The sequence below is a fragment of the Phragmites australis genome, chromosome 2 (assembly GCF_958298935.1).
Source record: "Phragmites australis chromosome 2, lpPhrAust1.1, whole genome shotgun sequence".
NCBI lineage: Eukaryota > Viridiplantae > Streptophyta > Magnoliopsida > Poales > Poaceae > Phragmites > Phragmites australis.
This window is the reverse complement of record NC_084922.1, coordinates 40,206,356-40,261,866: the sequence shown is the minus strand read 5'-3', so window position 1 is coordinate 40,261,866 and position 55,511 is coordinate 40,206,356. Positions and strand designations below refer to the sequence as shown.

The window sequence follows — 55,511 nt, the reverse complement described above, 5'->3', positions numbered from 1 at the left end:
CTTTGTCTGTCAGATATTTCTTTTGAAGTTTGGAACTTGTAGAAGGATACTAAGCATTAAGAAATACTGGTATCCTACTAGTGGTGTAAAGAGATATTCTGGTTGCATATCACCTATTGGTTCGTGTCCCAAGTAAAATAATTTTGGTCATTCTTTAAGAATAATTCCCTATCAATTTTTGCTAACTGAGTGTGAAGAAATTTCAGTTGTAGCTGCACAGAACTTAATATTCAAAGGGAGAGTATTCATTCTTCTTCCATTGCCAATTGCCTTTTTCAGTCACTACTCTCTAGACCATGTAGCAAGAATGCAAGATGATTTCCGCTCACCAGCATTTGTGGAGAACTTTACATATCGAGCTAACTAAATAAGCTATATCCATATGCCTAAAAATAACAATATATGATACTACAGATATGTAGGTTCCATGACCAAGAATCTTGTGGCTCCGTAATAGTGACTACTCTGATTAGTTGATCAAAATGTTGAGTGATAGGCCAGTTGGTGAAGTTGCCAATGTCTTAAAGGAATTGGCGATGCAGATAAATGCATGTGTCTCCTTTGCTTCTTTATGCAATGTGCAATGCATAAAAAGTACTACAAGTAATAATGTAAGGTCTTGAATATTATTCTCCAACCATCCAATCAAATATGGAAAACCCTTTGCCTTTGAAATAATTGCTTATTAGTCCTGGATGCTGTTACTGTTATCAAGTTAGCTCAGCTGTCTGGATTTAGGCTGATTAATTCTCCGAATGGTATGGCTAAGTCGTGATGTTCGTCATACCTGTTGGTAGACTAATTTCGGTTCATGTACTGGCGCTAGGTTTGGTTGATACAATATAAACAAATGGCTGACTGTACTAACAAAGGAACAATTGGCTTGAGTGTTAACATACTGCTGTCCACTGATCATATGTGAGTATTTCTTTTTGAATTGATACTTTGACAGAGAATTGGATGAGAAGGTGCGCGACGCATTCCATCTTTACATTGAAGCCCGTGGCATAAATGAGAAGCTCTTCCGTTTTCTACAAGCTTGGCTTTATGTAAAGGATCACCGCAACCTTATACGCTGGTTCAAGAGTGTGGGTTCATTCATCAATGAGCCTAAGCCAGAGTAAGGTTCATTGCAATCTTTTTTGTTGCCATCTTGTAATATATTTACTTGATAGGGAACTCAGTTCATGTGTAATTTAGTTCCATGGCAAAATTTTGCCTACTGTTAAAGTACAACTAGCATTGGGAAGCTAATCAAGTATGCTTGCAGATTCCGAGAGAAAAGTAGTGTGTTTGCAGTCAAGCCACTATGGTGATATTTTTTTTCAAAATACACCGCCGGATATAAGCGTGAATATCTGACTGCTATCTTTTACTTCTCAGAGGTCAAGAACGCCATGCTTAAGATTTTGCGGTTGAAGAAAGGTTTTTGCCAGGATGGAGAATAGTGCTGGGACAAAGTATCGAGGAGTTTTTTATTCTCTTTAATTTCCTTGTTCCCTGGGGGAATTAGAGGATGATAATATCACTGGTGTGCTTAACGGGTTGGGTGGTGGGTTGCATGAGTTGTCATTATTCCTTGTGATTTGCCGCCCTATCTTGCTTAGGTGGTTATCAGATTCTCAATTATTCAAACTCCGCACATGCCCATCGCAATATAGTTTTGTCCCGCAAAGACGGACGTGTACTTTATCTTTTTTTGACATCACTCGTGTACAATTGAGTTATCCATTTTTCTTCCATACTCGGTAATTGGACTCCTCTTGTATCATGTATGTCGTCGTTGTGACTTTCAAGTGACAAGATCATAAGAGTGTCCTCTATATGTCGTCGTTTTGGTGCCATGTAGCTTTGCCTCTTGTATGACATTCTATTAAAACTTTGGATGACTTTCTATGAGAATGGGACTATGTCATATACCAAAATGTTCCTGAGACCAGGCTGTGTTATCGTCGGTTGCTTAGCAACCTAGCATGTGCCCTACAACTCGTAATCTTAGTTTTCTTCTGTGAATCTGGGTCAATGTATAAACATTATACACATACGTATTTTTTTTAGAAACACCAGTTGCGTCTGGCAGTTGATGGGTATGTCCTCTAACATTAAAAGAAAATTTTGCCCTAGTGAGATACAAAAACTAAACCTGAGATTTGATTCCTGGTGGGTAGGAGTATAACCACTCCACTAACCAGTTATCTTTGATACGTATAGCTAATCTTCATGCATCTGAATATCTGATGATATGATCTGTTGTACTACAAGCTACCAGTTGTTAGTTGCTACGCATTGGCCATTGGGTTCGCCCTCCAGGCTCCTCAAAAAGGCAGGTGTATGAAATCACCACCGACCGCCATCCCTCACTGCACCTCTACTTAAAATCTCCCCTGAGCCTTGTCTTCGCCACGCTCAGAGCAGCAACATCCTCGAGCCGCCGAAGAAAGCGCGACGCAAGCTCAAGCACGCAGGCAGCAGCGATGGCGATCGAGGGCGCGGAGTACTGCGACCCCGAGGAGAGGGTGCTGCCGGTGCGCAAGACCTTGCACTTCTCCCCTGGCGACGGCTTCGCGGCCTACGACCACCGCACGGGCGGCCTCGCCTTCCGCGCACGGCGGGGGCGCCGCCTCGGCGGCCGAGCTCGCGCTCCTTTGGTTGAAAAGAAATACAAAATACTAGAAAGCTATGAGCAAATGCTCGAGGTTAGTATAAGGGGAGAGTGTTCGTCGGTCTCATATAAATAAATAAAAAAATCCGCAGCAGGATCCTCTCCTACTGTTCTCCGCTCAAAAAAAAAGGGCACATTACTTTCTACCATCAGAAAGGTTCTGTCCAGTAATCACGTAATCTAAAACAAAGGTGAATTGCAGCTCCACGAGAGGAATATATATTAAGTCCCTGTTCGATAGAGTTTTAGTTTCGGGATCTACGTAGAATTTGAAATTTATATGATAAAATAATGTGATTTAAATATCCGTTTTCAATTTAAAATAAAAACAAGTGTCTAAATCAAAGATCATCTATCTATCCATAGCAACAGCTTATTTTTTGTAGCTAGGATGATGAGCTCTAAAATTTCTTAGAGCTAAAGCTCCGTCAAACATTGCTCTAACTACTGCACTTTAGCTCTAAGGCTAGTTAACTCGAGTTAAGTATGTATCAGAGCTTCACAACCATGTTACATTCTCCTTGCAAGGAGACTGTCAGGACCTAGGTTCTGGGATTGTCAATTTGTTGCTCTAAAACAAGGAGGCCTCATCAGAAATGGGCTCAGATGCCATGTCCTGTCTATTTTTTTTTTATCATTCCATACCACAGCACTGGCCGCAACGAATTTCCCTTCTACATTTCTGCATATAGCACCAGCGCATCCTTTGTTGTCCGCCCGAGAAACTGCTGCATCAACGTTTATCTTCAGGTGATCCCCCGGCGGAGGTATCCAGCGGGGAAGTGTTCTTCTTTGCATCCTGTGGACATCTTTTTTCGATGGGGTGATCATTTCCAGCTCTTCAACATAATTTCTGATGAAACGAAAGGTTGCCAATGGGCTCTGAAACACTTTTTCGTTGATCGCCTTCATACGAGCGTGCCAAATCGCCCAGCAAGTAATCAGCATTAAGATGAAATCCTTATGCTCCAGATTCTCCATCATAACCAACAACCATTCCTTTGGGTCGTCAATGGTAGCGGCAGCAATGAAACTCGTGACCACCTCATCCTGCAGTGCCCAGCACACACTCTGACACGGTGCAGTTCAACAAGGCGTGATCCCAAGAATCATCTGCTGCGCCACATATTTTGCATGTTGATATACCACCCAAATGCCTTTGTTTCCGCACCCATTCGGTTGGTATAGAATTGTGAGATAGCCTCCATGCAAAAAGTTTAACCTTGGAAGGTATTTGAATACCCATGGTTTGGCGTGTTGCTTCTGCCCTCAAGCCAGTCTTCCCGTTGAGTTTTCACTCTGACTAACATTCTGTACACCGAGCTAACACTGAATATACCCCGACGTTTGTAGTGCCATGCCCAAAAATCTTCCTGATCACATCCTTCTCCCATGTCCTATCTTTATACGATCAGCAGCGCGAACAAACATGCCCACTCTAGGCCCAGAACGATGCGTAGGTTTTAATGTTCAGTACGGCCTTCTATGGCATCAAGCCCATTTTCTACCCACGATCCAGTCACATTTGTGGGTCATTAATCTAGACCTAACATCTTTAATCTAGGGTTTTTATGGTCAAACCTGTCCACTTGATTCAAGTTCTAGGTTCAGCATTGTGCTCGTATTTTTTTATTACATGTTAAGTAATATTATACCTCTAATCTTATTTAGACGTGTGCTAAAACACATCCACAGAGATAGATGTGAGTGTGATGGATATGTGAGGTTATGTCTTTAATCTTATTTAGATATGCTATGACACACTCATATGGATGTGCGTGAATGTAAATATGATATGTGTGAGTGCGTATGTGGATCCGACCTTGTACTTCAAAAAATAATCTTTAATCATAAATAGCCTAAAATCCAGTCATACTAACGAAGATACAGTCATGAACGCCATAATCTAGTTCCATACTTCCATGAGTGAAAAGGCGACAGGTAATCGAAAATTCAACAGGTTTAACAATAGCATGTTCACTTTAGAACTAATGTCAAATGGTTTATGGGGAGTTTCATAATATTGTTTTGAAAAGTGCCACATCAACAAGATATTAATAAATTGATGGTTAAAATAATCTTCTCTAATATATAGTTTCATTTTGTTATTTCATATGCTCTTCATACAAGACTCATTAGGTCTTATACTTCGTGTCCAGATAGTTTCATTTAGATAAAACTACTTTAATCTCTCTTCTTAACTTGTCACATCATAAAAAATAGTGATATGTGACCTAATTAAATGAAAATGAGAATGAAACCCCATTGAGAATAGTCTAAGAGACTTAACAATGTCATCGACAGGTGTGAGGATGAGAGAGGGTCAGGTGGCACGCGACACCAGAACTTCTCAGATCTCAGATGCATTGGAATTAGGAGACTCAACTGCCTTAGTCTAGCCTAGGGTCCAAGGTGACCACCTTAAAATGTCTCAAATTGATTCTACGGTGCTTTTTAGCGGGGTTTTACGCCTCTTTTGGAATGGAGAAAAATTGTAGAAGTTTTAGAGGATTCAATTTCTTTGAAAAAATTTCCTGTCAAGCTCTTTGAAACAAATGATTGATCTTCTCAAAATCATACAAAATTCTTATAGAATGACTCGATCTATAGGAGCTTTAGAAGGTTTCTAGCATGAGGTCTAACCACATGAAAAAAAATATATTCTTATATCTATCTCTCTCTCATCTAATTCCTATATTTTCTCTGTGCTCCATCCAAACGGCTATTCATATATTTTTCCTGTGTTTTATAGTCCTTTGTTTTGCACTCTCATTCCTACAAGAATCCAGTGTTTTTACCATTCATGTGTTTTCCATTCATGGGTTCCAAAGAGGCAGTAGACTAAATTTCAGAGAACAGCATTTATTTGCTCAAAAGTACTCAAAACTGCACCTTTTGGAACCCTGATCACTGAACTGCACATATTTTGCACATACTATCCAAGAGGTACTATTTAGCGGCTGCTGACTATATTACAACTAGGATTGTAATATAAATTAGAGAGACAACAATGATTCAAATTCTAACTATTTCTCATTAATATATGGGTTTATATACAAAGTGAAAGGGTGCCCGTTCGGGAGACACCCTTCCTGAACAGGTGCCTGTTGCCCAACGGGTGCCGGTGGTTGATCATATTTGGTTTTCAACACTCCTCCTTATCAATACAGATCGACACACACACACACACACACACACACACACACACACACACACACACACACACACACACACACACACACACACACACACACATATATATATATATATATATATATATATATATATATATATATATATATATATATATCATCTTGAGAGTTTCTTCAAAAATCTTGTGGGAAAAATATGATGAGAGTAATAGTGATGTGCTGTTAAAATTCCTTTAAAACCTAATCGAAAAATAAGGAAAAAATAATACAACATATATTGATTATTGTCTCTTTTTTTAACTCATATGACAAAAAACTTTTAAAAGAAAAAACCCATAATCGAATTTAGAGAACCAATAGATATGTCTTGTATATCTCCTTTAAAAACCCTGGTAGGGAAAATAGGAGATACAACATATAATCTTGTGTAAATATTGTCTCATTAAAAACTATTTATGAGAAATTTTATAAATAAACTCATAAAGGAAAAGAGTGCAATATGATGTATGAACAGGTTAAAAATTTAGAAGGAAACTCCCCTTGATCTTTGCAAATCTCGAAGTCGTCACATACAAATACCATGAACATATTTTTGGAATGTCAAAGTTGGTAAGGACTTTGTGAATAAATATGCAAGTTTTAGTTTGCAAGGTATTTATCTCTCCATTTTGTTGTAACTTATAAAGATAAAATAATTTATGGGCAATATGTTTAGTGATATTGCTTTTTATGTAACCTATTTGCATATGAGTAACACAATCAACATTATCTTCGTAGATAATGGTGGGTGATTCAATGGAACCAATACTATATGACTTTTATGTGGTCGATCATTTTGCAAGGTCATGCACATATATATGATGTTTCAAAATAATAGGTGGAAGTAGCCACTAGAATTTATTTTGATGACTCCTATGAGAATGCTATATCACCATGAAATCCGTCTGTGATCTGATGTTATGGGGATCAGTTATATAGCCAGAATTTAGATATCTCACTATGATCATATCTTGATTTCTAATAGAATAAACCTAGATCTTTGGTGCTATAAAGATATCTGCGGATATCCTCTTTAACTCCCACCAAATGACGTTATTAAAGCTGCGCTATTTGAGCTAGCAAGTTATCTGCAAATGCAATATTAGACCTGTTGCGATTTGCAAGATGCATGAGCGCTTTGATGACACTAAGATATAGAACTTTAGATTCAATATATGTTCATCGTAAACCCAATGTATGAATAGATCTTAATTCATATTTAGTGATTGAATGACCATAAGTGTTTTGATGGATATAATTGTCTAATATCATTTGGATATTTATGAACTGATGGATTAATATTCCTGAAGAAATATACTCAAGTTGTAGACTGAAGAGAAATTTAGTTTTACCTAAATCATTTATCTCAAATTCCGTCTTAAGATGATTACATACTTTGTAGTGTGTGGCTTGGAGATGGTACAAAATTCAATTGGGATTTCATTATGAACACACATATGCAATTATCGTGGTTGAAGTAACCCTTCTGTGGAAGGAACTCATTTAGTCAGTTATACCACAATCAACTTAACTGTTTGAAGTCATGTAGTGACTTAAGTTGTACACAATATATATTATGATTTGTATTTAGATTCAGAATATGAAATCCATTAGGGACTTATATATCCAAATATATCCAATTTATTTGATCTGCCAATGATATCAAATATGAGAACATAATTTTCACATATACCCATGGGATATGTAGCATTGTAATTGATGTCGAGTCTCTGCGTGAACCCTTATGTTACAAGCCTTGCTATTTCACCACCTTATGAAATGAAAATCCACTTTACTTCCGTAGGGAAGATATTGTATTGTTGAGCGAAACCAATTCTCCTTAATTACCACATTTGGTTTGACTAAATTTGAGTGCTGAAACACTCTGCACAGGACTTCTGGTCTGGATCCAGTTGAATGTGTACGACAATTTTGAGAAGAAATATATATTAACAATTTGTAGTCGTTGTATTGATTGATTCTATGGAATCAATATAGTTTGTGGAAATATTATCTATTTAACTCAATGTATTTATCAAAATAATAGAGTTAGGGTGTTCCAATAACCCAACGCTTGAATTTGTGTACACATTTCTATTGGGTATGTGGATGCTAAACATCTATAGACGTTTGGATAGTGAATATCTGTAAGGTGTCTATCAACTTAATGTTGATTTGTATTTACTGTCTTGGAGGATGTTCTCCCCTGTTTCTGAGAATGCTTGCAAAAAGTTGTATCTCTTGTGACCATACTTCTCCCCCTCTCATTTTAATGGTTTTATTAGGTACCTCCACTCTTTCTAGCACATTAATAGTGGGAATCAAATTTGATAACACCTTTATGATGAGTAAACGCATCTGGCAGATTATTTGTAATATGTTGCAAACACAAGATGTTTTGAAAAGGGTTCAAATCTATGGTGCATAGATATAAGGACTGAATGTGAACGTGTGTGACATTCTCTTCTGATTCCTGACATTCTTTGGTATTAATTTTTCCCTAATGCTAGGAATTGTCTTCAATATATTATGAGTATACGAGCAATGAATAAGTCCCTTTTGAGGGACTCAAGGTATTATATGATTGATGGATAATTATACCTCATATGGATCCCTAATGTCGTTTGATGTATACTATAGGGTGGTGATATCAGTACATGCAGAATGTAACCGATTCGTAGATGGGAAATACTTGGCTGAGGTCAAACTTCCACATATTAACTGCAATGGAGGGAGCCGCATGATTACAGTTGGATGAATTTGGTTTAATGATGCGGTGTGTAAGACGCATGCCACCAACAAGATGTTAGCAAATTGCAATTCTATGGTTCGTCATGTAAATGATTTGATTATCTTGACGAGAGACTCAGTTAGACCATTATGAATGTATACATAGGGTACTTAATGTAGTAGTGTCCAAAGCCAAACAATAATTGAATATACGTTAAGGAACGTCATTATCCATGCGAATGGATTTGATCTTTCGTCTAGGATAATTTGCTCTAATTTTAATTATTTGAGCATTTCTCAAAGAATTCATGCTTCATCATTTATGCATCTCCTATAAAATAGCCTAATAGCAATTCTCAATATGATTGTTATTCCATAGGCATTGTCATCACTTACTCGAGCATCATCTAGAGCTCATTCATCTTGATGTATTTTCATTCTCCCCATTCACCTAGAGCTCATACATATCTCTCATCCATGCATCACCTATGGAACAACATACTAACAAACTCAACATCATTGTTAGTCCATAGGTATTGTCATTAATTACCAAAACCACACATAGAGGCTAGATGCACTTTCAAATCGCTGTGATGCTAGTTCCATGACTTTTCTGATTACTACTCAGGGGCACGTGGCAACACCCCAGTAAGCCCCATGGCATTTCCGAGTTTCACTCAATGCCCTGGCTTTTTGCGCACATGTCTCGTCGCATTTATTGCTCGACTTACTTTCAGCACGTGCAAGGGCAGATGGCGCAGGACCCCAAGAGAACTGGCACATTACCCCATCTGACACATTGTCGTTACCTTGTGTCATCATGTACTTGCGTCAGAAAAAAGGAGATATCTCACCACCACACTAAACCTCGGCTGTGACGGTTCAGATTTCGAAAGACTTGTCATCGTAGAGTCAGCTTAGACCGCCATGCCGCACCTCGGCTAGGATGTCAACTCCGCCTCTGACAGTCGTCGTGGGGCTCCGAAGCACTCCGTCTTCATCGAGCCTCGCCGCCCCTCGGCTCCACACCGACTCCGCTCCGCAGCCAGATGTCTACCCCACGCTCGATCGGGATCAATTACCGAGGGGGTCACGGCACCACGCCGCCCCTCGACTCTGCCGTTGACTGCCCCTCCAACCACCGTTATGGGGCTCCAGATCGCACCCCGTTAAGCCTCGTCGCTACCGCTTGCGGTGACCACCGAGGGGGTCGTGGCGCTGCGCTGCCCTTCAGCACCGCCATCAATTTTATCTCTGGTCACCGCCTTTGGGCATCTGGCCTCGTCGTCAACCCGACCTTCGGCTACGACTGCAGTGCCCCAGACGATTTCGCCTCCATCAAGCCTTCTCGCCGTATACTCGGCATCTGACCCATGCTGCGGGGCTCCAGACAATGTTGCCTCCGTCAAGTGGCCTAGCCGGCTACTCCACGTCCGGCCTCTACTGTCGGGTTTCGGACAACTGCACCTTTGCCTAGCCTCCTCCTCTGTCAGCTTTGTTTTCGGTACCTACCACAGAGCATCAAACCGCACCGCCCCGTCTGGCCTCGCCACCGCCATCTCGGCCACTGGTAGTGGGCTTCGCCACCGAGATCACAGCATATGGCCTCGGCGAACCTTGCGACCCTCGCTCCTAGCCAAAGACGTCCGCGCTGCAACGACGAAAGGCCAGCTATGATATCATGGCTTTGAAGGGACTGAAGCCAATTCTATGCGCATCTGTTTGCCTCTCAGAATCTCGGAACCAACAGATGAGGATGTGTTGCTAGGAAAAATACCTCAGCCCATGGATACCCAGACGTGTACTGCATAATGCAATAGACGATTATAACTCCCAAATTGATATAGCCATGTAGAGGAAGCAAATGACTAAAATAGTCTCATATATAATTAATTATAACACTATTTAAGAGGTAGAATAGTATTTTCTCCTACGTATTTATTCTCTCTATAAAATGAGCTCTGAGGGGTAGGCAAAGGGGACTCACCCATTACTCTCAGCGCTTCTCCTTTATTGTTCCTCTTCTTCAAGCTTGAGCTCCCTCTAAAGTGAGGACTCTCGTCGCGTTTCCATGCAGGATGACCCGTCGGGTACGTACGTATAGAGGGCTTGCATGATCATTTCTCTGTCATATATAGCCCTCGAATCACTGAACTGGCACTACCGGAATCTGAAGATTTGCCGAGTGTCCTATTCTTTGCCGAGTGCATTTTGTCGCGCACTCGGCAAACGACCCCCTACGCCGAGTGCCGCACGAAAGCACTCGGCAAATAATTAGGCACTCGGCAAATTTAAGAATATACACTCGGCAAAGAATAGCACTCGGCAAACTCAAGAAAATACACTCGGTAAAGTCGGGCACTCGGCAAACATCACGCCATGTGTCCCTCCGGACGTAATCTGACGGCGCATCCCTCCTTTGCCGAGTGTCGTCTAACGGACACTCGACAAACATTTCTTATTTTATTTTTTTAGGACACGAAAATGTTTTTCTCTTTTATTTTCTTTTTGTTTTCTTTTGTTCTCTTTTATTTTCTTTCCCCCTCTCTTTCCATGTTAAAAATTGGTATTTTTCTGGATCCGTTTGCAATTTTTATGTCATTAAGTGCATTTCTAGGTTTTTAATGAATATAAGTCAAATTTGTACTACAAGTACATGAAATAATGGGAAAAAAATGGGTAGAAAAATCATATTTATGTTGTTGAGTCTATTTTTAGACCTTACCCAAGAAATGGAAAGAAATTTGAAACATCTGGGTGGCAACACTTGACCACCAACATGTAGCTTATTGGTTTTTTAATTCTAAAAAAAGCAAACAAAATCTGAAAAATATAAGACTTGCCATGGTGTCATGATATGATACGTAGAGGCTATAGTAAAAATTTGAGAAGGTTTCGCAAAAGTTGTCACGTACGATGCTTAGAAACCGAAGCATCTCCGAGGAAGGGTCGTGGTTTCGAGACGGAACGGATCAGGTTTGAAACCGAAGTGATGATTGAATTATCGTTTGACCTTGAAACTTTTTCTACACTCAACATACAACATAGCATATTCCATGTTAAAATTTGGTATTTTTCTGGGTCCGTTTGCAATTTTTAATTCATTAAGTGCATTTCTAGGCTTTTAATGGATATAAGTCAAATTTGTACTGCAAGTGCATGAAATAATGGAAAAAAAATGGGTAGAAAAATTATATTCATGTTGTTGCGTCTATTTTTAGGCCTTACTCAAGAGATGGAAAGAAATTTGAAACATCTGGGTGGCAACACTCGACCACCAACATGTATCTTACTATGGTGTCAAAAAAATAAATAGATGAAAAGAAAAAAACATAAAACAAATAAAATAAAGAAAGAAAAAACATAGAAGTAAAGAAAAACTAAACAACACTTTTGAAAAAAAAAACATTCTTAAAAAAAATCAGTTTTTTACCGAGTGTCCGTGTTTTAACACTCGGCAAACAATGAAATAATTTTTTTCCCGTGACCGCACCTTTTTTTTCGTCGGCCGCGCCTTTTTTTTTTCCGGCTGTGCGTTATTCATTCGTTCAATTCCTATAGTTAACTGTTCATCGTTGTACGTCGCGCAACAAACCGTCGGATGGAAAGACCAGCGTGGATCGCTAGCACGTGTTCCCGCACCGACGCTTCCAATCAGATATTTTCCCCACCGGCGATTCCAAGGCAGCAAAAAAAAAAAGCAGAGAGCCCCTCCCCACCTGAGCTTCCACACTCTTCTTCTCCATCCCCCCCTCCCCACCGGACCAACTCTGCTGTCCACCTTCATCGACCTGACCTCCGAGTTTTCCCCGTGTAGACGGCATCAAGCCGCGCAACTGGACACCGGGGGAAGCCGTTCATCGATCTGGAAGCCGAGCAGCTGCACGCCAGCGGAAGCAACGCCAACGGAAGAACTTCGGGGAGCTCCTACCGCATCAAGCCGAGTATCTGTAGGCAGGCGTTCGTCGACCCGGTGGGAGCTCCTGCCGCATCAAGCCGAGCAGCTGATGCCGGCGTTCGTCCACCCGATGGGAGTTCCTGCCGCATCAAGCCGAGCAGCTGCACGCCCGCGCCGAGCAGCTGCATGCCGACGGAAGCCCTTCATCGACCCGGCCTGGGAGCTCCTGCCGCGTAGGCGCCATCAAGCCGAGTAGCTGGAAGAAGCATAAAGAAGCATAAAAGGTTGGGCCTCCGTAGCTGCTCTGGAGACTCTTCCTGCGTAGCCTCCGTGAAATTCGGCCTCCGTAGCTAGCTCCAAAGAAATAGCCTGAAGAAGCATAAAAGGTTAGCCTCCATTTTCCTCACGCCAACTTCAGCTGTCCATTTTTAGTGCTAGACGTGTTCATAACATATTGCATAGTAAAATCACTGCCTGATGGTTTGCCCTGAATCAATGTCTTTAATCTATCAAGACATTACCATAATTCTGAAGACCGTAGGATCTAAATTTCGCTTGAAACTGGGAGCAGCTTTTACAGTATAATGACCATGATTGGCTCTCTGAGAGAATACCTTTCATTGATAATATTGGAATCCACAGTGCAATGGTTAGAGTTGTTCTTCTGAATACAATGGCCAGAATTACCTCTCTGAGTGAATATCTTTCATTGCTAACATTGTTTAATCTGTGTCTAAAATAGTATGATAGATAAATTTACATTTCCCCTTCTGAGTCAAAATAAGGGGGAAAAAATCCACATGTATTGCTAGGCATTAAGCTTGACAGTGCTTAAGATACATGTACATAACATATGATCTCACTCCAACTTCAGCTGTCCATTTTTAGTGCTAGACGTGTTCACAACGTACTGCATAGTAAAATCCCTGCCTGTGGTTTGCCCTGAATCAATGTCTTTAATCTATCAAGACATTACCATAATTCTGAAGACCGTAGCATCTAAATTCCGCTTGAAACTGGGATGTCCTTCTTCTTTGCCACAATTCATTACTACTTTTGAGTCCTGAAGCAATTGAAGTAGTGTGAACTGTCAACTATAGTTCTTTTCATATGTGAGATTGTGTGCGCCAGGTTAATGCCTTATTGGAATCTGCAAAACTGCTGCCTGTTTGGGATTTTTTGAGAGTCGCCAGGTTAGCATCCAACCATCTGAAGCAGATTTACATCTTTACAATATATATTTCTGTTGAAAGAAATACATGTCCATTGAGGATCCAAGAATATTAAAATTCATGCTTCAATATTTTTTTCTACACTAAGTTTCACAGTTCTGTTGCCGACAGTAATTTTTATAGTTATTCCCTTTGGATGATACTTATTATTTGTATATGTCATGCTTCTGTCAATATGTAATAATACTCATCTTGATCAAAATGTTACTTCTTTAGGCCAATCCAGTCCACTGAGGATCCAAGAATATTGAAATTCATGCTTCCATTTTTTTTCTACACTAAGTCTCACAGTTCTGTCGCTGACAGTGATTTTTTGTAGTTATTCCCTTTGGATGATACTTATTATTTGTATATGTCATGCTTCTGTCAACATGTAATAATACTTATTTGTCAATTGTAAGTATTTCCTGATCAAAATGTTGTTTTTCCTGTAAATTTTCCACCCCAGACTTAACCACTAGGTTTACTCACCCTCCTTCCATTGTTTTGCAAGCTTCTTCCTCTTTTTGTAGAACCGGAAAGGAAACTCAATTTGTATTAAGAAAAATTTGGGTGAGTTCAACCTGTCAACGTACAATATTCTAAATTCATTTGATAGTTTTTGTTATGTTACAGAAATGCAATACAAAAAATGATGCATATTTTTCTTAGTTGCTAAAAAGGTTAATCCAAAAAATATTCCTAAAGGTGTTTGGCTTGCCTGTTGATCGTTAGATAAGGTTCTCATGGGTTTGACCTGTTTAACTTCAGCAACAACTTCAAGTGTAAAACGAGCTACAATCATACAGAGATCAACTCATATGGATATTTGGATTGAATTGTAAACTAAGTTGTTAAGTCAAGAAAATTCTCCCTGAATGGAGTTGCCTAGAGCTCCGAACCACTCTGTAGTTTACTGCATTTTCCTTATGCTATTTTACACAGGTTTCGTTGATTGAAGTTGTACACATGTTTCAACAATTTTTACTCAGTTGGGTTTCCTTTCTTTTCAGGTTTACATGTATGGAAGATCTCCTTGTAGCAGTTGTTAATGTCTAGAATGTACTGTATATGATCCTTTTCTAGTGCTCAAATGTGATACCCATCATGTCCTATGTAAGCTATGTAAACATGAATGTGCTATGTAAACATGAATGTGAAGTTGTATTTGTCAAAGTTGAATCTGGATGTGATGTATCTGCCTTGTCTAGTAAATTTCGAATTTATTATGTGATGGTATGAAATCCGGTAGTGTGGAACCCTAGGCACACGGCAAAGTACCGAAATCCGGTAGTGTGGAACGCCTGAAGATATCTATAGTTCTGGCAGGCGTGTCGAGGGGCTGCGGATGGCAGCATCTCGGGGCGATGACCAACGTGGTGGCTTACTACTTCGTCAGCGTGCCGCTGGCCATCCTCTTCGCCTTCAAGCTCAAGTTCTACACCAAGGTAAACAGCGACCATCAGTGATGTGCAACAGCCAGCTTGTGTTGGTGGCTACGATGAATGCTACGAGCCTGCAGATCATATCAGAACGAAGAAGATTTCAGACTTCCAGTCCCCGAAAGTAACTTTTGTGCAGGGTTTGTGGGCGGGGCTGATCTGCAGGCTGACATGCCAAGCCTGCTCGCTGCTGGTGATCACCGTCCGTACCAAGTGGTCAGAGATCGCGGAGGCGGTGCAGCCTTGCAGGAGGAGAAGGCAAACTACGTCGCTTAGTTCGTACGCAGTAGATTCTTTCTATCAATTGCGGTTTCAAAAAGAAAATTACGAAAGAAAATGTTGCTCAGAGACGAGGAGCGTCATCACAAAATCGGCTGAGATGCCAGTTCCTATCTTTTCACGATCAGCAGCGAGAAAATCAAAGCCCAGTCTAGGCCCAATCGGCGCGTGTGCTTTAGGGTCCACTTCAGCCTTCTATCACATCAGAACTGTCCATTTTTCTTCCCACGATAGACCAGACAAGTCCAGTTTAATTTCTCTTTTTTTTTCCTTCCTCGAGTGACGTATACATATATACTAGATCCATAGACAAAGGCCTTCAATATTTCAATATTCTGAGTTAGGTCCATCGTTTCGTACGACAACATGGCCCGAAAAAATATATCAGCAGACTTTCTCGATTTTTCGTCCCGAAAGGCTATCTGGTGTGGCGTTTTGACTTTCGAGAAAAAACTGCACGTCCAGCACAGAATCTCAACGGTGAGAACCTTCGTATGGGAATGGAAAGAAAATGGGTTCGTACGGATGCTGCTTCCATTGTCAAAGCCGAGAAGTAAAATTTAGAAGCTCAAGTGGCCGGATTTGGCATTTGCAAAATGGATAGTGGCAGATCGAATTGTCATGCGTGATCTCACACGTGAGATCGTGGCAGTATGTATCTGTTTGTATAGTAGAAGTGATACGTGTTTTATGATTAATGATAATTATTATACTATTGTGACTAACAAATTTATTTTAAAGGTATTAAAAATTTAGTTTATAATAATGATCGGGTATTCTCATCCCTAAGTTGATTATATAAACGATCAAAGGACACGTACATAAAAATTAAGGATCTTCTAGTTTTAAGTGTCACGTAGTAAATGAAAGATACTTAGAGTAATATAGATCTTCTTTCGTATGGTCTGTTTGTTTGGACTTCTGCTTTTGTCTTCTCTGAAAAGTTGTGTTTTTGGTTTTTCTAAAAAACTATTTTTAGATTTTAGCTGTTGAATTTTACAACAATTTTTTGGCTTCTCAGTACACTACTTCTTAGAAAAACTACTCAACTAGCTTCTCAGCTTCTAGTTTATTTTCTCAAAAGCAGGCTTCTGACTTTTTCAAAAATCACTTATTAGCAAACCCGTTTGTTTAGGCTTCTGGATTCTGGGTTTCTGACAGAAGCAGAAGCCAGAAACAGCCTGAAACAAACATACTTTTTATCTTTTTTGACCGTACTATAAAAAGGAGTTAAGAATAGTAGTTTGACCTAGTTGAGTCTAGATTTAGTTTTGATACATATTTGTGAATTTCTAGCACTAAGTAGCTTATAGAAGCCAATGATTAAGATGTCGTGAAGTTAGAGCTCAAGAAAAGATTAAATTGGACGAGTTTAGTGAAGTTGAGAATTAGTGTGCTGAGAAGCTAAAAAATTATTATAAAATCCAACCGCTAAAATCCAAAAGCAGCTTTTCAGAAAAGCCAAAAACATAGCTTTTCAGACAAGCCATAAGCAGAAGCTCAAACAAACAGTCCTTTAGTCTCACCGGATAGTTTGGTGATGTGACTCGTGTTCTCACCGGAGCATTTTTTTTTCTTGGTTTAGACAGAAATCACATGTGTTGATCTGATGTTTCGGTGATTAACATATAGGAATCATCGAAACCTTTTCTTGATGATATGTGTTTTGAAATTATTGAAGTATTGCATCGGGTGGTCTGATGTTACCCCTATGAGAGCATCAAAGCTTTTTGAGCCGAAGCAAATCTTTGTAGATGAAATTAAAGTTGAACTCATCGAATTATCTAGTGATGAAAAGATGGGAGCAACAGAGCAATTCTTGCAGAGAAGAATCTTTTGTTCTAGAAGAAGCTACACTCATCGGATGGTCTGGTGAAGATAAAGAGGAATCATCAGACTGATTTTTGCAAAGAATGTTGCAGCTGTTTGAAAATTAAAGGTTAACTGATCAGAAGGTTCGGTGCTAAAGGTGTACTCACCGAATGGCTGCACCGGACTATATTATCAGTAGTAACGGCTAATGATAGCTGGCATATGGTGGTTTTGAAAGTTGTGCTCACCGGATTATTCGGTGATTGTGAGGAGATACTCACTGGTTCATCCGAAGTTAATAGAAAAAGTAGGTTGTTATGCAACTGCTAAATTTGAATCTTAGACTATAAATACCCCTTCACTTGATTTCAGTTGGCTATCTTGCGACCTCAGAAGAGCTCATACATTGTGTGTGTCATCAAGAAATAGAGAGTGCACTTGAGTGAATTCTAAAGTTTTCAATTGAATGTTAAGGATATTTTTAGTGCTTGAAGAGTAGCAAATGTGCATTTAGCTGTAATCTAGATTTTATCTTGGTCAAGTGAAACTATTGGCTTGTTACTCTTGGTGGTTGTTAACACATAGTTGATCTTTGGTGATTTAATATGTCACAGTGAGTTATTAGAGTTCTTGTGAGAGCTCCAAGAAGAACTATGTGTTTGGTTTAATATCCGCCAATTTAGAGATGAAGAAGTGATAATTATGAGTGAGCACTTGAGATTTCGTAACTCAAGGGAGAGCGATATACTTTGTGGATGCTCCAACGAGCACTAAGAGTATCAACTCCTCGATACCTAAAAAAAATCGATGTTCTTTTATCCATCTTCTTACTTTTCCGTATTTATATTTGAGCATTTTACTCACATGTAAACTTTACTTTTCGTATTTACTTTGTGTTCTAGTTTTTTTTTGTTTTTCGTACTCATGTCTAGTTTGATCGTGTAAGTCATATCTCAATTCATCTAAATTAAAGTTACTACTTATTTTAGAATTTAATAAGAGTAATTTTTTTAAAATAGCCTAATTCACCTTACTCTTGGCCATTCAATCCTCTCTGTACAGTATAGTCGTTCAGGACGGAATCGGTCGTTTTCAGTTGGTGTACAAGTCGTTGGAGTTTTAGTAGCTCGGTCTCTCAAAATGCAGCCGTGGATAGGATATGGATCCTATGGAAGGTGCCAGATATAAAAAAAAACATATATATATTTTTTTTTTTGAAAAAGGAAAGAGCAGAGTACACTGATGGAGTGGGAAGAGAATTTTCTTCCAATAACTACGAGTTTTTTCTTGTTCTAAAAAGTGACGAGGAAAGCATAGCAAAGTGAAATGAGCCATTTTGGTTTTGACTCGGACCCGGAAGTAGAAGGGTGACGGTCCTGGAAAACAGCCTGCACGCACATGCTGACATGCAGATGCAAACAAGTCGGGTATGCCGGTATGGTATGGATTGAAGATGATACAGCCAAGGACATCATAAATCATTAAATCGAGTGTGGAGTGAAGAAGATACAGCCAAAAGTCGCAACTGGTAACGTAGAAATTTTAACATTGCAGACTCACGTTTTTACAATTCCCAATCACCGATGACCCAAGATGAGTAGTACACCACCCTCATGAATCAGCCAAACAACACCACAAATTTCGCACACCGCATACACGAACACGCGCCAACAACTTTACAAATCCATGGATCACTGGACGCCAACGCGACACCCCTAGCAGCACGTCGCCGGCGCGACCTGTTCCTTGCACCAGCCCTCCATCTGCGCCGTTCCGTCGCCCCACAGGCCGACCTTGAACACCAGGAACCCCGCCGATTGCCCGGCCACGGCCACGAGGAGCACGCCGCCGTTGAACGACATGAGCGCGAGCATGAGCAGGTACGCCACGCCCACGTACACAGCGTGCACCGCGGCGCGAGCCGCTCCGGCTGCCGCGCGCCGCCCCTTAGGGAGGAAGGAGTCCAGCCTGCGGCAGCTGAGGAGCTCGAGGAGGAACGCGAGGGCGAAAACGAAGACGAGGGCCAGCGCGTACATGCCGCCACGCGTACCGGGCCAGCCGGTGAAGAGGATCTCCGAGTTCTTGCCCCAGAAGAAGGTCATGTGCGTGTACCCCATACGCTTGGCCGTCGGCGGGGCCATGCTGCCCATGTCGTGCCCTCCCATATCCATGGCCGCGCTTCGATCGATCCTTGCGTGTGTGTTCTTCCTGTCGTCACGAGAGTGTGGCGGTGCATCGATCAGAGTGTGCTGCCTATATAGCAGGCGCGCGCGCGGTGCCTTGTGCAGTATGACGCGACGAGGGAGAGATGGGGACGGCTGGTGGTAGTACACTGCGTGTTCGTACACGGCAGGCAGAGTGGGAGAGATTTGTACTGCGCCGCGACCCCGTGCCGGGAGGGTTGCGCTGCAAAACGGCGGCCGCGTGTGGAGTGGGCACACGGCTCGGCATGGGCGGTTTGCGTACGTACGCCGCGCCGCGCGCGCTACGGCAAGCTGGCTGGGACGCGGATCCTCTGTTGCCCGAGCCCGTGTCAGTCTCTATATATTACTACAGAGATCCCGATCCCGCTAGTTGTGCCATCACAAAATCGGCTGAGAACCCGAGATGCCAGTTCCTATCTTTACACGATCAGCAGCGAGAAAATCAAGAACTTCTATACACTTTTTCTTTAATATTTTCAAGAATAAAGGCTCATTTTAAAAAATGATAGGTATAACCTATCGATATCCGTTAAACGGGTAACGGGTGAGATGTTGTAGGTTTTGACGGTCAATGAATTAAATAACCGATAACAGTAATATCTCGCTCGTTTACTAGATGAGAATTTGATCTCGTAAATTCTCATCCAGTAAACGAGCGAGAAACTCATATGTTGCGACGCCAAAAGAACTCATTCAAAAGATCTCACTCGTCCAATAGGTGAGATCTTTTGTGTATATTACTCGGCCGCGCCAGCCCTATCTACACTAATATCCCGTTTTATTCCAACTAAGCTAGGAGGGAGGGAGGAGAGAAGAGTAAATGAGAGGGAAATTTTTGTGGTGAAGCTCTGTAAGAGAAAGAGGTATTTTTTTCTATAATTTTCTTTATAAACAGGTAGGATAACTATTAGTGCTAGTTTTTTACATAAGTTAGATGTTAGATGCATGATTTTTTTTTACAAATCTAGTACAATAGTCACTGGACGTAGGTTAGAAAGTAGGTCTAGTTATAGAATCATATTTAAATATAATTTAGCAACTAGATCCTACTTATATGTATATTTTAGTAATTAGATGTAGTATTTAGACATATATTAGATACTAGATGTAGGGTTTAGATATAGTATAGTCAAAACTAATGTGGTAGATGTAGGATTTAGAGATGTTTGATGTAGCGACTCGAAAATATTTTGTTGTAGTATAGATTACATGTTAGGCTATATTTATAATGAATTTTCTATTGTAGATGTAGTTTTATATAATTATTTCTGTTCTGTTGCAACAATATTATGGTTTTTATCGATGATTGCCAGGTATGTCGGATATGTGACAGTTTAAAATTTTTTATGGAGATAATGAAATAGTATATGGTCTGAAAAGGGTAGTATTGTCCTTATTTCAATCAATGGGCAAGTGTATCTCCAGACCTATACACAAAAATATCAGACACTTGTACTCCTGGTTGATGTGGGGTTTCAAAATAGATCCCAAGGTTCAAGAGCTGATCATTATTATTGCGGGCAACCGAGTGAGAGATGATGTGTACTGAGAGGTGTACCCGCTCATGAAAGATAAAGTATGGAAGAGGTACATGCAGGATGTTGTGCACAAAGGTTAACCTCCTATGTTGCTTATGCAATGGAAGAATAAGAAGGTAATTAGGGAGATGCAGGGTGGGGTACGCAGAGGAGGAGGGTGATGAGGAAGAGTATGATGATGATGTCAATCCGGATGGTACACATTCATCGAATTATTCGATTGAACTAACCGGTGAGGCAGATGAGGGAGAATGAATCCCTTCTCTAATTGAACAGATGGAGCAAGATGATCTTCAGACTGACGAATCTCTTAAGTATGACATATTAACTTATGTATTGTAGCCATAAACAAACAATGAATGCTTATGATGAACTTTATATATGATATAATTTACTTTTATCAATAAAATGATCAGGATTTATCATTCTACCAATACGTTTTTTCTAAGCCCAATGCATTCATAGGATTCCCTGCCTTACATGTAGATGCAACAATAACTCTTTGCTGAGCTTTTACAAAATGAAATGATCACACCAAACAATAACTTTTATAGGGAATATCTGCCAACTATCAGTACGATCCGCCTCGACATGGACCGTATCAGTCCTCATTGGTATAGCGACATAGATCACTCAAGTGGTACTTTTCATACGATTTTATGCATTGTCTTACTAATCTCTCATCTTATTTCATTTCTCTAGTCCGCTTCACCTATCTGTAACTTCACAGAATGGCTTGACATAGAGCAAATTGAGGACAAGAAGCGGTGGGTCAACATAAGCATGCGGTGGAGAAGTTAAGCTTACGAACACTGGGAGTACGAGCAGCAGGAGGAGGAACTACTGTTCAAGTGTTAGGAGGATGAGCGCATGAGGAATGTAGCGAAAGAGTGCGTTGCGGCTGAAGCACGCAAAACATGTTAGGTTTAGCAGCGATACGCAATTAGGTTAGTCTTTAGCGTACCGTACATACCAATGCTTGTTGTTATCATCTCTTTATAGTTAAGGTTCATTCGCGTAGAGACGATAAATCTAATATCTTATGTAATGTTTATCAGTGTATGTAACATCCGTGTTGGATTATCTTATAATTATGCTTCACAACTACTATTGTTCGACAAATTAGATTTTGTATTCTCTCAATGCTACTTTACTAAAAAAAATAACTCACACACCTTTACATCAACTAAATAAACAAATGTCGATAAAATTACATCAAACCAAAATTTAGGATAAAATGAACCACTCTGTGAAGCCGTTTGGACAACTATTTGCACAATCAACATTTTTCATTGAAATAATGTGCAGTGTTTTTCAAATTATCATATACAAAAGTTATATTAGAAAAAAAAACATCTACATATACCTATTTTGCTATAAATTAAATTAATTTAAACGTGTTTTCTGTTCACCAGACGAAATAAAGATCTCGCCCGTTCACTAGGTAGATGAAGTTCTCACCCTATGAATGGGCAAGACGTTGTTGTAACCAGTTATTTAATGTAATAACAGCTAGGGTGTACAAGATCCTGTCCGTTTAATAGACGATATCTTATTCTCACTCGATGCAAATGCGACGGTAGGCTGTACCTAATATTTTTTGAAACGGTAATGTATTATTGAAAATATTAATATATATATAATTCGAAAATCAAAGTCCAATCTTGGCCCAATCGGCGCGTGGGCTTTAGAGTCCAGTTCAGCCTTTTCACATCAAGACAGGTCCAGTTTTATTTCATTTTTTCCTTCCTCGAGTGACGTATCAATACTTATATATTAAAACTCCCAGAATTAGAGCTACTGATCATGGTACTGTAGGTATTATTTATATGGGTTCTACGTATGTATATATCTATATATGGATACAGATACATATATATATATATATATACATATATGTATATGTGTATATAGGGGTGGAAATGGATGGCAGGAAATATGAATTATCTGATTCTGTATCCGTTAAAATACGAATATAGATATCCGTATCGGTATTCATTTCTGAAATGATATTAAAATGGATATATCCGAGTTCGTTTTCGAGATTCGGTTTTAAATGTGGATATCCGAATTCGAGATATATCTGATTCGTATCCGTATCCACCAACCAGTGAACCAAATTTTGCTAAAGTTTTAGAAATTTCAGATATGAACGAAATTCCAACCCAATCAAATTGGAACAAATTTCAGTCAAATTTCATCAAATTTCAGTTAAATTTCATCAAATTTCAGTTAAATTTGATCAAAATTTAAATTTCCAACATGAATTTTGAACAAAATTTATAAAATTCCAGCCCAATCAAATCAGAACAAATTTCAGTCGAATTTGTCAAATTTCAGTCAATTTTTTTTCAAAAATTTAAATTTCTGACCTGAATTTCGAATATCGAGTAGATATCCGAATGCGGATTCATGTTCGAACTATCCGATTCGTATTCGTATTCGAGGATATCTGAATCCGTATTCACATTCGGATCAAAATGTGATAAATCGTATTATCCGAATTCAATTCCATACGTATTCGATCCGTTTCCATCCCTATGTGTATATATACGTGTACATATGTATATATGCATATGTATATTTACATGTATAATATAATTTTTTTGGAAATTCCAGGAAAATAGCAAAAAGTATAATAGTTATATTGATAAATCGGTTGAAATAATCTAAAATGCACAGAAAAATATCTAAAACTCAAAAAAAATCTGAAACAAATTTGGTTAGATTCATATTAATTTCGTCTACCTATTAAAATTATGTCCATGTATAAAAATAATATTGTTTTTCCCATAATTAATGAATGTCTTAAATATTAATAAATTCATAAATAAATATTGAGATGCTAAAATTGGTGAACATAATTTTTTTACACTTCTTTTGTCATAATTTATAAAAAATATAGGCACGGTGTAGACACGCCAATCCGCCTAGTAATGATATACTCGATCCATAGATAAGTCCTTCGATATTCTGAGTTAGGTCCATCGTGTCGTACGACAACATGGCCCGAAAAAATATATCAGCAGATTTTCTTGATCTTCCTTTCCAAAAGGCTATCTGTTATTGCGTTTTGACATTTGAGACAAACAACTGCACGCCCGGCACGGAGTGTCAACGGTGAGAACCTTCGTAAGGGAATGAAAATCAAATGGGTCCGTACGGATGCTCCTTCCATTGTCAAAACCGAAAACCAAAATTTAGAAGCTCAAGTGGCCGTATTTGGCATTTGCAAAATGGATAGTGGCAGATCGAATTGTCATACGTGACATGAGCAGGGTTCGAGAATTCTTCAAAAACCTGTTGATATTTGCGAAAACCAGTTAATTCGGTCAGCATCGAATTCTGAATTCGACTAGTTTTTGAATTCGAATTCAAAAATTCAGAAAAATCACAAAAAAAATAAAATACTAGAGACAATTTTAAGACACTCTGTGATTTTTTTTTTCAAAAATAATATCATTTACATCATATTTTATGGAGAGGAAGTTAAAAAAAAAAGAAAAAGCATGCTTCAAAAGGCATGCAACTCATTCAGTATGGTTCACGTTAAGTAAAATATTAACATGCAAACACAAATTTTTTATGTGTAGAGTGTATCTTAAGATGATTTATAAAATTAGTTCCACTCCATTTAGAGTTTTATTAAATTCTCCATGGTTTTTACAAAGTTCACAAGTATAAAGTGAACATATTAAGAAATGTCACTGTAATTAACTTATTCGTGTCTACTATTATTTTTCATATATAAAACATAGTATAAGTAAACTAATAAAAGTGGTTTGATGGGTTAGTTATGAATTAATCTAGTTGCAACACATTTACGCAATCCTGTATGTTAAAATAACTATTTCATGATTTTATGTATTTTTAAAAGACATAGGATCATGTAAGAAGACTAACAAAATTGGTTTTATAATTTTTGGATTAGCAAAGAATTAACTATGTATTTAACTAGGTTTAGCAAATACATTTTCTTATAGAAAATTCAACTTTTTTATTATTATAAATATTTTTATCATGTAGATCATATTACAAGGAAACAAATAAATTTTATTTCACTTGATTTGAAACTCAGATGAATTAGTTATTGATTTTACAAGGTTAAGCTATTTTTTGTTTTTTTTTGTTAAACTTCACTAAAATTCGAGAAATGCGTCCAGTAAATCAGTAAATTTGATTAGTTTTCGACTAATTCGTTTAAAATGCGTTTAATATGAAAAATATGATCGGTACATAGGAGAATTCTCTCGGTTTTCACTTACTCGATTTGGCTAGTTTTTGTCTCCGATTTAAAATTTTAACTATGTGAATTTGTTCGAATTCTCACTAAATTTTCACCAAATTTTCTGGCTTTCACAAATTTCAGAAAATCGGTAGATAGCGGTTTTTGTTGTCTAAATGAATTTTCGACCCTGACGTGAGATTGTGGCTGTGTGTATCTGTTTCAGGACGGAATCGATCGTTCAGTTGGTGTACGACAACTCGATAGAGTTTTAGTAGCGCAATCTCTCAAAATGCAGCCGTGGATAGGATATGGATCATATGGAAGGTGCCAAATATGAAATATTTACACGGAGCATTTGCTACAACAAAAAAGAGAGATATTTATTTTTTTCGAAAAAGGAAAAAGCAGAGTACACTGATGGAATGCGAAGAGAACATTCCTCCAATAACTGAAGGTTTTGTCTTGTTCTAAAAAGTGGCGAGGAAAGCAAACCAAGGTGAAACGAGCCATTCTGGTTTTGACTCGGAACCCGGAAGCATAAGGGTGACAGTCCAGGAATACAGCCTGCACGCACATGCAGGCAAAACAAGTCGGATATGGTATGGATTGAAGATGATACAGCCAAGGACATCATAAATCGAGTATGGAGTGAAGAAGATACAGCCAAAGTCACAACTGATCGCATAGAAATTTTAACATTGCAGACTTAACTTTACAATTTCCAATCACCGATGACCCAAGATGACCCTCATGAACCAGCCAAACAACAACACAAATTTCGCACGCTGCATACACGAACACGCACCAACTACTTTACAAACCCATGGATCACCGGACGCCGTCGCGGCACCACTAGCGTCACGCCGCCGGCGCGACGTCTTCCTTGCACCCGCCCTTCACCTGCTCCCTTCCGTCGCCCCACAGGCCGGCCTTGAACGCCAGGAACCCCGCCGCGTGCCCGGCCACGGCCACGAGGAGCACGCCGCCGTTGAACGACATGATGGCGAGCATGAGCAGGTTCGCCACGCCCACGCGCACCGTGTGCACCGCGGCACGCGTGGCCCCGGCCGCCGCGCGCCGGTTAGTGGGGAGAAAGGAGTCTAGCCTGCGGCAGCTGAGGAACTCGAGGAGGAACGCGAGCACGAAGACGAAGACGAGGGCCACCGCGTACATGCCACCGCGCGTGCCGGGCCAGAGGGTGAAGAGGATCTCCGAGTTCTTGCCCCAGAAGAAGGTCATGTGCGTGTACCGCTTGACCGGCGGCGGGGCCATGCTGCCCATGTCGTGCCCTCCCATATCCATGGCCGCGCTTCGATCGATCCCTGCCTGTGTGTTCTTTCTGTCGTCACGAGAGTGTGGTGGTGCATCGATCAGAGTGTATTGCCTATATAGCCGGCGCGCGCGCGCGCGGTGCCTTGTGCAGTATGACGCGACGAGGGAGAGATGGGGACGGCTGGTGGTAGTACACCGCGTGTTCGTACACGGCAGGCAGAGTGGGAGACCGAGGCTGAGATTTGTACTGCACCGCGACCCCGTGCCGGGAGGGTTGTGCTGCAAAACGGCGGTCGCGTGTGGAGTGGGCACACGGCTCGGCATGGGCGGTTTGCGTACGTACGCCGCGCCGCGCGCGCTCCGGCAAGCCGTGGCGCAGCAGTGTGGACAAATGCATTGAACCGCGGGCCCGGAACCAATTGTCCGATCGTTTCCACGGATTCTTGGGGTGCATTTTAGTTGGATGGATCATGGACGAACCTATTTGGGATGATCATCTAGGTTTTTTTATGTTTAATTAAAAGGATAGAATGGATGGAGACGGTTAGGATGTAAGAATATTCTTTTTATGGTGGATGGCTCAACCCGGTGAAATCGGCAGGATTGGCTCATCCAGTTTTAGTTGGTTTGTTCGTTGCAAGTGTGTATGTGTTTATATTTTTCATTTAACTTTTAAGTTTATTTATAAATATAAGAGAAATTTAAAAATTCTAAACATTTTCATATTAAGCTAAAGCTCACTAGTAACCCATTTTAATTGATTTGATCTAAAAATTCTAAGCTAATATTTAATTAAAATTCTACTAAGAAGGCTATTTTTATAACTTGTAACAACCTTTAATGCCTCAAATAAATTTATAAAAATCTGAAAAAATCACTAATATTCTTCTCATATGATTTATTAATTTATAAAAATATTTTCGACCCTAGATTATTTAGTGAAAAAGTGAGTTCACTTGTAACACTCTATTTATATGTATTTGTATCATTTTATACGATATGAATAGATCATCTTATCCACTATAATCTTATCAACTAAATAGAAAAATTGACTCATACTATCAACTAAACAGAAAACTGATTATCCCATCTATCCCAACAAAATAAAAAATTAAATCATTCTATCATAAAAAATATGAATGGTTCTATCACATCCAATCACGTACTTCAACTAAACACATCTTTAAAGGATGGATAGGTGGACACTGAATTGCTGATCGTTTCTGAAGAAAAGAGACGAACTTTCTTCCAAGCTAACCCAACTCTACTTTTTTCCGAAGCAGAACCCGTATCGTAGTGTTAGGGAAAAGATTAATTCATGTTTGAAACATATACGCTTCATAGTAATATTGCGGGTGTTTCACAGTGAACAATTTAATTCTTGTAGGAACAGGATTCGAACTCTTGCATTGAAACAAGTCTTGTCTAATGGGCTTATGGTCATTTATAATAGATTTTAAGATATGTAATGGTTTGTTAGTCTGTACATAGGTTGAATTTTTGCAAACATTGAGCGAAGAGAGAACTTAACCGTGAGATAAAGTTGTACAAGTGATGAGGTACAGATTTTATGTGAAACTCGCCAAGTACACACGACACAATCACACAAGTCAGCATTAGTATTAGTACTTTTTTAGAGGAACTAGTAGTACTTTCGTTTAGGAGCGCATTATCGCGCGACGCACCGCATGAGACTAAATAGAGAAAATTGTAAAAAGACAAACTAGGTCGCTACATTGCTGACATTAACGAAGAGTTCATTTGTGTTTCACCTTTGAATAAGGTCTCAGGTGTCGGATTTCAATTCCGTTTATATCGTTGTGTTCATTGGAACGAACCTAACAAAATGAAATCTATATTGCATATATTTTGAACGTATTTACATGTGTAAAATTTTGATTCAAGCATTCACATAAGTTGCTACCACGTACTCATAAAAATTGCTAAAAAAATATTCACTAAATGATTGAAAAAGTTGATGTTAACTTGTAGAAAGTTCTTGTTATTAGCTTTTGTGGTCACTAATAATAACTTTTGTTAAATATGAGTAGCATCTTACATAAAGGATCCAATTGTTAGTGAGATTGTATAACAATTTATGTAGAGACTACATAGCAATTTATGTAGAAATTATATAAAAACTTATGTTGTATATCTAGTAGCAACTTAGTTAGATAATGTTTAACAACTTATAATGTCCGGTAGATTTATGTAGAGATCATGTAGGAATTTATATTGTATATCTAAGTAGTAACTTATGTAGAAAATTCATTGACAAGTTCAGATATAAGTTGCTAAGTACTGCTAATAGTAGATATGAAATGACCTCGAAAGCTATGCAATATCTAGGACCTTATTTTATAGATCTGGTCGTACACGATGGTGAAAATGAAATAAAAAATGAATATTGTACGAGAGAGTAACGATCATTCAAAGCAAATTGGATGGATAACAACAACGTCATTCCCCGTAAAGGCTTGAACCCACCCGACGTGACTTGGCTCGGCTCAGCCCACTAGCCCACATAATGACAAAAAAAGCACGCACTGGCCTGATCGTGTCACTATAAAAATCTCGCTCGTGTTGTCGCGCGACCTGTCGCTTTTGGCATACCTGTAGCTAGTCTGGTAGAAATTCTTGAAGCTGATGATGTAGATAGCTAGGTGGTATTTGATTGCCATATCTTTTTCTTAATTTAAATTAAAAATAAATATTTAAATTGTTGTATTTTATCTGACAAGCTCTAAATCCTGCATTAATTTCGAAACTAAAACTCCATCAAAATTTTAGATTCTGGATTGTGCTCCATAATCGGATTATACAAACAAATGGACGGATTCTGGAAATAGATTACAGCAATCTAGATCTGTATTGTAACACAATCCACAATCCACCTCTGAGTAACTTCTACAATTCACATTACAGAATCTAAATTATCACAACCCGGTTTGAAACAAACATGTCCTTTGCATTTCGTTTAGCATCTAGTCGTATATTAGCTGGGCCTAATTTACTAAACACCCCATTGGCCCAGCCCATTTTCCAACGGAAGCCCTGACACATCGGGCCCTTTAGTAAATTAGCTTGGGCGAGGCCGGTATCGTCCAAAGCACCGGCCCAGAGTCCCAGACGCCCAGCCACTCCTCGCCGTCGCCAACATGGAGCACAGCCTCGCCGGCGGTGCCGTTTCCCTTACCTGCTTCTGCTCCTCTCCGTCCTCCTCATCCGCCGCCGCTGCCGCTCGGCCCACAATGGCCCCTCCTTGCCCGAGCCGGCGAGTGCGCGCCTCTGCCTCACCTCCGCCGGCCGCGCTGGCCATCGAGGGCAGCGGCGTCGGGCTCTCGGTGACGACGCGTCGGGGGCGGGTGCTTCCGGTGCTCAAGGGCTGCTCCCTGCGCGTCCCGCAGGGGCAGCTCTGGATGCTCCTCGGCCCCAACGGCTGCGGCAAGTCCACCCTGCTCAAGGTTCCTCCTCTGAACTAAGGGACAGCATCTCGTGTTTTTCGCATCCATTTTTTTCGTACATCACAGAGAATTATGCTCATGAACTGAAATTCTCATACCTTACCATGAAAATTTCTCAGCTTAAACATGGTTCATCAGCCAATATATGTCCTACTAGATGAGTGTTAATGGATTGTGTATTCAGATTGAACAGTGAAACGTTGACTGGCTGTTCTGTCTTCAATTTAAAACGACCAAATTCATTTTCTGCAGTGTGCAGTGCCCAATTTATTTGGTAGATATGAGTATGGAAATGCCAATGCGGTCCCGTAGTGTAGATGACTTTTTGATTGGAAATGGAAAAGAGAGGACGATCTGGCTTAGAATCAATGTCTAGCACCTCATCCACGTTAGTCACGAGTCTCGGCCTTTTGGGGCAAAGGGGTAACCGGGTAACTGAACTTAATGAAAATGTTGAAGTAAGCCATTGTACCTTCGGGTGACCCTGAATTCTCCTATTGGTGTTCAAAAAGGTTTCGCGGACTTGGGAATGGGCATTTCAGTTTGTATAACTATTGGACTGATACAACTACATGTTGTTCGATAAAATCAGTTAACATCGGATCAATAGAAAGTCCATTTTGAAAGCCAACAATAAAATTTAATAAATCCTTCGTCACAAATGTCAGGATTTTTATGTTTAGAGTGGCAATTGCACATCACATCTAAAGAGTGATGCATCATAACAAAGCGAAAAGGGGCATCAAATGCTGGAGCAATGAACATCAGTCAGGCACTGTCAATTTGCACCTTTTTTTACCAGAATATAGTTTTCGTAACTTCATTCTAAAGAAGAAGATAGTAGTTGGATGTAAACAAAAAAAAAAGGAGCATCGTCCACTTTTCTGCTGTTACAAAATCTCATGTGGAAGCAACGAACATGAACTGGTTTGCCAAGCTAGCCTTATTAATGTTGTTACCTACTTGCATTATGCTCTTTTTTACTTAATAGGCTGTGGAACTGAGAGCTAGTTTATTAATTTCTTATTAGTGTAAATGCTAACATCTTGCTTTTCCAGGTTTTAGCAGGTTTTCTGAATCCATCGGCCGGTACAGTGAATACAAATAGGCCATGCAGCTATGTCTTCCAAAATCCTGATCACCAGGTTATAACTTATGTCTTGATAGCAGTATTGTACCTGAAATGGCGTCACACTATATTTTTAAGTGGAAGTAATGTCGTAACAATTACTCACATAATATCTATTGAGTTTAATTTCAGTTTGGCCTGCATCAGCTTATGCGTTAAACTTTGAGCAGCTCTTGGCTATTTTATTTTGTATTATACAAGTAGATAATGTCTTTGGTCAAACTGATATGAACTGATGCTTCTAATTGTTCATGTGGCCGAATATATGAACTAGATGTTTCATAGGCCTGGCCAACTTGTTATATAAAAACTTGTACATGCATATCCTGCTGGAGCACCAAAATTCACACAATTTCCACTTCTATGCAATAAGATACTTACTTGGAGCTTAGTTTCTAGCATCAGTAAGTTGTGCAACCTGATTACAATATGGTAAGGACGTAAGGTCACTGGTAAGAATTCCTCATGATAGGCATATTTTTTAACCATGCAAGAGAAAAGGTTGCCACAAGAATTCCTCATGCTAGACCTTAATAGCCTTCTTTGTTTGGCACATTGCATGTATAAGAGTCAAAATTTGAATCCAAACTATAGCCTACTGGCTATTGAACACAAAACTTGTGATCTTTGTTTCCTTGGCAAACCATACATTTATGTTGATCACTCAATGCACGTACTGAAATCAAATGAGTTCTAGGATGTATGAAATGTGCCCTAAGACATTGCTAGACGGTGCATATCTTTATATATGCCATGTCTTTGTATGCAAGAACTGTGGCTTATGGCTTTGCAGCATGTCTGCATGTGAACATTTTGATTCTTACTATGAAAGAGCTTTCTTAGTGATGCATTTCACCTCAGATCACATCAAGTATTTTGCTGCCTGTTGAGTTCTGTCCTTTGGATACAGGTTGTGATGCCTACTGTGGAATCTGATGTTGCATTTGGTCTTGGTAAGCTCAACCTTTCATTAGATGAGGTCAGATCAAGGGTATCAAAATCTTTGGATGCCGTTGGAATGTTGAGCTACTCTCAAGTAGGCCGCTGAAATCCACCTTTTGGATTATAATCTAATGTCTTCACAAGGTTCATAAACATCCTTCATCCAAAACAGAGGCCAATCCAAACTCTGAGTGGTGGGCAGAAACAGAGAGTTGCAATTGCTGGTGCTTTAGCTGAAGCATCCAAAGTATTACTACTGGACGAGCTGACCACATTCCTAGATGAACATGACCAGGTACCAACCTTCTTCATGTTCTGATTTCCGAAGCACCATCTGACGTTCAGTAACCTTCTCATTTCCAACTTGAGTTGTGCATGAGAAGTTTTGAAAATCCTGAATATATGGTCTGCTTTTATATTACTTAATATTATGCTTCCGTTAGTGCTATATTGCTATCTGCTGCTGCTTGTATCCCATTCATTGGTGGTTCCTCATAGAAGTTATGGCCAATTTGCTTTGCCATTTTATATTGCAAATCATTTTGCTGTTTCTGATATGCAGTTAGAAAGTCATATGCTACTCCTATGTGACTGTTCCACTTGATTACAATGAGCGCTCTAATCTCCATTTCCTGCAATTGCAGATGAGCGTGATAAAGGCAGTAAGGGACTCTGTAGCTGCTGATGGGGAGGTTGCCGCATTATGGGTGACTCATCGGCTGGAAGAACTAAAATATGCAGATGGTGCTATTTATATGGAAGATGGCCAGATAATCATTCAAGGCGACGTCTCTACCATATCAAGATTTATAAAGAGAAATCAGGCACGCTACTTTGGTCATTTTGAGCTTTAATCTCTTGTATAAAGCGACTAACTGGAAAGCAATTTATTTTGTAGCACAGTTCAATAACAATATAAAGAAAATCACATCTTTTGTTGTCAACTGTAGTTTTGTTGAAACATCAATTGAGGCATTTGTACGAGTTTCAGATCATGCTCCTAATGTTGAATGTCTGCCCGTGGCTTGCTTCACAAGCAGGCATTTCTATGTTGACTAACTGCTCTGGATCCTCCAAACTAGATTGACCCATTTGGGTCAGAAATCGCTTCTGTACCACCCTAGTAAGGCGATACAGCCTGAATTTATTGGGTTGGGATGGGCTCGGGCTCAGGCTAAGCCATCCAACTACTTTTAATTTGCAATAGTCAACTGTAGGAACTGGAGAGTGGAAAAAGCTGAAGCTTGATAAATTGTTTCGGAAGATTATCATGCGGAGAGGAAAAAACAACAGAGCTCCAAGATTATTAACTCGGTCATGCTTAACAGGAGAGTAATCATGCGAAGAGTTTTTGTGTTGGTGGATAATGCAGCCGATGCAACTTACAGCTTTATAATTTTAACCTTCTGTGAAAGCTTCCACTCGTGTCATACATATACGTAGAAATGAAATGAGTCCAAAAAAAGGGCAAAAAAGGAGAAGACTCTCGCGGGCAGTGTGTGAGCTAGGTTTCTGGAAATGTAAAATCGTATGAATTATACACACCTTATTTTATCCGTTCATCTCTTCCACTGATACTCATACATCCCTTATTTTTCTTCACATACTCTATGATTTTTTTCACCTATCAAACTGGGAACTCATCCTCTTAAGATGGAAACAGTGGGCCGTCTGCCCCGTCATTCTTCACTCTAAAAGTGGCAAGAAAAAAACTTGAGTCGACATTGAATTACAAATCGTCAACACCTGCGAATGATCCAATAAACCAACACAAAACAGGACTGTATTGACTATCTTTTGGTCATCGAAACAAGTCGAGAATATTAAATTTAACTTAAGTTACGAACTCAGGGTAAGCACAGTACACATACAAATCGAAGAAGCTTCTAAAGGAGACGCTTTCCACGCACAGAATCAACAAACACGGCAAGCCGGTATCTCTAGCTACAACTACAAACTGAACAATCTGCGTGCTGGTCGTAGCTTAAAAACTGTAGTCCAACGACAGAGTATGGTCGTGTTGCCACTGTCCTTGCTGAAGAAGCTTGAGACTGCACCATCCAGTGACGGATTCAGAATTATAGATAAGGGTGATTCAATTTAACATAATTTAATATGTCAACCGTACTATAATACCAGAGCTACAGCAAAATTCAAAGACTGGTGCAAATCTTAAAGTGATCCATGACCAATCGTGCCACCCTGCTAGATACGCCACTGACACCATCGGCATACAGATGTGCTCCAGCACCTGCCGCTCATGGCAAAGAGTAACGATCGGCCAAGAGGCAGATCATCCAACGAAGGCATAAAGTCGTCATCGTTCTCCGGCATCCCAAGATCAGGGAACGAATCGTCCATCAGCACGAGCATAAAGTCGTCAATGTTCTCCGGCATCTCACGATCAAGGAACGATTCGTCCATCAGCGCGGGATCCGATTGTTGACTGACATATTGTAGTTAGGCTAACGTGCTCCTAGTCTCCAGCTCACGATCCAATTTTGTAGCTTGACTGAGTAATGGTTAGTTTGTTAGGGGCTCCCTCTCTCTGCTCCTGCACTTGTATTTAACTGAACCTTTATGATCAATGCAAGGTGTGTTGGATCTTACTCCCTTTCTCAAGTCCTCCTCTGGTTCTACATGGTAGACCTACTGGTCCTAGCTCTCTCTTCCGCTGCCTCGCCGCTATAAGCGACGCCTCCTCTGACTATGACGGTGACTCCGAGGTCCTCTTCAGCCAAGTCACCACCAATCCCCTACCCTCCTCCCAAACACAGCTGATCAGCATCAGTACTCACATCCTGATCAAACTCGATCTTGAATCCTGTAACTATGGCGCCTGGAGTCAATCGTTTCAGGTGTGCTCGCCAAGTTTGGGCTCATCGATCACATTGATGGCTCTCCGGCGAACAGTGAGCCTGACTGGGTGCAAAACGATTTTGCCATTGTTTCCTGGATCTACTCCATTGTCTCTCCTGAAATCTTTCAAATTGTGAGGGTAACATTTTGAGTTTTAGTATTTTGGAATATAGCAAAATTCACTTGTTTTTAAAAAAATTCCTAATTATTAATCAAACATAAAATCAAGAAAATATATATTTTATGTGTATATACTCGTATGTATATATTCAAATATATTATTTTGGCTAAGTATTCCAGAGAGCACAAAATTAATTTCTAAATTGACTCATGCATTAGTTTGAATCATATGCATTTTGGTTTAATTGTTTCCGTGGTTCTTCGAGTGGAGATTTGAATTTGAATCTCTCTCAAACTCAAATCTATTTCTTAGATTTTTTTCATCTGAAATTCAATCGAGTTCAAATCTTTTGAATCCAACTCCTCTCCCAAAGCTACAGCTTCAAATCCAACTCGTAATTCAAATACCCTTATTTGAATTAATGCCAAACTCAATTTCAATTGTTACTACAAATATTATGTTTGAATCAATCTCAAATTCAAATCCTAAATTCAAATACTCTTATTTGAATTGATGCCAAATCCAAATCTAGATCCAAATTCAAATACTCCTATTTGAAGTTAATCCCAAATATCTCAAATCCAGACTCATTCAAATCTTCATTGAATTCTCATTCAAATGCTATTTGAATCGTTAGATTTATTCAAATGATCTCTAGTTCAATCACTTCACAAATTCGTTTCAATCAATTCAAATCAAGTTCTAAGTTCAAATCTCGTATTTGAATCATCGTTCCAACATAACGACCATTTCCGATTCAAATACAATTTGAATTACCCAATCCAATTCAAATTCAAGTCATTCATTTGATTTATTCCAATCCAATCCAATCCAAATTATTCAAAATGAATATTTACAAATCCAATTACAAATTCAAATGCATTCATTTGAATTTGCCATTCAAACTCTCTCTCTCTCTCTCATCTCTCTGTTCTCTCTCCTCCTCTATCTCTCACCCACACAACAGCAAGCCGCTGGCCACTGGCCACATTCACACTAGCCACAATAGCAAAAGATCTCACTACCGCCATCGAGGTTAAGAATCTAAGCAAGAGCGTGAGGAAGGTGCCGAATACGGAACCCGATGATGAAGAATATCGCTTCAATGTTTATCAAATTAACTCATATACCATGAATCTTTGATGGTTGTGAATTCCGTGATGGTTGTGAAATCCTTGATGTCGTGTGGGATATGGAGGGTGATGTGTAAAAATAGGTGACAATTGTTTTAGCGGGGGCATGTAGAGTAGTCCTTTGATCAAGAATGCTCTTGGGAGCTTGAGTTACCTTTGTGGTAATCATTGCCAAAAGGTATTGAAAGTTTATCTAGCACTTATGTGTGGTTTTGATAATTAATGATAATACATATGGACTAACAATGATGGTAAGAATTGTTAGTAGGTTGTTTCATAGGTGATGCATGTAGAAGAGATATGCATCAAGATGAATGAGCTCTACGTGATGCTTGAGTAAGTCAATGACAATACCTATGGACTAACAATTATGATAAGAATTATTATTAGGTTATTCCATAGGAGATGCATAAATGATAAAACATGAATTAGTTGAGAAATATCATAAGCTCAAAGAATTGAATCAAAGTCATTGAGATCTTAGTGATGCTCATAAGAAGAAGAAAAAGCTTGAAGAATGAAGGCTAAGTTACTTGTGGAGATCAAGTAACTAAAGGTATGCCATTGTCAATAGAGTTTTATGGACTAACCCATATGCTATGTGCTTAAAAATGAGTGGAGTTAGATTTCATATAAAGAATGACAATAAGCATGAAGACTAAGTTACTTGTAGACATCAAGTAGCTTGAGGTATAAAGTTGTCAATTACGTTTTATGGACTAACACATGTGCTTTGTGCCTGAGAGTGAGTTAGGGATTAAGATCCATAAGAAGGCATAAGTTGAATTGAAATCCAATATACCAAGAGTGAAGAACAAAGATTAAACTCCATATTTTATAAAGTGAATTCATTAAAGATGTCAGATACAAAGTTGTTTTCTACGGCAAGATAGTGAATGGCAAGCAAGACTCAGCTACGATGGACCATACGATGGTGAAGAGCAAGCAAATAGCTTGGCACCGAAGGACCAAAGCGGTGGTGAAGAGCGAGTGAATGCTTTGCACCAATACTGTGCAACGCCATGGCAAGCTACGAGTGATTCACATCAATCACATAAAAAATCAAGAAGAGATGGAGTGAAGATGATATGAAAGTTGGTAACCCTCTAAGTTTGCAGGAAAGAAGCAGTACTTGATGGTATTCAAAGGCTAAAAGTGGTTTAAACGAGTTTTATCTTTAAATTTTAGTATAGGTATGCCACACTATTAAGAGGAATGCAACGTAGAGATATTTTTCATATCTCAGTGCTCAAGAGTTTGTAGCCAATCCAAAGTGAGAGTTTGCTTTAGGAATCCGATGCCAAAAGTGTGGAAGTGTTCGAATTGAATTTTAGAGTGTTCCTAGTTTTAATCCAATGTGTTGATCATGAATTCAGTTGGAATGTGTAGCCCTCTAAATAAGCTTTTCGTAGAGTCCAAAATCATCGATATTGGATATCGGGATTAAAAGTTATTGCCATTTTCAGAAGGTCAGCTATGCTAAACTCGGAAGTTCCGGGTTAACTCGGAAGTTCTGAGTTGTCTGGAAGTTCCGGATGAATTCCGAGTTAATGTTCTCGGTTGTGGTTTGAAGTTTCAATCCGGAAGTTCCGGATTAAACCCGGAAATTCTGGATTCTATGGTCAGTTCGGATATTCCGAATTGGCTCCAGGCAGGGGTGATCGGTTTGGCCTTTCAAGCCAAATCGGAAGTTCCAGTTGTACTTGGAAGTTCCAGGTTAGGCCAGAAAACTGCATAACAACTAGTTTTTTAAGTCAACCTAGAAGTTCCGGGTTGTACTTGGAAGTTCTGGGTTAGTGCAGTAATGTGTGTAATGGCTAGTTTTTGAGGGTTGTGTATAAATACCCCCTCACTCCTCTCTGGTTTGCTGCGGGTGCTCCCCACGAAATATTCAAAACCAAAGCCAAATAGAGCTCTCCTCACTGCAATCTAGTGGGAGATTTGAGAAGTTAAGTGAGTTGGGTTGAGAGATTCAGTAAAAGTGAGCTAAACTCTATTTTTGAGCACTCCAGTTATCGGCAAGAAGTTTGTCATCGCGTTTGTTACTCTTGGAGCTTGAAGCTCCTAGGTGGCTAGGCGTTGCCGGTGAGAACCCAAGGTTGTGGTGTGCCGCTGGAAGTTGTGAAGGTTTCGATTTCACCTCCGTAAGAGAAAAAAAATCAAGAGTGTAACCCAAGTTCAAGTGTGACCGAGTTTGGAGAGGAAAAAGGTTGAGAGAGACTCAGCTTAAGTGTGACCAAGCCCCTCAACGGAGACATAGAAACTTTTAGAGGAGGTGTTTGAACTTCGAGAAACAAATCATGTATCTTCTCTCTTATTTTCTTGTTCTTGAGTTCTTGTTCATTATTTGTGCATTTTGCTTGATCTACTTGTTCGTGTGGAATTGATTGTAGATTCTTCGTGGATCTACTTGAAATAATTATTTGGAACTAATAACTTCATTTGGTTTGAGTTAGAACTCGTTAGGGGTACTCTAATTTAAGTTTCGAGCTCTTTCTCTGTTTGAACTTAGCAGTTCCGGATTGAATCTGGAACTTTTGGTGAACAGTGTTTTCAGGATTTTTAACTATAGTTTTCTTGCATATATTTTGCTAGATTTGAATAATGTTTGTCACCCTAGGATTGTAACTTCACACCTATTTAGGGTGATTATGCACTAGTTGACCCTAGTACATTTATGATTTTCACTTGTGAAAATCCGTTAGTTTATTTTTTGTTGCAAGTTTAGGCCAACGGCAAAATGTGATAAACTTTTGTGAAAACGCATATTCACCCCCCTCTAGGCGACATCATTGTCCTTTCAGATACCTACCCTGGACGTTTAAGCACCGAATCTTGCATCATCATGCTTAGCCATCCCCGTGCAGCCATGTGTCCTGTATCGGCAGGACTTGATTTTTTCCTCACTAGACTAGGTTGGGTATCATACTAGGAGGCTAGGGAGCAGCGAGGGGTCAAGTGGCCATCTGTCCCTCTATTTGAATGTTTCGAGAACCGGCCAACGGCTTAAAAGGGGGCTGGCATTTAGTACAAGACCTTTGTTACTTGTGGTATCTCGTAGAAAATCCCGATAGGAAAGGTGATTGAGGTGTCTTGGTATGATTCGCTCCTCCGCTCACAATGGATGGAGGTTGAGCATATCGCTTGGGTAGAGTGTACAACCTCTACATAGTGTAAAACTATTCGAATAGCTGTATCCACGGTCATGGACTTGCGAATGCATGGTCACACTTGATTAGACTTTGGGTGCGTGTGTTTTGATGAGTGAGTGTGTGGACTAGATATCTGTGTGACAAAGTTGTTGGCTCAATCTGCTAGGATCTATGTGGTACTAGAGGTACACCAGATATGATGATAGGAACTATGAAGAGAGGTGTAGCCCCTCTCAGGACCGAAAACCCCCCAGATATGACATGTTACTTGGTTTTAAACTATTTCAAACTGTTTTAAAGTTAACAATAGAGAATATAACTGAATACTTGCATAAATTGCTTTGCACTTAAAAACTAAACCGTAAAGCCTTATCCTTGAATCATCTATTATGCATCTATGAACCCTCTTGAAGTAGTATAGGACTCGTTGAGTACCTTCCATACCCAATCTTATTGTTTTCAGTTGTTGAGATGGAAATCAACCTAAACCCAGACGAAGTTAAAGAGAAGAAGTCTAAGGTTACGTCCGCACCCGAGTTGCTTGTGGCATTGGGTTATTCCGCTTGTTTCGCTCTGCTCTGTTGTATGCTCTTTAGCTTGACTGGTTTGCCGTGGATCCTTATCCACAAGACCATCTTTCGCCTCTTTCAGGTAATTATTTTATTCGAAGTATGTATTTGATATCATTCTGGAGAATTCTGTGCGTATCAACTATTTGATCCAAGGACCGATATAGGAGACACAGGGAAACCCGAGGTCGGTGAGGACCAAGCGTGACACTATGTACTTCCTTGGGAACAACGTTCGCCATCTGTTGCTCAACGACAAGGAGAAGCACTCTGTCTACGTTGGTGCCAAGTTCTACAACATGTATCAAGGTGATCTCTCTGTCCTAGCCTACTGCACCAAGATGAAATCGCTCACCGACACCCTCAACGATCTTGGCTCTCTCGTCACCGACAAGGATCTCGTCCTCACCATCCTTCGTGGCCTCAACCCACAGTTTCATGGATCCATCCCCGTTTTCACCATCAAGCCGGTGTTTCCCTCCTTCTTCGAGACGTGCTCCCACCTACTCATGGAGGAACATCGTCTGGCTTAGGCCCATCGGCTAGCACAAGCCGCGACGCCGATGACGTCACTGTTGACACTGCATTGCCTGCTTCGACGTCCGCCTCATCAGTAGGATTGCCGTTTGTAGGACTGAGAACGACGACTAGACGGGAGGGGATTGAATAGATGTCTTACCAAATTCTTTTGAAACGGATGACCTTCTCCTATATTTTTACCTAACGCATCTCAAAACAAATAGCGGAAGCAAGAAACTAAGAGAAACAAATCACGATAAAAAAAAACTCTAAAGAAAGCATGGCTCTCGTGAATATATATGAACACTAGATTCCATGAAAACTCATTCCACGAGTCATACCCACAAAAAGATAGCAGCTTGAAGGAAGAACACTTAGATCCAAAGAAATGAACACCAGGTGGTGAAGCATTTCAAGTTGATAGATCTAGAGACAAAGGAAATTCAAGACCATTCTAAATATGAATTTTATGTCTCTAGCAATAAGAAGAACCACTTCAATAAAGTGAAAAATTTCAGCTCTTAAACCAAAACAAAAATCGCAACGAAAACTGAAGAACTTGCAATAAAGCAAGGGAGCCAATAGAGAGAAACAAAAAGGATGTGAACTCAAGCATGGGGACAAATATAAACTTCATTTCTTCCAAAGGTCTGCCCTATTTTTTGGCAGATTACAAAATATTCTTGCTCACAAAAGCTCTCACCTAACACATAGGCAAAGCACATTTCTTTCTCTTCTCTGAAACCCTAGCACAATGCTTTCAAATGGCTAGCTCTCACCTATCCTACAATCTTATCCCTTTATTTATAGGCCTAGGGAGGTTACTTAGCCCTTAAATTTCTTTATTTCCAAAATACTCATCTCTTTCAATGCACTTCTACCTACCACCGGGGCATTTTTATCCATCCTTTGCTCCGTCCATCAAACAACCGTGATGTCTTCATGACTTAGCTTCGTTTCGACGCAAGTTTCACGATGATGTCATGTGCACTTCATCCTTCCACAGTTTTAAGACCAAACCGCGAAACCGCCTTTCATGCTTCTCAAAACGTGACTCACTGCCACTTATTTACACCTTAAGTAAACACTCTGATGTCGACACGTGTACTCCGTCTTGTAATTTTGACCGCTGGCAAGGCTCTTCCACTCCCGATCTCTCAGGACGCCTTGTCACTTGCACTGGTATCCCATTCGCTAGACTTTGTCAATATGCCATCTTTATCCACCTTCTTTTGCTTTGCTTGACTTCTATGTGTACAGCTAGGATCACCCTTGACTCCGCCCAACCTCCTTGATCGTCCGGCATCAAGCACATTGCTTAGCCCCGATCATCTCGTCATCGACTACCAAGTTGCATCCATTACCTACATATCATGAGACAAGAGAACACATACCTCCAACTCCATAGTTAAGCACAAAATCCAGTTGGTCATCATCAAAATCGTTGCTAAACACCATATCCCAGAAAAATCAAGAATGCCGGATGATTCGGTGTACACATCTTTTGAGCATCGGACCGTCCGGTGTGTACACTTCTTCAAGCTATAGCATCTAGACCCACAGGTAAGTGGTAAGTGTTTTGGTGATTAATGATATTCGTATTATTGTGACTAACATATGTTTTTTGAAGGGTATCAAAAAGTTTAATTCACAATGATGAGTGGGTTCTAAGTCCCTAAGGTGATATAATGGACGATCAAATGACATATGTATCGAGATTAAGGATCTTCTAGTTCTAAGTGTCACAATGAGATGAAGGACACTTAGAGTAGTTTAGGTCTCTTTTGTTAGTATTTTGACCGTACTATAAAAAGAGACTAAGAGTTGTAGCTTGACCTAGTTAAGTCTAGACAAGTTTGGATGCACACTTGTGAATTTTAAAACAATAGGTAGCTCAAATATGCCCATGGTCAAGATGTCGAGAAGCTAGAGCTCAAGAGTACTTGAATTGGACGATCTCAGAAAATTTTTAGTACATCGGATGGTCCAACATTACCAGAGATGAACACGCTAGAGTATTCCTTGGATCAAGACAAAAGGATCTTAAGTACACTGGATGTCCCGATGATATAAGAATTATGAACACCGGAGTGTTTTTTTGTGGTGGCATAACACTTTTTGTTTGAAGTCCACTCCAAATGTTCCAGCGTTTTTTAGAGGCTACACCAGAGCATTTCTTGCAGAACAGGTTTCAGTAGGATGTTTGATGAATATGCACATCGAATGGTCCGATGTGTACAGCGGAATATACGCCGAAGTGTTTCTTGCAGAGAAGAATTTTGAAGTATGGATTTTGTGATTCTACACACCGGATGATCCAGCGTGTGCCTGGAGGCTTTGCCAGAGTGTTTAATAGGCTTAACGGCTAATTGACAGTTGGTAGTTAGGAGTGGTTGAAAAGGATACACATCAGATGTTCTGGCGTGTGTAAGTTAGTACACGCCGTATCATTCGGCATTCACAGAAAAATAGGGCAGTTGAGCAACGGCTAGATTTGGACATCTATCCTATAAATACCCTTCCACTTGTTTCATTCTAATCTCTTGCGACCTAGATGAGCTCATACACTGTGTGTGTCATCAAAAAGCAAGAGAGGGTACTTGAGTTGATTTCTATGCTCCTAATTGAAGATTAAGGACGACATTAGTGCTTCAAGAGTAGCAGGTGTTCATCTAGTTGTAATATAGGCTTGATATTGGTCAAGTGAGCTATTGGCTTATTACTCTTGGTGGTTGGTAACATCTAGCCAATCTTTGGTGATTGTAGATATGTCGGTGAGCTCTTGGAATTCTTGTGGGAGCTTCGAGAAGAGTGATGTGCATAGTTTGTGAGAGCACTTGAGTCTTGGTAACTCAATGGGGAGCTATATCCTTGGTGAATGCTCCAACAAGGGCTATGGGGGAGTGTCAACTCCTCGATACCTTGGAAAAAAATCCGGTGCTCTTTTGTCCATCTATTTCCTTTCTCGCATTTACTTTGAACATAGATCTTCATACAAGCTTTTAATTCCGCAATTTTATTAGTGTTGTTGTTTGCTTGTATAGTTGCCTTGCTCTAGCTTGTTAGAGTAGTTGTTTTATATTTGTTCTAGTACAAAGTTACTACTTGTTCTAGTTCTCGGTTGAAGCATTTTTATTTAGTGTCTAATTCACCTCTCTCTTAGGTTATTTGATCCTTTCACAAGTCCTGAAAACTTCCTAGAAAAAGCTCTAGTGAACCATCTGGTGTTCACACTTTTAGTCACCAGACCATCTGACGTGTGCAATTTCATAAGATAATCATTTTGCATCCTCTCTGAAAAAATTAGTCCGGTATGCACAGCTTCCCATCATCGGAACATCTAGTATGTGCAATTTTATCAGATAACTATTTTGCAACATCTCTGAAAATATTAGTCCAGCGTGCATAATGTCCTATCATCAGATCATCTGATGTACACTTTAATTTTTTCCACTAACTTAAAATGCTCCAGCATTAGTTCTATCTGAGTACTGGACCATCCGCATGTTCACTTCACTAAACGCTGAACCATCCAGTGAGTCAAATTTTTCTAGATTCAAAGACAAGAATACAAATTCTATTTTGTCTGTAACTTTAGATAGCCATGATCATATTTATAATACAAATACATTCTCATATAATCTCACGATCATTAAATCAAATCTGCTCACTGTAGTTCATGTCTGCTCACACCCCACAAGTTATAACTCATAGTGTTTCGAGTTGTAACTGGGGATGTGCGCAGTGCGAATAACAAGTTGTAATTCACAGTGTTAGCTTCTCGTGTTGCAATTATACATTTCTGGACGTAAAGTTGTAACTAGTCTACTTAACAAGTTGTAACTCATAGTGTTTCAAGTTATAACTGGAGGATATGCGCAGTGCGAATAACAAGTTGTAACTTACAGTGTTAGCTTCTCGTGTTGCAATTATGTATTTCTGGACGTGAAGTTGTAACTGGTATACCTAACAAATTGTAACAGTATTTCGGGTTGTAATTGGGGATGTGCGCGGTGCGAATAGCAATTGCATATAGACGCAGAATAGCCTCGCCGTATATATATATATATATATTTGATTTCTCACCGTTAACAGGATCCACCACCACCACAGGAGAAGAACCGACGGACTGAGACTGAGAGACCAACGAGTGCTCACCGAACGGAGGAGAACTGATGGACTGGGACTGCGATACTTGGGGCACTCACGCACCCACGAACAGAGCAGTCTCATCCAAAGAACACCAAAAGCTGTTAATGTTCTCCGGCTCTCAAAATCAAGGGACAGATCGCCCATCACTGCGGAGAAGTCGTGATCCAACGACGTCGCCGCCGACACTGCACTGCTTGCTCCGCCTCCGAGGTCTTCCCCATCAGCTTGATTGTCATTCATGAGATCCTCTACCATCAGAGGGGAAGAACCGACAGAGTGGGACTCCGATGCCGACAGGCAGCCACGACGAACAGAGCAGTCTCTGCCACCGCGGCACGGGTCGGAGCGTGCCCTTCTGCGTCGTCGTCGTCCGAGTCGTCCGTGCCTCTCTTGCGTTTCTTGACGTTCTTGCCGTGGCCGCTGAACCGGATGCGGCACACCTTCAGCGGCGACGCGGTGAGCTCGGGCGTGGAGGTGATACAGTACTCGTGCATGCATGACCCAGCCCGTGGCCCCGTGCTGCCCTTCACGCCGTCCTCGTGAACTTCATTCCGCTGCCGGGCTCGCCCTCCACGAACGTCTTCTGGCCCTCCCACGTCCCGCCACCCGCGCAGCGCCGCTTCTGGAGGCTGCCCTTGCCGTTCTTGGCCTGCCCCACTTCAGCCCGTGCTTCTTGAGCAGTTTCCACGGCGGCGCGCTCAGCGGGTCGTCCTCGAGGATGACTGGCCCTGTAGGCGAGGGAGGAGGTAGTAGGCGACCACCTCCTCATCGTCAGGGACGAAAACGAAGCCTGGAGGAAGCCGAAGCTTCCGAACCACTGATGCTGCCTCCATTGCTGCCGCACCAGCCTCCAGGTGATTGCAGGGTTTAGTAGGTGCGTGTGGGTGGGGAGAGGATCGAAGAATATATAAATGGCGCGAACGTACGCGAGCGCCCGCGCTGCGTTGCTGATGTCTACGAGGGGCGCGCGCGCAGATCCAGCCCTACTCAGTCCGACTCCGGATGCAATTAGGAAAGAATAATGTCGGTGGCGAAATTTCGTGAAAAAGGAAACCGAATGCGAAACATCGCAGGAGAAAATTGAAGACTTTATGTTCTTCGGATGATTTGTGCCTCCCGATTTGTAATTCTTTCCATGAGCAGCTGTTGCAACATTATAAGCTTCTCTTCTTGTGTACTTCGCCTAAGTTTAGTCATGTGCAACATTCTAGATAGATGAACACATACCGTCGTGTGTTTGTATCGATGATCATAATGACAAAAGATACTTGCACGGTTGTTGTTACAAAAGGTAATCGACGGAGCACGCGACGCGTGAACGGTGGAGTCAAGGTGAATAGGGAATAGTAAAACACTATAGTTCAGTAAGGAGGTTTCGAGATTGTCGGTGTGCTTCTCGAATTTAGAGGTAAGCAGGCTGATTCGACTGAGGAGGCAAACGGAGCGGCGAAGAATGGTCGGTGGATAGTGCTGACGATAGGGAGTTTGAAAATAAATTGGTTAGTTTGATGGCATACGGTGACAGTAGATTTGACAGGAGATGTTAACAGAGATGAGTGTAGACTGATAACGATATGATAAATAACAAGAAAGAGAAATATATAATAAAAAAATAATCGGAGGTTGAATACAAAGTTTCGTAAGTTGGGTAGAGATCGAATGGTCCTGAAAGGTCGCGTATGAAAATTAGCGTCGGTCATTGTAAAAGGGGCACGTGTCTGCAGGCAAGAAAAGGGCTCGTCTCATCTGCGATCTGCCTCGCGTCCAATCAGTTGGTGCTCTGGCAACAACCTGGTTTGTTAATCAAGCAGGCGTTCCTCCCACCACTGCGCTGTGCAAAGTCAAAGCACCTGAGAACGAGATGCATCTCCCCGTACCGTGGGGTGTCGAGCGTCGGACGGCCGCTGTCCTCGGCACAGCGCCAGGGGCGCACTGGTCCCTGACAAATCCTTATCAGGTTTGCCCTCCCTCCCGCGCCAACCGCAAGGCTATGCGTCGCTTGTGCTCCCATCTCCAGCGCGTGCCAGGTTAACAGCCAACGGAGCAGCGGGAGACGCTATCCCGTTGGAGGCTGTGGATCGGAGCCGTTGCCATCGGAATTTCGCGCGGAGGGCGACGGGTCTGCTTTCAGCCACTTGCCGGAGGAGGAGGAGGAGATCTTTCCGGATCCAAAAACGCTGAGACGTCCGGTCGCATCGCACCGTCCCAGCCTGCACCAGACACCCACCACCACCCACACGGCCACACCCCGTGACCCTGACCCCCAACGACGGCACTAGTACTTGAGCTTCGCTTCCCAGTTCGCGGCTGACACCTCGTTCACACCCCACACGAGCTGAAGCCAGCAGAAGGCATGGCCGCCTCACGCTCGCAGGAGTCGCAGCATCCGTGCCGTGCCGACTCCTAGCGATCCACCAGAAGGGAATCATCCCCCAGCCCCGCGGCTGACTGACTCGCCCCGCGCCGACGCCGACGCCGACGCCGACGCGACGCCTCCGGATCCCGATCTGCGCTGCCGCTGCCCGCGCACGCCTGGGTGGGGTGGGTGAGGTCTGAAGAGTTTGGTGTCCAAAGCCACACCTTCTTCGCAAGGAATTGCGTTAAAAAAGTCCAATTTTATTTCATAAAATTGAGGAGATGGAAGGGGAGGGCGAGCAGGATGGGTGCCCGTGCGGGGCGGTGGCGGCGGACCAGTTCGACCGGCTCCCGGACGCGGTGCTGATGGACGTCTTCAACCGCATCGGCAACGTCAAGGCGCTCGGCCGCTGCGCCCTCGTCTCGCGCCGCTTCCACGCGCTTGTCCCGCTCGTCGACTCCGTCTTCGTCCGCGTCGACTGCGTCATCCCCGACGACCTGCCGCAGCCCCCTGGCTCGGCCGGCTCCCAGCAGCAGCAGGCAGCGGTGCCCCCCGCGCGGGGGCACGGCGCGCTCGCTCAATTGGCGCGCCTCGTGCTCGGCGGCATCGCCAGGCCCATCCAGGCGCTCGTGCAGATCCTCTCCCCAGCCGCGGCGGCCGTCTCCCGGCGCTCCGCGCCACAGCCCGCTTCCCCGCCTGCGCCCGCCTCGGACGTCTCCCACCACTCGCCCTCCGAGGTCCTCCGCCCCTTCAAGGAGCTACGTCGCCTCCACATCGAGCTGCCCACCGGCGAGCTCGGCATCGACGACGGCGTTCTCCTCAAGTGGAAAGCCGACTTCGGGTCCACCCTAGGCAGCTGCGTCATCCTGGGCGCGTTGTCGGTCTCGTCGAAGCCGCCGTCACCGTCGACTTCGCCTGAAACTGCCGCGGATAGCTCGGCTAACTCTGCCGATTCCAATAGGGAGCCTGAAGAATCTGGGAGCCTCCCTGAGTCGCTCTTTACAAATGGAGGGCTAAAGCTTCGCGTTGTCTGGACAATCAGCTCCCTGATTGCTGCGTCGGCAAGGCATTACTTGCTGCAATCGATCATCGCTGATCACGCAATGCTCGGAAGCCTGAACCTGACGGACTCTGACGGGCAGGGGGTGCTCACCATGGACAAGAGGCAGCTGCAGGAGCTGCGGGTGCGACCCATCTCGGCGTCAGCGAGCTCGCACCGAACACTCATGCCAGCACTCAGTATGCGACTGTATTATGCGCCGCACGTTGAGCTTCCCGGGGGAACGCTCCTAAAGGGTGCGACGCTGGTGGCGATCAGACCAAGCGAGGACTCGTTGAGGGAGGGTGGAGGGGCTGGAGCTGCTGGCCCGGCGGGTACCTGCTGGATCTCAGACGCATTTGAGGAGCCATATCGAACTGCGGCGAAGGTGCTTCTCAAGAGAAGGGCGTATTGCCTTGAAATGAACTCGTTCTGAGCACCAGGGAGTCAGATTCAGAGAGTTCTACCCATTTGGGAGGTAAATACCATTTTAAAGTGCTAAATATGATTATGGGATGAATTACTGCCATATATAGAAGATTGCTGATATGCAATATTACATTATCTAGAAGGAAAAAATGTTGTTTTGCTAATGCGGAGTTGTGGACACAAGATTGTGTTTATTGCAAAAAAATGGAAATGATAAAAATACAATGGTGAGGTAGGATTTGTTCAGCATTAAAGGATTGGTAATTTATTTTACAAGCTAAAGTAGTGATTGTGGATTCCTTGGTTTCCATTGCATTCTTTGACTAATGAAAGGCCACAGCAGGGCTCTCGTTTTAGTCTTTCATGAACCAAACATGATTTGGAGCACGGCCTCTCATATTGGCGGATCTCAATTGTCTAACTAACTTTGATTTCCTAGTAGGTGGTGAATCTAGCACACATCAGTTATGGTTGAGTCATGCTTGTAATTTCTTGATACCCCATACTCCAACTAGCACCAAATGTGGCGCAGTGGCACCAAGATTTCTCTAATGAAAAAGCACGAACTGATGATTAATTTTCCTATTTCGTTTTGGAGATTTGAGGCCAGCTTTCCATTTAATTCCTTGGTAAATTATTCATATTCCCTGAATCTGTCTGGTTGATCAGTCACGGTGTAGTAATTTTTTTATTAGTTTAGATACAAGCAGCAAGGAGCATGATTTGGGCTGATTGAAGTTATAAATTACGCAAATAGTCTATGCATAGGACAAGTATTGTGCATATTCAGCATTCAGGTTAGACCAGTAACCGAAAGAATTTAGTATTTTTGGTTTAGCTTACAGGTTAGTTGAATAGCTTCTGGCTGGAATATATGTTGAACTGGCTCTAAATTAGTTTACGCCTGAGCTTTTCTATTGCCATGATTAATGAACCAAACATGCACAACTATGAGCTTGTTGTTTGTATCGGAGGATTGTCTAACAGTGTAAGTGGCATCCAACTGTTTTGATGTGTCAGTTTAAGTTCCTTTCTTTTCCTGTTAGCATGTGTAAAACGTGCTATGATCTCAGGGATACAGGAAGTTAAGTTGGTTATGATGTGGTTCCTGAGTGATTAGGGAGGTGGTTAGTGGCAATTAAGGTGAAGAAGATATTTTGGGAAGGGATTCTGAATTTATGGGAGAGAAATAATGTCTGCTTAGCTATGTGAAAGACTTTTTTGCCATTAGTTTTGCGAAAGACTGTTGCGTATACTTAGAATGCTCTAGTTCCATGTGCCACCCGGGCAACATGACCTGATCGAGTTTGAACTAACTACCGTTTGGGAATTGACTAAAAATGCCATATTGTAATCATGCCATCATACGTTACTATCCTATTTGTTATCAGCGTGCCAATTGGTTGTCCCTAATACAGTTGATACCACTGCTTTCTCCCTGCATTTGATGCGTAGTATGTCCTTTATGAGACAAACAACAAGCAATTCTTGTTACAGAGAACATAGCATTTTTTTGTGCGCTCTATTGAAAATCTGTCTGATGCAATTTTTTGGGGATTAAGGTTGCTGAGTGTTTCACTAAACACACTTTCATCTTGGCTTTCAGGATGGTGGGATGCTCTTGAGATGAATATAGGGGAGTACTCATCATTCCATGCAAGAATTGGAGGAAGACATTCCCCATCTATTTGATTTCAATTCCAGCGTGGTTCAGACTGCGCGTACCTGTAAGTATACACGTGTTCATGCTGGGCTAGTACGCACGAAATGGAACGGAATGGAATGCGTTATCCGCAGCAAAAGTAGTTCGAAGAGAAGCCATGAACTCCCCACTTGAGCCTTGCGTTGCTGGGGGGTCAAGCTAACGTCATTCTTTCCTCGTGGTTGTGACTTCAAGGAAGCCCGAGTTTATGCTGCCAGCTCCATGTCAAATTGTACTCTGAAATACGCTGTTGTTTCCAGAGAAGTTTTAGCTATGCTGCCCCATGTTTTTTAACCTTTCTTTTTATCAGACTGCTAAGATCGTCCAGGCTGATTTTAGAAATAAGTGCCGGGTGATGTATACTGTGATTTAAGTGGGATCTCTTGCATGTAGCAAGCACTCTCATGGATCTTGTCATGCGTCCTTTTTCGTCGCAACTTTTTGTAGCTATTGTGGTCGCGAGCGAATGCCATTTTTGTGAAATAAAAAGCTGCGGTGACTGTTGTCAGAGGTCGATAGAATGTTCTGAAACGCTACTACCAGGAACACCTTGCTTGTGGCTCACCTTGCTTGTGACCAAGGATCAGGGACAACAGCGATCCAGGTGAATACTCACTGTGTGTGATGCACAGAACAGCAAAATATCCAGAATGCTACTCATCTTCCTCAAAGTCCATAAGAAAATCGGTTAGGTTCTCAGAATCATCTATGGCTTCTTTTAGTGATATGTCACCTTTCTTCAATTTTTCCTGGAAGGCAGAAAGGAACAAGCATTATTCGTTGGTACTAGTATATCATCAGGAAAGATGGTACAAACGATGCAGGTTCATGTATGGGATAGGACGTGTATACATGTTACATAATCTGCACATGTATAGCCATATAATCAACATAAATTATTCATGGATTCACAAAGTATAAACAAACAACAAAGGAACTGGTTGTTGTATTTATGAATGCTAAAAGACTACCTGCATTAATTTTTGAGACCAGAAAACAAATAGTTATAATTAAAAGGGTACCTTGGGCTTTTCAGCCTGTCCAGTAGACTTTAGAACACTCCAATTGTGGCTCACTTTGTCTTCTGCTTCCCCAGCATCACCCCCATCATCTTCCTCATCCTATTTGTTAAGAAAAAGTTTTAAAGAAAGGATCAGCCCTCAAAATGGATTAGTCGGACAGTTATATCATCAATAACCCACTTTCTTTCTTTTTTTTGGTGATGGCCCACTTTTTTATGCCACAATATTACGGGTAAGGCCACATTTAGGATTCCTTTGAAACGCAGGAATTTCACAGGAATGGTACAGGAATTTCGCGGGAATCAGTTCAATTTCACAGGAAAAACGCAGGATTGAAGAAAAAATCCCGCAGTCGAAAAGAGGCCTTAATCTCCCATAAGCAAATACGTGAACTAAGATTCCCGTATTGTTGACTTGTTGTCATTGCCAAAAAGAGCCTTGAGAAGCACAAACTATGTTTTAATCAGTAAAGGTATCTGTACGGTAGGGTACCTCTACTGATTCAGGCTGCGCAGCGACTTTGTCAACATCTTCCTCCTCATCGTCACTGTCTTCATTGTACTGTTTAAAAGTAGAAAACATAGTGAAACAAGCAGTATCTTAAATGCATAAGCTATTATCACACCTTTCAAAATTCATAATCCATTTCTTTGCTTTTTCTGTATAGCATGCATGGCTTGAGAACTTATGGCAAACTTTTTTTCTTAAAAACAAAAATTGAAGTGTTTAAAATGGGCACTTACAGAATGGTCTCCTATATCAACAGCAGTAGCCATGGGATCTTTGACTTCAGGAATATACTGCCATCATAAAAAACATAAGTAAATGGATATTTGCTCTACCCGTACACCCTATTAGTTAAAATTAAATGGATAGTTTATGGAAGATATACCGTTATGTCTTGATTGACGTCCTCCCTCTCTTCATTCAGACGTGCATATAGCTCTTCCTTTGTGATCATTATCCCATGCTGAGAGGGGGAGGGAAAGATATCAAATAAGAAATTCATGACTCCTATTAGCAACACAGGATTGACATTTTTTGTGCTGCATCATACTATTAAAAGCACTTAAAAACAAAGGTCATATTTATGGTGTTATGACTTTGCCAAATGGTACCACCAAAAACATGGATGTGACAAAATCTTAGCTAGCACAGTGCAAATAAGATGAGTTTAGCAGAAGTGCTATCCCATACCTCCATCAGGTAAGGTACAACTTCAGGGGTAGGCTCATGAAATTCTGGACCTCTGTAGTCAATCACTTCATCAGGATCCTGAACATAGTTAATTGTTGGATAAACAGGATCACCGCCCCAAACTGCACATTTAAATAAGGAATTTAAGTCCTGGTTGTTATATGCTCTAATACAGTGTGTTAGGTAAACCTTCTTTGCCCTATTCAAAACATCTGCTCTTTCAGATTGTCAGAGTAGAGCTGAACTACTAGTAATTTACAATCCACCTTACTGAAAAACAGAGCATCTCTTTGGAGGGATGAAACAAAGAAGCTAATGTAAGATGAACGACAGATAATTATCCAACGCAAAAAACTTTAAAGATGTCCACAAGACACACAGAAAAAAGAAGAGGAATTTGAGCAAAGAAATACTTTGTTTGATCTGGTCTTCCCGCATCCTCATGGCCAAAGGATCTCGCTGAATACGCACATCAGTGCCCATCATTATACGATATTCCCCAGCAGTCTGGTGCTGAAACATTGTTATAAGTTGAGCATTCTCATCTTCGCCAGTCTCCTCAAAGTGCTTTTGTACGGCTTTGCGTGATGTATCCTTGTTTTTATAAGCTTCAACCCATTCCGAGTAGTATGCTATCGGCCCTATTTCTTCTAGTCTCCTTTGCTCTGCTTCTAGCCTGTGTTTATTGCGTATCAAATGTAAGAGCTATTAACATGCAAATAGCTATGTTGAATCAAAGAAAATTATTCCTCAGTATCTTTCTGATGCTGTAACTAAGAATGTAATGCACAACCAGTGGGTAGTAAGCAAATAGGCATATCTAAGTCAGCCTCCACATCTTTGTAACAAGCTATAACTCAAAGAGGGTGGAAATGCAGTAGCAGTTAAATAAATTTCGAAAAGCTTATATGATGAGACCATGCGCGAGTGTCATGGTACTAACAGCTCAAATACTGTGAAGTAGCATTAGAAATAAGGTGTGCACAAGTATTGTAAAATCATCCGATAAAAACGTACTATATGAACTTATTATCAAATAATTTTAGTATTCTACAGCTGTAAGTTAACCTTTCCTCTTTGTACAAATGCCTTCTTGTCTTAGCAAGAGCAGCTTCTGTCCGCGTAGGTTGGTCCCCAAAAATTTTAATTTGTCCAGTCTCAGCCATTGCCTTTGCAAAAACCTAATATAACAGAGCAGACATTACAATGTAGATCGAAGTTTAAATCTGACATAGAAACATAAGTTGGCTGAAACACCAATTAGGATACAAAAAAAGGGCAAAGCCACAACCTTCCGCATGATATGGACAGCCAAACCCTGTATATCGACATACATGCATGGATGCCAATATGCACAAGCCTCACACTTACATCTATGATATGTTCTCTTAAATCATTAACACTCTTCTCACATTCACAGTACACACTAGAAGAACTGAAGAAGCATAGGATAATCACCAACATGCTAGCTACACTTGACAGTAATTGACACTACAGATACCATACAATTTAGCTAGCTACTTTAGCACAGATAAAACAAGATAATGATAAAGAAAGAACATAGTGGCATTGTTCTGCCCGGTGTCTGTGCTATCTGATTTGAATTAGGCATAGAAAGACTAGCAAGTACCAAAGCAAATCTTCAAACCATACAGCAGCAGGAGAGTATTGCAGTAACTTATCATGTTGAGAATTGGTAGACAGTCTTAACAAAAAGAAACATCACTTCCTGACATTTACTAAGTTCGATCAAATGAGGATCTAACCGTGTCAACATCTGGACGCCTCCTCTGCCATCTAGACCACACTTCTTCCTTCTCAGACTTCCTCCTCCAATGCCACCAGAGCTCTTCGCTGGTTTTTGGCTCCCCTAGCGACATCGCCTTTGCCGGGTCGATAAATGGATGTGGCCGCCCCATCATCTTGTCCATGTCATACTCACTCAACTCCTCTTCCGGTGGTGTCTCGTAAATGACATACTCATCCACCGAATCCTTCGGCTCCTCCGACGCATCATCCCCCGATTCTGCAATGCCCACAAAAGGCTCACCATCATCTCCGTCGGTCTCCGCACCCTCCCCTGCCGAGGCTGACACGGCCTGCTTCTTGTACCCTCTCCTCCTGCTCCCGGGCTTCTGGCCAAACGACGGCGTACCGGCCGACTCACCGACGGGTGCAGGCGCACGGGCGGCGCGCACGCGGGCCGCAGTGCCCTCCGGCCAGTACTCCTTCCCGGGTATGCTCGCCCGGGCGCCCGACGCCGGCTCGAGCTGGCCGGACGTGGAGTCGAAGTAGCTGGAGTACGGCGGCGGCTCGATCTTGGACGGATCGAAATGCAGCGAGTCATCCTTGACGCACCTGATCCTCGACCGTCGCGTCCCGCTCGACGGCGCCCTCGTCCGGCGAGGCAAACCAGCGAACACCTTCTGCGCACGCACCGAATGAGCATAAGTCAGGTGCGCAGAGCAAAATGATAGAGCAGAAATTCACAATTTGAGGCGCTCCGGCAGCTACCGTGGACTTGCGAGAGCGAGGAGGAGTAGACACGGAGGCGGCTGCCGGCGGCAACATGCCTGTGCGGTTTAAACAGAAACTGGATGAAGTGAGATGCTTCGAGGAAACCTGCGTGTTCGGAAGAACGGAGGTTGAAATGGAGAGTGGAGGCTACCTGGGAAGAGCCGCCAAGGGTGGGAGCAGGACGCCATGGTCGCTGCTCCTCCGGGCGCCGAGGCTTTGGAGGTTGAGGGGTTCAGGATAACGAGCAAGAAGAAAGTGTTTACGCTTTGCTGGGTAAGGGCGTGCACCCAGCTGTAAATCTACCAGACATGATTTAGAGAGAAACGTTATCTAATAATAACAGACGGCCTGCATGACTCGTTGCTATCTAAACTTTTGTATAGTTGGTTGTTGTTATTTATATCATTATAGGTTTATAGGTAATTTCTATAGACTATACGAATTATTTTTAATACTATCTATAAATAGTATGAGTGTGACTTATATACAACCGTTATCTAAATCACGATACATGCCTAAAAAGATTGGTTATTTGCTACATGAACAATTTTTTTTTAAAAAAAAGAACTCCAATTGATTTCATCAAGGTGAAAACTTTTCACTTGAATATCATTCCGAGTCTGCTTGATTTTGTGAGAAAAAAAAAAGGGAGCATATTTTTTTAAAAAAAAAAGAAGTAAAAAAACAAGCTCAGTTAAGCTCTCATCTCATCTGGCAGTCAGATGACTGTGACGACCCATGT

At 41.3% G+C, this 55,511-nt stretch overlaps 6 protein-coding genes across 9 annotated transcripts in view; 3 read left to right on the top strand and 3 right to left on the bottom strand.

Moving 5' to 3' along the window:
- LOC133908843 (uncharacterized protein At2g39795, mitochondrial-like) overlaps positions 1-1,917 on the top strand; it is a 2,890-nt gene extending 973 nt beyond the window's left edge. Inside the window, exons 2-3 of one of the 2 annotated variants that reach the window (XM_062351020.1) lie at positions 953-1,125; positions 1,384-1,917. In XM_062351020.1, the coding sequence (XP_062207004.1) occupies positions 953-1,124 (172 nt within the window). In that variant the 3' untranslated portion in view covers position 1,125; positions 1,384-1,917. The remainder of the gene's footprint in view (positions 1-952; positions 1,126-1,383) is intronic. The other variant, XM_062351019.1, reaches the window with a different exon arrangement.
- A 16,827-nt stretch (positions 1,918-18,744) lies between these two features.
- Positions 18,745-19,562, bottom strand: LOC133910110 (copper transporter 1-like). Its single transcript, XM_062352628.1, has one exon. It carries the CDS (start codon positions 19,394-19,396, stop codon positions 18,941-18,943), a length of 456 nt encoding a protein of 151 aa, XP_062208612.1. The 5' UTR covers positions 19,397-19,562; the 3' UTR covers positions 18,745-18,940.
- Positions 19,563-25,864: 6,302 nt separating this feature from the next.
- LOC133910109 (copper transporter 1-like) lies at positions 25,865-26,604 on the bottom strand. Its single transcript, XM_062352626.1, has one exon. It carries the CDS (start codon positions 26,495-26,497, stop codon positions 26,054-26,056), a length of 444 nt encoding a protein of 147 aa, XP_062208610.1. The 5' UTR covers positions 26,498-26,604; the 3' UTR covers positions 25,865-26,053.
- Positions 26,605-29,579: 2,975 nt separating this feature from the next.
- LOC133908842 (ABC transporter I family member 10-like) lies at positions 29,580-33,051 on the top strand. The gene is made up of 5 exons (XM_062351018.1): positions 29,580-29,931; positions 30,990-31,076; positions 31,971-32,096; positions 32,175-32,297; positions 32,647-33,051. The coding sequence occupies exons 1-5, from the start codon at positions 29,626-29,628 to the stop codon at positions 32,854-32,856; spliced, it is 852 nt and encodes a 283-aa protein (XP_062207002.1). The 5' UTR covers positions 29,580-29,625; the 3' UTR covers positions 32,857-33,051.
- Positions 33,052-46,559: 13,508 nt separating this feature from the next.
- Positions 46,560-50,543, top strand: LOC133908840 (F-box protein At5g46170-like). Of its 2 annotated transcripts, none has more exons than XM_062351017.1 (2): positions 46,560-48,380; positions 48,774-49,911. In XM_062351017.1, the coding sequence occupies exon 1, from the start codon at positions 47,145-47,147 to the stop codon at positions 48,336-48,338; it is 1,194 nt and encodes a 397-aa protein (XP_062207001.1). In that variant the 5' UTR covers positions 46,560-47,144; the 3' UTR covers positions 48,339-48,380; positions 48,774-49,911. The 2 variants fall into 2 exon arrangements, with proteins under 2 accessions (XP_062207001.1, XP_062207000.1); XM_062351016.1 differs by lacking the exon at positions 48,774-49,911 and adding an exon at positions 49,938-50,543 and having other exon boundaries at positions 46,563-48,380.
- A 27-nt stretch (positions 50,544-50,570) lies between these two features.
- LOC133908839 (protein PLASTID TRANSCRIPTIONALLY ACTIVE 12, chloroplastic) lies at positions 50,571-55,077 on the bottom strand. 2 transcript variants are annotated; one of them, XM_062351014.1, is made up of 11 exons: positions 54,921-55,077; positions 54,767-54,825; positions 54,019-54,678; positions 53,321-53,433; positions 52,666-52,928; positions 52,253-52,374; positions 51,948-52,025; positions 51,799-51,855; positions 51,548-51,616; positions 51,056-51,154; positions 50,571-50,782 (listed from the first exon to the last, which is right to left on the bottom strand). In XM_062351014.1, exons 1-11 carry the CDS (start codon positions 54,955-54,957, stop codon positions 50,687-50,689), a joined length of 1,653 nt encoding a protein of 550 aa, XP_062206998.1. In that variant the 5' UTR covers positions 54,958-55,077; the 3' UTR covers positions 50,571-50,686. The 2 variants fall into 2 exon arrangements, with proteins under 2 accessions (XP_062206998.1, XP_062206999.1); XM_062351015.1 differs by having other exon boundaries at positions 54,019-54,675.
- Between the last annotated feature and the right edge of the window lie 434 nt (positions 55,078-55,511).

Coding starts and splice junctions, on each gene's coding strand:
- LOC133910109 (XM_062352626.1), bottom strand. CDS start 26,497: ATGGATATGGGAGGGCACGACATGGGCAGCATGGCCCCGCCGCCGGTC.
- LOC133908839 (XM_062351014.1), bottom strand. CDS start 54,957: ATGGCGTCCTGCTCCCACCCTTGGCGGCTCTTCCCAG. Junction 54,679..54,766: donor CTCGCTCTCGCAAGTCCACG/GTAGCTGCCGGA, acceptor GTGCGTGCGCAG/AAGGTGTTCGCTGGTTTGCC. Junction 52,929..53,320: donor CATTTGTACAAAGAGGAAAG/GTTAACTTACAG, acceptor CAATAAACACAG/GCTAGAAGCAGAGCAAAGGA.
- LOC133908840 (XM_062351016.1), top strand. CDS start 47,145: ATGGAAGGGGAGGGCGAGCAGGATGGGTGCCCGTGCGGGGCGGTGGCG.
- LOC133910110 (XM_062352628.1), bottom strand. CDS start 19,396: ATGGATATGGGAGGGCACGACATGGGCAGCATGGCCCCGCCGACGGCC.
- LOC133908842 (XM_062351018.1), top strand. CDS start 29,626: ATGGAGCACAGCCTCGCCGGCGGTGCCGTTTCCCTTACCTGCTTCTGC. Junction 29,932..30,989: donor GCAAGTCCACCCTGCTCAAG/GTTCCTCCTCTG, acceptor TTGCTTTTCCAG/GTTTTAGCAGGTTTTCTGAA. Junction 31,077..31,970: donor TCCAAAATCCTGATCACCAG/GTTATAACTTAT, acceptor CTTTGGATACAG/GTTGTGATGCCTACTGTGGA.